Source organism: Amphiura filiformis, unplaced genomic scaffold (genome assembly GCF_039555335.1).
Source record: "Amphiura filiformis unplaced genomic scaffold, Afil_fr2py scaffold_154, whole genome shotgun sequence".
In the NCBI taxonomy this organism is placed as follows: domain Eukaryota; kingdom Metazoa; phylum Echinodermata; class Ophiuroidea; order Amphilepidida; family Amphiuridae; genus Amphiura; species Amphiura filiformis.
In genome coordinates this window covers 46,833-118,921 of record NW_027305618.1, presented here as the reverse complement: position 1 = coordinate 118,921, position 72,089 = coordinate 46,833, and the positions used below count along the sequence as shown (strand labels likewise).

The following is a 72,089-nucleotide window of genomic DNA, read 5'->3' as shown; positions in this document are numbered from 1 at the left end:
GAGGTGCCTAAATAAATATGGGTCGTAAATAATTGCACTTCGACGGTATAGTGTGATTTTGTGTGCTGGCGAACACTCAGTCACACCCTTGGGATTAATCAGGACAATAGGTACCTCTCAGTCAAGTGGGCGCTTTCACATGACATTCTTTTGATCACTTATTGATAGTAGCCTGCCTGGTAAAGCGTTAATACGCTATCAGGTTAGTTCCCGATTTAATGGCGGAACTCTTTTGTCTTGAACAAAAGGTACTTCTCGATGAATAGCTTGGCGGATTTTCAAATCGGCACAAAGTTACAATGCGTTATGTAATCCATTGCGCCTCCACGAATATGATACCTCCGTGGTTAAATACCACTAATTATGTATTACACGGGTTTCAATGGGAAAATGGCTAATTTCGGGTGGAATTTTCTCATATTCAGAACTCTCACAGTTAAATGCCACTAATATCAGGTGAAACTTTATGATTTAAATGCCAAATGATCAAACGCGTAACATAGGTTGACCTGAGACTTTTCTTGTTTTAATGCACTGAACCGTAAACACCTTAAAACGGCAGTGCGCCCTCGAAGCCGAAAGTTACAATATGGTAGGGCGAATATTTACTAAACACGGAAGCCGTGCGTATGAATTTTGGTACTATTACAACAAAAATGTCATATAATGAGAGAAAATATACCATTTGAAGCATCAAACCCTAAAAAGTACTTTTTTGGCTATATAACTTTATCAATTTCTGCGATATTAATGCAGTCTTTTTAGATGCCATGCAAACAAATAGTTACTCGTCGTATTTGCATGTATCTCCCAGGCCTATTTGTGGTATGTAACCTATGATTGTGGCCGACAGAATGAAAGTAAACAGTGTTGCTTTGTGTAGGATAATTGTTATATAACTGTTTGTATGTATTCGTGGTAATATTTATTCGATATCATGACTTAAAATAACTCACCTCTGTAACAGGCGTTTCGTCTTGTGTAGGTTTCTCACTTGTAAATGCAGTTATAGTGAATGGTATTGGTTGTTGGCTGGCGCTTGCTCCGCCCATCGTCATTATCATCTTATACAGTGTTGTTTGTGGTGTGTCCATTGCCAGGAATGCATGTGAAAATTCCCTGAGGAACCATGGTTGGTTATTCTTAGGTGATATCGTTGGGTCATTGACATTGCCATTTTACCCAAGGATACAGTGGCTTCAACGTCTTTCATTACGCCTTCCTCGCAACGTTCTGCATTTTAATATAAAAAATGTTATATAGTTATTATAAATCTGATATTAAAACAACGTCTTTCATTACGTCTACTTCACAACGTTCTACAGTTTAATGTAAAAAAAATGTTGTATTATCAATTTAATATCAACACCAGTAGTTGAAAGCCTATTACGTATGACACTTTAGTGAAAATTCCTGGTGGTCAAATGTTGACGAATACATATTTAATGTGGATTGTTTACCAGATATAATTGTTGTTGGTGCAGGGGCGACTGTCGTGATAACTTCCGCGGTTTCCTTGGTTGTAGTAGCACCAGCAGCAGACGTTGTACTAATAATTGTCGTCGTTTGTTCTTCTTTGGTAGTCTCTTGAGCTCCCTGTTTGGTTGTCGTTACCACAGTTGTTATCTGAGTGGTAGTTGGTTCCTGACATGCTTCAAGAGAAATTGTCTGGACAGATGGGTTGCCATTTGCCGCTATATCTCCGGCGACCTTGACTATAATTAGCTTCACCGCCTTGTCGGTAAGTTCATCTATTGGTAAATTAAGCTCTATAGTGCCATCTTCACTTGGTTGACCTACTTGTGTGGTCTGTAATATTATTGAAGTCAAACAATCAACAATGTAAATAACACATAACACCCAACCCTTTTAATCTGGACAAAATAAAGCCCATTTTTCTAAAGAAAATCATTGAAAATCCAAGGTGTATAATTGAAATTTAAAAAAAATGTTTTAAGTGACAAATCATTATCCATGTGGAACATAGACCCTATCAGGTTTGGCTATTATGGTTAGGGCTGGAGTAGGTTATGAATAGAGTTGGATTTGGGTTATGGGTATGTTGGGATAGGTTTGTTTTAGGTTAGAAGTAGGGTAAGTTTGGATTAGGGTTAGTGTTAGGAGCGTTAAGGTCCCCATGCATCTGACAGCATGGATGTAGTCACTGCTACATGTAACATGCGTGACTAGCATGGATAGGGCTATGAATACATGTAGAATGTACGGGTGTGGGTGTGTGTGTGTGTGAGAGTAATTAAATGTGTCAAGTTGGCTGGTTTAATATAAAAGCACAGAGCCATTTGAGCTCGATCATAAGAAAAAGTTACAAAACAGAATACTAACATATTGCACAACAAAGCTATACTTATAAATTGAAAGTTTTGTGACTTTTGAAATGTCATTAAGAACAGTGGGTGTATTTTTCCATTCCCATGTATACTGTACCAGGCAATTGATGTTTTTTAGTTTTTAGGTATGAATCATCAAATTGCAGTACACCTACACTGATGGTTAAATACAACGCTCTGCAGGGTCTTTTGTTCTATTGTTTCCGATTAGAGCGCTGACATATTGGAAAATGTTGCCAATCAATATTCATGAGAGTGTACATTCAACGTCCAGTTTTCGAAATTGGGTGACTTGTGTTTGGCAGGTGTGAAATACATCTGACTGGGTGTTTTAATTACGTAACGCATAAAGGTTTTGGCATCATTGAATGGCTGCCTAGTGCTGTTATATGCTTCATTTCTATAATAATAATTATTTTTTTTATTCATCACTTTCTCTTCCTTTCTCTGCACTTATTCTTTCTTATTCCTACACTTTAGCAGTGGCGCGCGAAAAATGTTACCACAGGCCTATTGAAACTAAACTGTTGAAATATGGGACAAAAGTGGAATAAATACGCGCGAAGCACTAAAAAAATGGCATTTTGTGGCTAACATGGCCAAATATTAGGTTGATTTCGACAGAAACCCACACACAGGCGTCAACATGGGGTGGGGGTGGGGGTGATTGTATGGACAATCCCCTGAAAAATATTCGGGGATTTATCCCCCGATCTATACGCCATCGCTCTCCGTCTCCCTCTCTCTCCTTCTCCCCATCTTCCTTGCTTTTTCTTTTTGTCTTCCTCCCCTCCCTACAATCACGATCACACATCCGCTTCTCCACTTTTCACCCCTCGACTCCTCCTTCACTACCTCAATTGCCTCTACTGGCCTTTAAAATGGATATTCGTGATATTAAGAAACCCATTTGACTTCATTGAACAGGCCTATAACCATGATAACAACATAATATAGGCCTACTGCGAAGGAGTTAATTATAGATAGTGACACAGATAGACCTATATACATAGCAGCTATGGCACGTTGTTACGGTAATCGATCAATAACTCTATTGAATTGATTTAAATGAGGTGCCTAAATAAATATGGGTCGTAAATAATTGCACTTCGACGGTATAGTGTGATTTTGTGTGCTGGCGAACACTCAGTCACACCCTTGGGATTAATCAGGACAATAGGTACCTCTCAGTCAAGTGGGCGCTTTCACATGACATTCTTTTGATCACTTATTGATAGTAGCCTGCCTGGTAAAGCGTTAATACGCTATCAGGTTAGTTCCCGATTTAATGGCGGAACTCTTTTGTCTTGAACAAAAGGTACTTCTCGATGAATAGCTTGGCGGATTTTCAAATCGGCACAAAGTTACAATGCGTTATGTAATCCATTGCGCCTCCACGAATATGATACCTCCGTGGTTAAATACCACTAATTATGTATTACACGGGTTTCAATGGGAAAATGGCTAATTTCGGGTGGAATTTTCTCATATTCAGAACTCTCACAGTTAAATGCCACTAATATCAGGTGAAACTTTATGATTTAAATGCCAAATGATCAAACGCGTAACATAGGTTGACCTGAGACTTTTCTTGTTTTAATGCACTGAACCGTAAACACCTTAAAACGGCAGTGCGCCCTCGAAGCCGAAAGTTACAATATGGTAGGGCGAATATTTACTAAACACGGAAGCCGTGCGTATGAATTTTGGTACTATTACAACAAAAATGTCATATAATGAGAGAAAATATACCATTTGAAGCATCAAACCCTAAAAAGTACTTTTTGGCTATATAACTTGATCAATTTCAGCGATTTTAATGCAGTCTTTTCAGATGCCATGCAAACAAATAGTTACTCGTCGTATTTGCATGTATCTCCCAGGCCTATTTGTGGTATGTAACCTATGATTGTGGCCGACAGAATGAAAGTAAACAGTGTTGCTTTGTGTAGGATAATTGTTATATAACTGTTTGTATGTATTCGTGGTAATATTTATTCGATATCATGACTTAAAATAACTCACCTCTGTAACAGGCGTTTCGTCTTGTGTAGGTTTCTCACTTGTAAATGCAGTTATAGTGAATGGTATTGGTTGTTGGCTGGCGCTTGCTCCGCCCATCGTCATTATCATCTTATACAGTGTTGTTTGTGGTGTGTCCATTGCCAGGAATGCATGTGAAAATTCCCTGAGGAACCATGGTTGGTTATTCTTAGGTGATATCGTTGGGTCATTGACATTGCCATTTTTACCCAAGGATACAGTGGCTTCAACGTCTTTCATTACGCCTTCCTCGCAACGTTCTGCATTTTAATATAAAAAATGTTATATTATAAATCTGATATTAAAACAACGTCTTTCATTACGTCTACTTCACAACGTTCTACAGTTTAATGTAAAAAAATGTTGTATTATCAATTTAATATCAACACCAGTAGTTGAAAGCCTATTACGTATGACACTTTAGTGAAAATTCCTGGTGGTCAAATGTTGACGAATACATATTTAATGTGGATTGTTTACCAGATATAATTGTTGTTGGTGCAGGGGCGACTGTCGTGATAACTTCCGCGGTTTCCTTGGTTGTAGTAGCACCAGCAGCAGACGTTGTACTAATAATTGTCGTCGTTTGTTCTTCTTTGGTAGTCTCTTGAGCTCCCTGTTTGGTTGTCGTTACCACAGTTGTTATCTGAGTGGTAGTTGGTTCCTGACATGCTTCAAGAGAAATTGTCTGGACAGATGGGTTGCCATTTGCCGCTATATCTCCGGCGACCTTGACTATAATTAGCTTCACCGCCTTGTCGGTAAGTTCATCTATTGGTAAATTAAGCTCTATAGTGCCATCTTCACTTGGTTGACCTACTTGTGTGGTCTGTAATATTATTGAAGTCAAACAATCAACAATGTAAATAACACATAACACCCAACCCTTTTAATCTGGACAAAATAAAGCCCATTTTTCTAAAGAAAATCATTGAAAATCCAAGGTGTATAATTGAAATTTAAAAAAAAATGTTTTAAGTGACAAATCATTATCCATGTGGAACATAGACCCTATCAGGTTTGGCTATTATGGTTAGGGCTGGAGTAGGTTATGAATAGAGTTGGATTTGGGTTATGGGTATGTTGGGATAGGTTTGTTTTAGGTTAGAAGTAGGGTAAGTTTGGATTAGGGTTAGTGTTAGGAGCGTTAAGGTCCCCATGCATCTGACAGCATGGATGTAGTCACTGCTACATGTAACATGCGTGACTAGCATGGATAGGGCTATGAATACATGTAGAATGTACGGGTGTGGGTGTGTGTGTGTGAGAGTAATTAAATGTGTCAAGTTGGCTGGTTTAATATAAAAGCACAGAGCCATTTGAGCTCGATCATAAGAAAAAGTTACAAAACAGAATACTAACATATTGCACAACAAAGCTATACTTATAAATTGAAAGTTTTGTGACTTTTGAAATGTCATTAAGAACAGTGGGTGTATTTTTCCATTCCCATGTATACTGTACCAGGCAATTGATGTTTTTTAGTTTTTAGGTATGAATCATCAAATTGCAGTACACCTACACTGATGGTTAAATACAACGCTCTGCAGGGTCTTTTGTTCTATTGTTTCCGATTAGAGCGCTGACATATTGGAAAATGTTGCCAATCAATATTCATGAGAGTGTACATTCAACGTCCAGTTTTCGAAATTGGGTGACTTGTGTTTGGCAGGTGTGAAATACATCTGACTGGGTGTTTTAATTACGTAACGCATAAAGGTTTTGGCATCATTGAATGGCTGCCTAGTGCTGTTATATGCTTCATTTCTATAATAATAATTATTTTCTTTATTCATCACTTTCTCTTCCTTTCTCTGCACTTATTCTTTCTTATTCCTACACTTTAGCAGTGGCGCGCGAAAAATGTTACCACAGGCCTATTGAAACTAAACTGTTGAAATATGGGACAAAAGTGGAATAAATACGCGCGAAGCACTAAAAAAATGGCATTTTGTGGCTAACATGGCCAAATATTAGGTTGATTTCGACAGAAACCCACACACAGGCGTCAACATGGGGTGGGGGTGGGGGTGATTGTATGGACAATCCCCTGAAAAATATTCGGGGATTTATCCCCCGATCTATACGCCATCGCTCTCCGTCTCCCTCTCTCTCTCCTTCTCCCCATCTTCCTTGCTTTTTCTTTTGTCTTCCTCCCTCCCTACAATCACGATCACACATCCGCTTCTCCACTTTTCACCCCTCGACTCCTCCTTCACTACCTCAATTGCCTCTACTGGCCTTTAAAATGGATATTCGTGATATTAAGAAACCCATTTGACTTCATTGAACAGGCCTATAACCATGATAACAACATAATATAGGCCTACTGCGAAGGAGTTAATTATAGATAGCGGTGACACAGATAGACCTATATACATAGCAGCTATGGCACGTTGTTACGGTAATCGATCAATAACTCTATTGAATTGATTTAAATGAGGTGCCTAAATAAATATGGGTCGTAAATAATTGCACTTCGACGGTATAGTGTGATTTTGTGTGCTGGCGAACACTCAGTCACACCCTTGGGATTAATCAGGACAATAGGTACCTCTCAGTCAAGTGGGCGCTTTCACATGACATTCTTTTGATCACTTATTGATAGTAGCCTGCCTGGTAAAGCGTTAATACGCTATCAGGTTAGTTCCCGATTTAATGGCGGAACTCTTTTGTCTTGAACAAAAGGTACTTCTCGATGAATAGCTTGGCGGATTTTCAAATCGGCACAAAGTTACAATGCGTTATGTAATCCATTGCGCCTCCACGAATATGATACCTCCGTGGTTAAATACCACTAATTATGTATTACACGGGTTTCAATGGGAAAATGGCTAATTTCGGGTGGAATTTTCTCATATTCAGAACTCTCACAGTTAAATGCCACTAATATCAGGTGAAACTTTATGATTTAAATGCCAAATGATCAAACGCGTAACATAGGTTGACCTGAGACTTTTCTTGTTTTAATGCACTGAACCGTAAACACCTTAAAACGGCAGTGCGCCCTCGAAGCCGAAAGTTACAATATGGTAGGGCGAATATTTACTAAACACGGAAGCCGTGCGTATGAATTTTGGTACTATTACAACAAAAATGTCATATAATGAGAGAAAATATACCATTTGAAGCATTAAACCCTAAAAAGTACTTTTTTGGCTATATAACTTGATCAATTTCAGCGATTTTAATGCAGTCTTTTCAGATGCCATGCAAACAAATAGTTACTCGTCGTATTTGCATGTATCTCCCAGGCCTATTTGTGGTATGTAACCTATGATTGTGGCCGACAGAATGAAAGTAAACAGTGTTGCTTTGTGTAGGATAATTGTTATATAACTGTTTGTATGTATTCGTGGTAATATTTATTCGATATCATGACTTAAAATAACTCACCTCTGTAACAGGCGTTTCGTCTTGTGTAGGTTTCTCACTTGTAAATGCAGTTATAGTGAATGGTATTGGTTGTTGGCTGGCGCTTGCTCCGCCCATCGTCATTATCATCTTATACAGTGTTGTTTGTGGTGTGTCCATTGCCAGGAATGCATGTGAAAATTCCCTGAGGAACCATGGTTGGTTATTCTTAGGTGATATCGTTGGGTCATTGACATTGCCATTTTTACCCAAGGATACAGTGGCTTCAACGTCTTTCATTACGCCTTCCTCGCAACGTTCTGCATTTTAATATACAAATGTTATATTATAAATCTGATATTAAAACAACGTCTTTCATTACGTCTACTTCACAACGTTCTACAGTTTAATGTAAAAAATGTTGTATTATCAATTTAATATCAACACCAGTAGTTGAAAGCCTATTACGTATGACACTTTAGTGAAAATTCCTGGTGGTCAAATGTTGACGAATACATATTTAATGTGGATTGTTTACCAGATATAATTGTTGTTGGTGCAGGGGCGACTGTCGTGATAACTTCCGCGGTTTCCTTGGTTGTAGTAGCACCAGCAGCAGACGTTGTACTAATAATTGTCGTCGTTTGTTCTTCTTTGGTAGTCTCTTGAGCTCCCTGTTTGGTTGTCGTTACCACAGTTGTTATCTGAGTGGTAGTTGGTTCCTGACATGCTTCAAGAGAAATTGTCTGGACAGATGGGTTGCCATTTGCCGCTATATCTCCGGCGACCTTGACTATAATTAGCTTCACCGCCTTGTCGGTAAGTTCATCTATTGGTAAATTAAGCTCTATAGTGCCATCTTCACTTGGTTGACCTACTTGTGTGGTCTGTAATATTATTGAAGTCAAACAATCAACAATGTAAATAACACATAACACCCAACCCTTTTAATCTGGACAAAATAAAGCCCATTTTTCTAAAGAAAATCATTGAAAATCCAAGGTGTATAATTGAAATTTAAAAAATGTTTTAAGTGACAAATCATTATCCATGTGGAACATAGACCCTATCAGGTTTGGCTATTATGGTTAGGGCTGGAGTAGGTTATGAATAGAGTTGGATTTGGGTTATGGGTATGTTGGGATAGGTTTGTTTTAGGTTAGAAGTAGGGTAAGTTTGGATTAGGGTTAGTGTTAGGAGCGTTAAGGTCCCCATGCATCTGACAGCATGGATGTAGTCACTGCTACATGTAACATGCGTGACTAGCATGGATAGGGCTATGAATACATGTAGAATGTACGGGTGTGGGTGTGTGTGTGTGAGAGTAATTAAATGTGTCAAGTTGGCTGGTTTAATATAAAAGCACAGAGCCATTTGAGCTCGATCATAAGAAAAAGTTACAAAACAGAATACTAACATATTGCACAACAAAGCTATACTTATAAATTGAAAGTTTTGTGACTTTTGAAATGTCATTAAGAACAGTGGGTGTATTTTTCCATTCCCATGTATACTGTACCAGGCAATTGATGTTTTTAGTTTTTAGGTATGAATCATCAAATTGCAGTACACCTACACTGATGGTTAAATACAACGCTCTGCAGGGTCTTTTGTTCTATTGTTTCCGATTAGAGCGCTGACATATTGGAAAATGTTGCCAATCAATATTCATGAGAGTGTACATTCAACGTCCAGTTTTCGAAATTGGGTGACTTGTGTTTGGCAGGTGTGAAATACATCTGACTGGGTGTTTTAATTACGTAACGCATAAAGGTTTTGGCATCATTGAATGGCTGCCTAGTGCTGTTATATGCTTCATTTCTATAATAATAATTATTTTCTTTATTCATCACTTTCTCTTCCTTTCTCTGCACTTATTCTTTCTTATTCCTACACTTTAGCAGTGGCGCGCGAAAAATGTTACCACAGGCCTATTGAAACTAAACTGTTGAAATATGGGACAAAAGTGGAATAAATACGCGCGAAGCACTAAAAAAATGGCATTTTGTGGCTAACATGGCCAAATATTAGGTTGATTTCGACAGAAACCCACACACAGGCGTCAACATGGGGTGGGGGTGGGGGTGATTGTATGGACAATCCCCTGAAAAATATTCGGGGATTTATCCCCCGATCTATACGCCATCGCTCTCCGTCTCCCTCTCTCTCTCCTTCTCCCCATCTTCCTTGCTTTTTCTTTTTGTCTTCCTCCCCTCCCTACAATCACGATCACACATCCGCTTCTCCACTTTTCACCCCTCGACTCCTCCTTCACTACCTCAATTGCCTCTACTGGCCTTTAAAATGGATATTCGTGATATTAAGAAACCCATTTGACTTCATTGAACAGGCCTATAACCATGATAACAACATAATATAGGCCTACTGCGAAGGAGTTAATTATAGATAGTGACACAGATAGACCTATATACATAGCAGCTATGGCACGTTGTTACGGTAATCGATCAATAACTCTATTGAATTGATTTAAATGAGGTGCCTAAATAAATATGGGTCGTAAATAATTGCACTTCGACGGTATAGTGTGATTTTGTGTGCTGGCGAACACTCAGTCACACCCTTGGGATTAATCAGGACAATAGGTACCTCTCAGTCAAGTGGGCGCTTTCACATGACATTCTTTTGATCACTTATTGATAGTAGCCTGCCTGGTAAAGCGTTAATACGCTATCAGGTTAGTTCCCGATTTAATGGCGGAACTCTTTTGTCTTGAACAAAAGGTACTTCTCGATGAATAGCTTGGCGGATTTTCAAATCGGCACAAAGTTACAATGCGTTATGTAATCCATTGCGCCTCCACGAATATGATACCTCCGTGGTTAAATACCACTAATTATGTATTACACGGGTTTCAATGGGAAAATGGCTAATTTCGGGTGGAATTTTCTCATATTCAGAACTCTCACAGTTAAATGCCACTAATATCAGGTGAAACTTTATGATTTAAATGCCAAATGATCAAACGCGTAACATAGGTTGACCTGAGACTTTTCTTGTTTTAATGCACTGAACCGTAAACACCTTAAAACGGCAGTGCGCCCTCGAAGCCGAAAGTTACAATATGGTAGGGCGAATATTTACTAAACACGGAAGCCGTGCGTATGAATGTTGGTACTATTACAACAAAAATGTCATATAATGAGAGAAAATATACCATTTGAAGCATTAAACCCTAAAAAGTACTTTTTTTCTATATAACTTGATCAATTTCAGCGATTTTAATGCAGTCTTTTCAGATGCCATGCAAACAAATAGTTACTCGTCGTATTTGCATGTATCTCCCAGGCCTATTTGTGGTATGTAACCTATGATTGTGGCCGACAGAATGAAAGTAAACAGTGTTGCTTTGTGTAGGATAATTGTTATATAACTGTTTGTATGTATTCGTGGTAATATTTATTCGATATCATGACTTAAAATAACTCACCTCTGTAACAGGCGTTTCGTCTTGTGTAGGTTTCTCACTTGTAAATGCAGTTATAGTGAATGGTATTGGTTGTTGGCTGGCGCTTGCTCCGCCCATCGTCATTATCATCTTATACAGTGTTGTTTGTGGTGTGTCCATTGCCAGGAATGCATGTGAAAATTCCCTGAGGAACCATGGTTGGTTATTCTTAGGTGATATCGTTGGGTCATTGACATTGCCATTTTTACCCAAGGATACAGTGGCTTCAACGTCTTTCATTACGCCTTCCTCGCAACGTTCTGCATTTTAATATACAAATGTTATATTATAAATCTGATATTAAAACAACGTCTTTCATTACGTCTACTTCACAACGTTCTACAGTTTAATGTAAAAAATGTTGTATTATCAATTTAATATCAACACCAGTAGTTGAAAGCCTATTACGTATGACACTTTAGTGAAAATTCCTGGTGGTCAAATGTTGACGAATACATATTTAATGTGGATTGTTTACCAGATATAATTGTTGTTGGTGCAGGGGCGACTGTCGTGATAACTTCCGCGGTTTCCTTGGTTGTAGTAGCACCAGCAGCAGACGTTGTACTAATAATTGTCGTCGTTTGTTCTTCTTTGGTAGTCTCTTGAGCTCCCTGTTTGGTTGTCGTTACCACAGTTGTTATCTGAGTGGTAGTTGGTTCCTGACATGCTTCAAGAGAAATTGTCTGGACAGATGGGTTGCCATTTGCCGCTATATCTCCGGCGACCTTGACTATAATTAGCTTCACCGCCTTGTCGGTAAGTTCATCTATTGGTAAATTAAGCTCTATAGTGCCATCTTCACTTGGTTGACCTACTTGTGTGGTCTGTAATATTATTGAAGTCAAACAATCAACAATGTAAATAACACATAACACCCAACCCTTTTAATCTGGACAAAATAAAGCCCATTTTTCTAAAGAAAATCATTGAAAATCCAAGGTGTATAATTGAAATTTTAAAAAAATGTTTTAAGTGACAAATCATTATCCATGTGGAACATAGACCCTATCAGGTTTGGCTATTATGGTTAGGGCTGGAGTAGGTTATGAATAGAGTTGGATTTGGGTTATGGGTATGTTGGGATAGGTTTGTTTTAGGTTAGAAGTAGGGTAAGTTTGGATTAGGGTTAGTGTTAGGAGCGTTAAGGTCCCCATGCATCTGACAGCATGGATGTAGTCACTGCTACATGTAACATGCGTGACTAGCATGGATAGGGCTATGAATACATGTAGAATGTACGGGTGTGGGTGTGTGTGTGTGAGAGTAATTAAATGTGTCAAGTTGGCTGGTTTAATATAAAAGCACAGAGCCATTTGAGCTCGATCATAAGAAAAAGTTACAAAACAGAATACTAACATATTGCACAACAAAGCTATACTTATAAATTGAAAGTTTTGTGACTTTTGAAATGTCATTAAGAACAGTGGGTGTATTTTTCCATTCCCATGTATACTGTACCAGGCAATTGATGTTTTTTTAGTTTTTAGGTATGAATCATCAAATTGCAGTACACCTACACTGATGGTTAAATACAACGCTCTGCAGGGTCTTTTGTTCTATTGTTTCCGATTAGAGCGCTGACATATTGGAAAATGTTGCCAATCAATATTCATGAGAGTGTACATTCAACGTCCAGTTTTCGAAATTGGGTGACTTGTGTTTGGCAGGTGTGAAATACATCTGACTGGGTGTTTTAATTACGTAACGCATAAAGGTTTTGGCATCATTGAATGGCTGCCTAGTGCTGTTATATGCTTCATTTCTATAATAATAATTATTTTCTTTATTCATCACTTTCTCTTCCTTTCTCTGCACTTATTCTTTCTTATTCCTACACTTTAGCAGTGGCGCGCGAAAAATGTTACCACAGGCCTATTGAAACTAAACTGTTGAAATATGGGACAAAAGTGGAATAAATACGCGCGAAGCACTAAAAAAATGGCATTTTGTGGCTAACATGGCCAAATATTAGGTTGATTTCGACAGAAACCCACACACAGGCGTCAACATGGGGTGGGGGTGGGGGTGATTGTATGGACAATCCCCCTGGAAAAATATTCGGGGGATTTATCCCCCCGATCTATACGCCATCGCTCTCCGTCTCCTCTCTCTCTCCTTCTCCCCATCTTCCTTGCTTTTTCTTTTGTCTTCCTCCCTCCCTACAATCACGATCACACATCCGCTTCTCCACTTTTCACCCCTCGACTCCTCCTTCACTACCTCAATTGCCTCTACTGGCCTTTAAAATGGATATTCGTGATATTAAGAAACCCATTTGACTTCATTGAACAGGCCTATAACCATGATAACAACATAATATAGGCCTACTGCGAAGGAGTTAATTATAGATAGTGACACAGATAGACCTATATACATAGCAGCTATGGCACGTTGTTACGGTAATCGATCAATAACTCTATTGAATTGATTTAAATGAGGTGCCTAAATAAATATGGGTCGTAAATAATTGCACTTCGACGGTATAGTGTGATTTTGTGTGCTGGCGAACACTCAGTCACACCCTTGGGATTAATCAGGACAATAGGTACCTCTCAGTCAAGTGGGCGCTTTCACATGACATTCTTTTGATCACTTATTGATAGTAGCCTGCCTGGTAAAGCGTTAATACGCTATCAGGTTAGTTCCCGATTTAATGGCGGAACTCTTTTGTCTTGAACAAAAGGTACTTCTCGATGAATAGCTTGGCGGATTTTCAAATCGGCACAAAGTTACAATGCGTTATGTAATCCATTGCGCCTCCACGAATATGATACCTCCGTGGTTAAATACCACTAATTATGTATTACACGGGTTTCAATGGGAAAATGGCTAATTTCGGGTGGAATTTTCTCATATTCAGAACTCTCACAGTTAAATGCCACTAATATCAGGTGAAACTTTATGATTTAAATGCCAAATGATCAAACGCGTAACATAGGTTGACCTGAGACTTTTCTTGTTTTAATGCACTGAACCGTAAACACCTTAAAACGGCAGTGCGCCCTCGAAGCCGAAAGTTACAATATGGTAGGGCGAATATTTACTAAACACGGAAGCCGTGCGTATGAATTTTGGTACTATTACAACAAAAATGTCATATAATGAGAGAAAATATACCATTTGAAGCATTAAACCCTAAAAAGTACTTTTTTGGCTATATAACTTGATCAATTTCAGCGATTTTAATGCAGTCTTTTCAGATGCCATGCAAACAAATAGTTACTCGTCGTATTTGCATGTATCTCCCAGGCCTATTTGTGGTATGTAACCTATGATTGTGGCCGACAGAATGAAAGTAAACAGTGTTGCTTTGTGTAGGATAATTGTTATATAACTGTTTGTATGTATTCGTGGTAATATTTATTCGATATCATGACTTAAAATAACTCACCTCTGTAACAGGCGTTTCGTCTTGTGTAGGTTTCTCACTTGTAAATGCAGTTATAGTGAATGGTATTGGTTGTTGGCTGGCGCTTGCTCCGCCCATCGTCATTATCATCTTATACAGTGTTGTTTGTGGTGTGTCCATTGCCAGGAATGCATGTGAAAATTCCCTGAGGAACCATGGTTGGTTATTCTTAGGTGATATCGTTGGGTCATTGACATTGCCATTTTTACCCAAGGATACAGTGGCTTCAACGTCTTTCATTACGCCTTCCTCGCAACGTTCTGCATTTTAATAAAAAAATGTTATATTATAAATCTGATATTAAAACAACGTCTTTCATTACGTCTACTTCACAACGTTCTACAGTTTAATGTAAAAAAAAATGTTGTATTATCAATTTAATATCAACACCAGTAGTTGAAAGCCTATTACGTATGACACTTTAGTGAAAATTCCTGGTGGTCAAATGTTGACGAATACATATTTAATGTGGATTGTTTACCAGATATAATTGTTGTTGGTGCAGGGGCGACTGTCGTGATAACTTCCGCGGTTTCCTTGGTTGTAGTAGCACCAGCAGCAGACGTTGTACTAATAATTGTCGTCGTTTGTTCTTCTTTGGTAGTCTCTTGAGCTCCCTGTTTGGTTGTCGTTACCACAGTTGTTATCTGAGTGGTAGTTGGTTCCTGACATGCTTCAAGAGAAATTGTCTGGACAGATGGGTTGCCATTTGCCGCTATATCTCCGGCGACCTTGACTATAATTAGCTTCACCGCCTTGTCGGTAAGTTCATCTATTGGTAAATTAAGCTCTATAGTGCCATCTTCACTTGGTTGACCTACTTGTGTGGTCTGTAATATTATTGAAGTCAAACAATCAACAATGTAAATAACACATAACACCCAACCCTTTTAATCTGGACAAAATAAAGCCCATTTTTCTAAAGAAAATCATTGAAAATCCAAGGTGTATAATTGAAATTTAAAAAAAATGTTTTAAGTGACAAATCATTATCCATGTGGAACATAGACCCTATCAGGTTTGGCTATTATGGTTAGGGCTGGAGTAGGTTATGAATAGAGTTGGATTTGGGTTATGGGTATGTTGGGATAGGTTTGTTTTAGGTTAGAAGTAGGGTAAGTTTGGATTAGGGTTAGTGTTAGGAGCGTTAAGGTCCCCATGCATCTGACAGCATGGATGTAGTCACTGCTACATGTAACATGCGTGACTAGCATGGATAGGGCTATGAATACATGTAGAATGTACGGGTGTGGGTGTGTGTGTGAGAGTAATTAAATGTGTCAAGTTGGCTGGTTTAATATAAAAGCACAGAGCCATTTGAGCTCGATCATAAGAAAAAGTTACAAAACAGAATACTAACATATTGCACAACAAAGCTATACTTATAAATTGAAAGTTTTGTGACTTTTGAAATGTCATTAAGAACAGTGGGTGTATTTTTCCATTCCCATGTATACTGTACCAGGCAATTGATGTTTTTTAGTTTTTAGGTATGAATCATCAAATTGCAGTACACCTACACTGATGGTTAAATACAACGCTCTGCAGGGTCTTTTGTTCTATTGTTTCCGATTAGAGCGCTGACATATTGGAAAATGTTGCCAATCAATATTCATGAGAGTGTACATTCAACGTCCAGTTTTCGAAATTGGGTGACTTGTGTTTGGCAGGTGTGAAATACATCTGACTGGGTGTTTTAATTACGTAACGCATAAAGGTTTTGGCATCATTGAATGGCTGCCTAGTGCTGTTATATGCTTCATTTCTATAATAATAATTATTTTCTTTATTCATCACTTTCTCTTCCTTTCTCTGCACTTATTCTTTCTTATTCCTACACTTTAGCAGTGGCGCGCGAAAAATGTTACCACAGGCCTATTGAAACTAAACTGTTGAAATATGGGACAAAAGTGGAATAAATACGCGCGAAGCACTAAAAAAATGGCATTTTGTGGCTAACATGGCCAAATATTAGGTTGATTTCGACAGAAACCCACACACAGGCGTCAACATGGGGGGGGGGGGGTGATTGTATGGACAATCCCCCTGGCAAAATATTCGGGGGATTTATCCCCCCGATCTATACGCCATCGCTCTCCGTCTCCCCCTCTCTCTCCTTCTCCCCATCTTCCTTGCTTTTTCTTTTTGTCTTCCCCCCTCCCTACAATCACGATCACACATCCGCTTCTCCACTTTTCACTCCTCGACTCCTCCTTCACTACCTCAATTGCCTCTACTGGCCTTTAAAATGGATATTCGTGATATTAAGAAACCCATTTGACTTCATTGAACAGGCCTATAACCATGATAACAACATAATATAGGCCTACTGCGAAGGAGTTAATTATAGATAGTGACACAGATAGACCTATATACATAGCAGCTATGGCACGTTGTTACGGTAATCGATCAATAACTCTATTGAATTGATTTAAATGAGGTGCCTAAATAAATATGGGTCGTAAATAATTGCACTTCGACGGTATAGTGTGATTTTGTGTGCTGGCGAACACTCAGTCACACCCTTGGGATTAATCAGGACAATAGGTACCTCTCAGTCAAGTGGGCGCTTTCACATGACATTCTTTTGATCACTTATTGATAGTAGCCTGCCTGGTAAAGCGTTAATACGCTATCAGGTTAGTTCCCGATTTAATGGCGAACTCTCTTTTGTCTTGAACAAAAGGTACTTCTCGATGAATAGCTTGGCGGATTTTCAAATCGGCACAAAGTTACAATGCGTTATGTAATCCATTGCGCCTCCACGAATATGATACCTCCGTGGTTAAATACCACTAATTATGTATTACACGGGTTTCAATGGGAAAATGGCTAATTTCGGGTGGAATTTTCTCATATTCAGAACTCTCACAGTTAAATGCCACTAATATCAGGTGAAACTTTATGATTTAAATGCCAAATGATCAAACGCGTAACATAGGTTGACCTGAGACTTTTCTTGTTTTAATGCACTGAACCGTAAACACCTTAAAACGGCAGTGCGCCCTCGAAGCCGAAAGTTACAATATGGTAGGGCGAATATTTACTAAACACGGAAGCCGTGCGTATGAATTTTGGTACTATTACAACAAAAATGTCATATAATGAGAGAAAATATACCATTTGAAGCATTAAACCCTAAAAAGTACTTTTTTGGCTATATAACTTGATCAATTTCAGCGATTTTAATGCAGTCTTTTCAGATGCCATGCAAACAAATAGTTACTCGTCGTATTTGCATGTATCTCCCAGGCCTATTTGTGGTATGTAACCTATGATTGTGGCCGACAGAATGAAAGTAAACAGTGTTGCTTTGTGTAGGATAATTGTTATATAACTGTTTGTATGTATTCGTGGTAATATTTATTCGATATCATGACTTAAAATAACTCACCTCTGTAACAGGCGTTTCGTCTTGTGTAGGTTTCTCACTTGTAAATGCAGTTATAGTGAATGGTATTGGTTGTTGGCTGGCGCTTGCTCCGCCCATCGTCATTATCATCTTATACAGTGTTGTTTGTGGTGTGTCCATTGCCAGGAATGCATGTGAAAATTCCCTGAGGAACCATGGTTGGTTATTCTTAGGTGATATCGTTGGGTCATTGACATTGCCATTTTTACCCAAGGATACAGTGGCTTCAACGTCTTTCATTACGCCTTCCTCGCAACGTTCTGCATTTTAATATACAAATGTTATATTATAAATCTGATATTAAAACAACGTCTTTCATTACGTCTACTTCACAACGTTCTAAAAAAAAAAAAAAAAAAATGTTGTATTATCAATTTAATATCAACACCAGTAGTTGAAAGCCTATTACGTATGACACTTTAGTGAAAATTCCTGGTGGTCAAATGTTGACGAATACATATTTAATGTGGATTGTTTACCAGATATAATTGTTGTTGGTGCAGGGCGACTGTCGTGATAACTTCCGCGGTTTCCTTGGTTGTAGTAGCACCAGCAGCAGACGTTGTACTAATAATTGTCGTCGTTTGTTCTTCTTTGGTAGTCTCTTGAGCTCCCTGTTTGGTTGTCGTTACCACAGTTGTTATCTGAGTGGTAGTTGGTTCCTGACATGCTTCAAGAGAAATTGTCTGGACAGATGGGTTGCCATTTGCCGCTATATCTCCGGCGACCTTGACTATAATTAGCTTCACCGCCTTGTCGGTAAGTTCATCTATTGGTAAATTAAGCTCTATAGTGCCATCTTCACTTGGTTGACCTACTTGTGTGGTCTGTAATATTATTGAAGTCAAACAATCAACAATGTAAATAACACATAACACCCAACCCTTTTAATCTGGACAAAATAAAGCCCATTTTTCTAAAGAAAATCATTGAAAATCCAAGGTGTATAATTGAAATTTAAAAAAAAATGTTTTAAGTGACAAATCATTATCCATGTGGAACATAGACCCTATCAGGTTTGGCTATTATGGTTAGGGCTGGAGTAGGTTATGAATAGAGTTGGATTTGGGTTATGGGTATGTTGGGATAGGTTTGTTTTAGGTTAGAAGTAGGGTAAGTTTGGATTAGGGTTAGTGTTAGGAGCGTTAAGGTCCCCATGCATCTGACAGCATGGATGTAGTCACTGCTACATGTAACATGCGTGACTAGCATGGATAGGGCTATGAATACATGTAGAATGTACGGGTGTGGGTGTGTGTGTGTGAGAGTAATTAAATGTGTCAAGTTGGCTGGTTTAATATAAAAGCACAGAGCCATTTGAGCTCGATCATAAGAAAAAGTTACAAAACAGAATACTAACATATTGCACAACAAAGCTATACTTATAAATTGAAAGACTTTTGAAATGTCATTAAGAACAGTGGGTGTATTTTTCCATTCCCATGTATACTGTACCAGGCAATTGATGTTTTTTAGTTTTTAGGTATGAATCATCAAATTGCAGTACACCTACACTGATGGTTAAATACAACGCTCTGCAGGGTCTTTTGTTCTATTGTTTCCGATTAGAGCGCTGACATATTGGAAAATGTTGCCAATCAATATTCATGAGAGTGTACATTCAACGTCCAGTTTTCGAAATTGGGTGACTTGTGTTTGGCAGGTGTGAAATACATCTGACTGGGTGTTTTAATTACGTAACGCATAAAGGTTTTGGCATCATTGAATGGCTGCCTAGTGCTGTTATATGCTTCATTTCTATAATAATAATTATTTTCTTTATTCATCACTTTCTCTTCCTTTCTCTGCACTTATTCTTTCTTATTCCTACACTTTAGCAGTGGCGCGCGAAAAATGTTACCACAGGCCTATTGAAACTAAACTGTTGAAATATGGGACAAAAGTGGAATAAATACGCGCGAAGCACTAAAAAAATGGCATTTTGTGGCTAACATGGCCAAATATTAGGTTGATTTCGACAGAAACCCACACACAGGCGTCAACATGGGGTGGGGGTGGGGGTGATTGTATGGACAATCCCCCTGGAAAAATATTCGGGGGATTTATCCCCCCGATCTATACGCCATCGCTCTCCGTCTCCCTCTCTCTCTCCTTCTCCCCATCTTCCTTGCTTTTTCTTTTTGTCTTCCTCCCCTCCCTACAATCACGATCACACATCCGCTTCTCCACTTTTCACCCCTCGACTCCTCCTTCACTACCTCAATTGCCTCTACTGGCCTTTTAAAATGGATATTCGTGATATTAAGAAACCCATTTGACTTCATTGAACAGGCCTATAACCATGATAACAACATAATATAGGCCTACTGCGAAGGAGTTAATTATAGATAGTGACACAGATAGACCTATATACATAGCAGCTATGGCACGTTGTTACGGTAATCGATCAATAACTCTATTGAATTGATTTAAATGAGGTGCCTAAATAAATATGGGTCGTAAATAATTGCACTTCGACGGTATAGTGTGATTTTGTGTGCTGGCGAACACTCAGTCACACCCTTGGGATTAATCAGGACAATAGGTACCTCTCAGTCAAGTGGGCGCTTTCACATGACATTCTTTTGATCACTTATTGATAGTAGCCTGCCTGGTAAAGCGTTAATACGCTATCAGGTTAGTTCCCGATTTAATGGCGGAACTCTTTTGTCTTGAACAAAAGGTACTTCTCGATGAATAGCTTGGCGGATTTTCAAATCGGCACAAAGTTACAATGCGTTATGTAATCCATTGCGCCTCACGAATATGATACCTCCGTGGTTAAATACCACTAATTATGTATTACACGGGTTTCAATGGGAAAATGGCTAATTTCGGGTGGAATTTTCTCATATTCAGAACTCTCACAGTTAAATGCCACTAATATCAGGTGAAACTTTATGATTTAAATGCCAAATGATCAAACGCGTAACATAGGTTGACCTGAGACTTTTCTTGTTTTAATGCACTGAACCGTAAACACCTTAAAACGGCAGTGCGCCCTCGAAGCCGAAAGTTACAATATGGTAGGGCGAATATTTACTAAACACGGAAGCCGTGCGTATGAATTTTGGTACTATTACAACAAAAATGTCATATAATGAGAGAAAATATACCATTTGAAGCATCAAACCCTAAAAAGTACTTTTTGGCTATATAACTTGATCAATTTCAGCGATTTTAATGCAGTCTTTTCAGATGCCATGCAAACAAATAGTTACTCGTCGTATTTGCATGTATCTCCCAGGCCTATTTGTGGTATGTAACCTATGATTGTGGCCGACAGAATGAAAGTAAACAGTGTTGCTTTGTGTAGGATAATTGTTATATAACTGTTTGTATGTATTCGTGGTAATATTTATTCGATATCATGACTTAAAATAACTCACCTCTGTAACAGGCGTTTCGTCTTGTGTAGGTTTCTCACTTGTAAATGCAGTTATAGTGAATGGTATTGGTTGTTGGCTGGCGCTTGCTCCGCCCATCGTCATTATCATCTTATACAGTGTTGTTTGTGGTGTGTCCATTGCCAGGAATGCATGTGAAAATTCCCTGAGGAACCATGGTTGGTTATTCTTAGGTGATATCGTTGGGTCATTGACATTGCCATTTTTACCCAAGGATACAGTGGCTTCAACGTCTTTCATTACGCCTTCCTCGCAACGTTCTGCATTTTAATATAAAAAATGTTATATTATAAATCTGATATTAAAACAACGTCTTTCATTACGTCTACTTCACAACGTTCTACAGTTTAATGTAAAAAAATGTTGTATTATCAATTTAATATCAACACCAGTAGTTGAAAGCCTATTACGTATGACACTTTAGTGAAAATTCCTGGTGGTCAAATGTTGACGAATACATATTTAATGTGGATTGTTTACCAGATATAATTGTTGTTGGTGCAGGGGCGACTGTCGTGATAACTTCCGCGGTTTCCTTGGTTGTAGTAGCACCAGCAGCAGACGTTGTACTAATAATTGTCGTCGTTTGTTCTTCTTTGGTAGTCTCTTGAGCTCCCTGTTTGGTTGTCGTTACCACAGTTGTTATCTGAGTGGTAGTTGGTTCCTGACATGCTTCAAGAGAAATTGTCTGGACAGATGGGTTGCCATTTGCCGCTATATCTCCGGCGACCTTGACTATAATTAGCTTCACCGCCTTGTCGGTAAGTTCATCTATTGGTAAATTAAGCTCTATAGTGCCATCTTCACTTGGTTGACCTACTTGTGTGGTCTGTAATATTATTGAAGTCAAACAATCAACAATGTAAATAACACATAACACCCAACCCTTTTAATCTGGACAAAATAAAGCCCATTTTTCTAAAGAAAATCATTGAAAATCCAAGGTGTATAATTGAAATTTAAAAAAAAATGTTTTAAGTGACAAATCATTATCCATGTGGAACATAGACCCTATCAGGTTTGGCTATTATGGTTAGGGCTGGAGTAGGTTATGAATAGAGTTGGATTTGGGTTATGGGTATGTTGGGATAGGTTTGTTTTAGGTTAGAAGTAGGGTAAGTTTGGATTAGGGTTAGTGTTAGGAGCGTTAAGGTCCCCATGCATCTGACAGCATGGATGTAGTCACTGCTACATGTAACATGCGTGACTAGCATGGATAGGGCTATGAATACATGTAGAATGTACGGGTGTGGGTGTGTGTGTGTGAGAGTAATTAAATGTGTCAAGTTGGCTGGTTTAATATAAAAGCACAGAGCCATTTGAGCTCGATCATAAGAAAAAGTTACAAAACAGAATACTACTAACATATTGCACAACAAAGCTATACTTATAAATTGAAAGTTTTGTGACTTTTGAAATGTCATTAAGAACAGTGGGTGTATTTTTCCATTCCCATGTATACTGTACCAGGCAATTGATGTTTTTTAGTTTTTAGGTATGAATCATCAAATTGCAGTACACCTACACTGATGGTTAAATACAACGCTCTGCAGGGTCTTTTGTTCTATTGTTTCCGATTAGAGCGCTGACATATTGGAAAATGTTGCCAATCAATATTCATGAGAGTGTACATTCAACGTCCAGTTTTCGAAATTGGGTGACTTGTGTTTGGCAGGTGTGAAATACATCTGACTGGGTGTTTTAATTACGTAACGCATAAAGGTTTTGGCATCATTGAATGGCTGCCTAGTGCTGTTATATGCTTCATTTCTATAATAATAATTATTTTCTTTATTCATCACTTTCTCTTCCTTTCTCTGCACTTATTCTTTCTTATTCCTACACTTTAGCAGTGGCGCGCGAAAAATGTTACCACAGGCCTATTGAAACTAAACTGTTGAAATATGGGACAAAAGTGGAATAAATACGCGCGAAGCACTAAAAAAATGGCATTTTGTGGCTAACATGGCCAAATATTAGGTTGATTTCGACAGAAACCCACACACAGGCGTCAACATGGGGTGGGGGTGGGGGTGATTGTATGGACAATCCCCTGAAAAATATTCGGGGATTTATCCCCGATCTATACGCCATCGCTCTCCGTCTCCCTCTCTCTCCTTCTCCCCATCTTCCTTGCTTTTTCTTTTTGTCTTCCTCCCCTCCCTACAATCACGATCACACATCCGCTTCTCCACTTTTCACCCCTCGACTCCTCCTTCACTACCTCAATTGCCTCTACTGGCCTTTAAAATGGATATTCGTGATATTAAGAAACCCATTTGACTTCATTGAACAGGCCTATAACCATGATAACAACATAATATAGGCCTACTGCGAAGGAGTTAATTATAGATAGTGACACAGATAGACCTATATACATAGCAGCTATGGCACGTTGTTACGGTAATCGATCAATAACTCTATTGAATTGATTTAAATGAGGTGCCTAAATAAATATGGGTCGTAAATAATTGCACTTCGACGGTATAGTGTGATTTTGTGTGCTGGCGAACACTCAGTCACACCCTTGGGATTAATCAGGACAATAGGTACCTCTCAGTCAAGTGGGCGCTTTCACATGACATTCTTTTGATCACTTATTGATAGTAGCCTGCCTGGTAAAGCGTTAATACGCTATCAGGTTAGTTCCCGATTTAATGGCGGAACTCTTTTGTCTTGAACAAAAGGTACTTCTCGATGAATAGCTTGGCGGATTTTCAAATCGGCACAAAGTTACAATGCGTTATGTAATCCATTGCGCCTCCACGAATATGATACCTCCGTGGTTAAATACCACTAATTATGTATTACACGGGTTTCAATGGGAAAATGGCTAATTTCGGGTGGAATTTTCTCATATTCAGAACTCTCACAGTTAAATGCCACTAATATCAGGTGAAACTTTATGATTTAAATGCCAAATGATCAAACGCGTAACATAGGTTGACCTGAGACTTTTCTTGTTTTAATGCACTGAACCGTAAACACCTTAAAACGGCAGTGCGCCCTCGAAGCCGAAAGTTACAATATGGTAGGGCGAATATTTACTAAACACGGAAGCCGTGCGTATGAATTTTGGTACTATTACAACAAAAATGTCATATAATGAGAGAAAATATACCATTTGAAGCATCAAACCCTAAAACGTACTTTTTTGACTCTACAACTTGATCAATTTCAGCGATTTTAATGCAGTCTTTTCAGATGCCATGCAAACAAATAGTTACTCGTCGTATTTGCATGTATCTCCCAGGCCTATTTGTGGTATGTAACCTATGATTGTGGCCGACAGAATGAAAGTAAACAGTGTTGCTTTGTGTAGGATAATTGTTATATAACTGTTTGTATGTATTCGTGGTAATATTTATTCGATATCATGACTTAAAATAACTCACCTCTGTAACAGGCGTTTCGTCTTGTGTAGGTTTCTCACTTGTAAATGCAGTTATAGTGAATGGTATTGGTTGTTGGCTGGCGCTTGCTCCGCCCATCGTCATTATCATCTTATACAGTGTTGTTTGTGGTGTGTCCATTGCCAGGAATGCATGTGAAAATTCCCTGAGGAACCATGGTTGGTTATTCTTAGGTGATATCGTTGGGTCATTGACATTGCCATTTTTACCCAAGGATACAGTGGCTTCAACGTCTTTCATTACGCCTTCCTCGCAACGTTCTGCATTTTAATATAAAAAATGTTATATTATAAATCTGATATTAAAACAACGTCTTTCATTACGTCTACTTCACAACGTTCTACAGTTTAATGTAAAAAATGTTGTATTATCAATTTAATATCAACACCAGTAGTTGAAAGCCTATTACGTATGACACTTTAGTGAAAATTCCTGGTGGTCAAATGTTGACGAATACATATTTAATGTGGATTGTTTACCAGATATAATTGTTGTTGGTGCAGGGGCGACTGTCGTGATAACTTCCGCGGTTTCCTTGGTTGTAGTAGCACCAGCAGCAGACGTTGTACTAATAATTGTCGTCGTTTGTTCTTCTTTGGTAGTCTCTTGAGCTCCCTGTTTGGTTGTCGTTACCACAGTTGTTATCTGAGTGGTAGTTGGTTCCTGACATGCTTCAAGAGAAATTGTCTGGACAGATGGGTTGCCATTTGCCGCTATATCTCCGGCGACCTTGACTATAATTAGCTTCACCGCCTTGTCGGTAAGTTCATCTATTGGTAAATTAAGCTCTATAGTGCCATCTTCACTTGGTTGACCTACTTGTGTGGTCTGTAATATTATTGAAGTCAAACAATCAACAATGTAAATAACACATAACACCCAACCCTTTTAATCTGGACAAAATAAAGCCCATTTTTCTAAAGAAAATCATTGAAAATCCAAGGTGTATAATTGAAATTTAAAAAAAATGTTTTAAGTGACAAATCATTATCCATGTGGAACATAGACCCTATCAGGTTTGGCTATTATGGTTAGGGCTGGAGTAGGTTATGAATAGAGTTGGATTTGGGTTATGGGTATGTTGGGATAGGTTTGTTTTAGGTTAGAAGTAGGGTAAGTTTGGATTAGGGTTAGTGTTAGGAGCGTTAAGGTCCCCATGCATCTGACAGCATGGATGTAGTCACTGCTACATGTAACATGCGTGACTAGCATGGATAGGGCTATGAATACATGTAGAATGTACGGGTGTGGGTGTGTGTGTGTGAGAGTAATTAAATGTGTCAAGTTGGCTGGTTTAATATAAAAGCACAGAGCCATTTGAGCTCGATCATAAGAAAAGTTACAAAACAGAATACTAACATATTGCACAACAAAGCTATACTTATAAATTGAAAGTTTTGTGACTTTTGAAATGTCATTAAGAACAGTGGGTGTATTTTTCCATTCCCATGTATACTGTACCAGGCAATTGATGTTTTTTCGTTTTTAGGTATGAATCATCAAATTGCAGTACACCTACACTGATGGTTAAATACAACGCTCTGCAGGGTCTTTTGTTCTATTGTTTCCGATTAGAGCGCTGACATATTGGAAAATGTTGCCAATCAATATTCATGAGAGTGTACATTCAACGTCCAGTTTTCGAAATTGGGTGACTTGTGTTTGGCAGGTGTGAAATACATCTGACTGGGTGTTTTAATTACGTAACGCATAAAGGTTTTGGCATCATTGAATGGCTGCCTAGTGCTGTTATATGCTTCATTTCTATAATAATAATTATTTTCTTTATTCATCACTTTCTCTTCCTTTCTCTGCACTTATTCTTTCTTATTCCTACACTTTAGCAGTGGCGCGCGAAAAATGTTACCACAGGCCTATTGAAACTAAACTGTTGAAATATGGGACAAAAGTGGAATAAATACGCGCGAAGCACTAAAAAAATGGCATTTTGTGGCTAACATGGCCAAATATTAGGTTGATTTCGACAGAAACCCACACACAGGCGTCAACATGGGGTGGGGGTGGGGGTGATTGTATGGACAATCCCCCTGGAAAAATATTCGGGGGATTTATCCCCCCGATCTATACGCCATCGCTCTCCGTCTCCCTCTCTCTCTCCTTCTCCCCATCTTCCTTGCTTTTTCTTTTTGTCTTCCTCCCCTCCCTACAATCACGATCACACATCCGCTTCTCCACTTTTCACCCCTCGACTCCTCCTTCACTACCTCAATTGCCTCTACTGGCCTTTAAAATGGATATTCGTGATATTAAGAAACCCATTTGACTTCATTGAACAGGCCTATAACCATGATAACAACATAATATAGGCCTACTGCGAAGGAGTTAATTATAGATAGTGACACAGATAGACCTATATACATAGCAGCTATGGCACGTTGTTACGGTAATCGATCAATAACTCTATTGAATTGATTTAAATGAGGTGCCTAAATAAATATGGGTCGTAAATAATTGCACTTCGACGGTATAGTGTGATTTTGTGTGCTGGCGAACACTCAGTCACACCCTTGGGATTAATCAGGACAATAGGTACCTCTCAGTCAAGTGGGCGCTTTCACATGACATTCTTTTGATCACTTATTGATAGTAGCCTGCCTGGTAAAGCGTTAATACGCTATCAGGTTAGTTCCCGATTTAATGGCGGAACTCTTTTGTCTTGAACAAAAGGTACTTCTCGATGAATAGCTTGGCGGATTTTCAAATCGGCACAAAGTTACAATGCGTTATGTAATCCATTGCGCCTCCACGAATATGATACCTCCGTGGTTAAATACCACTAATTATGTATTACACGGGTTTCAATGGGAAAATGGCTAATTTCGGGTGGAATTTTCTCATATTCAGAACTCTCACAGTTAAATGCCACTAATATCAGGTGAAACTTTATGATTTAAATGCCAAATGATCAAACGCGTAACATAGGTTGACCTGAGACTTTTCTTGTTTTAATGCACTGAACCGTAAACACCTTAAAATGGCAGTGCGCCCTCGAAGCCGAAAGTTACAATATGGTAGGGCGAATATTTACTAAACACGGAAGCCGTGCGTATGAATTTTGGTACTATTACAACAAAAATGTCATATAATGAGAGAAAATATACCATTTGAAGCATCAAACCCTAAAAAGTACTTTTTGGCTATATAACTTGATCAATTTCAGCGATTTTAATGCAGTCTTTTCAGATGCCATGCAAACAAATAGTTACTCGTCGTATTTGCATGTATCTCCCAGGCCTATTTGTGGTATGTAACCTATGATTGTGGCCGACAGAATGAAAGTAAACAGTGTTGCTTTGTGTAGGATAATTGTTATATAACTGTTTGTATGTATTCGTGGTAATATTTATTCGATATCATGACTTAAAATAACTCACCTCTGTAACAGGCGTTTCGTCTTGTGTAGGTTTCTCACTTGTAAATGCAGTTATAGTGAATGGTATTGGTTGTTGGCTGGCGCTTGCTCCGCCCATCGTCATTATCATCTTATACAGTGTTGTTTGTGGTGTGTCCATTGCCAGGAATGCATGTGAAAATTCCCTGAGGAACCATGGTTGCTTATTCTTAGGTGATAGCGTTGGGTCATTGACATTGCCATTTTTACCCAAGGATACAGTGGCTTCAACGTCTTTCATTACGCCTTCCTCGCAACGTTCTGCATTTTAATATAAAAAATGTTATATTATAAATCTGATATTAAAACAACGTCTTTCATTACGTCTACTTCACAACGTTCTACAGTTTAATGTAAAAAAATGTTGTATTATCAATTTAATATCAACACCAGTAGTTGAAAGCCTATTACGTATGACACTTTAGTGAAAATTCCTGGTGGTCAAATGTTGACGAATACATATTTAATGTGGATTGTTTACCAGATATAATTGTTGTTGGTGCAGGGGCGACTGTCGTGATAACTTCCGCGGTTTCCTTGGTTGTAGTAGCACCAGCAGCAGACGTTGTACTAATAATTGTCGTCGTTTGTTCTTCTTTGGTAGTCTCTTGAGCTCCCTGTTTGGTTGTCGTTACCACAGTTGTTATCTGAGTGGTAGTTGGTTCCTGACATGCTTCAAGAGAAATTGTCTGGACAGATGGGTTGCCATTTGCCGCTATATCTCCGGCGACCTTGACTATAATTAGCTTCACCGCCTTGTCGGTAAGTTCATCTATTGGTAAATTAAGCTCTATAGTGCCATCTTCACTTGGTTGACCTACTTGTGTGGTCTGTAATATTATTGAAGTCAAACAATCAACAATGTAAATAACACATAACACCCAACCCTTTTAATCTGGACAAAATAAAGCCCATTTTTCTAAAGAAAATCATTGAAAATCCAAGGTGTATAATTGAAATTTAAAAAAAATGTTTTAAGTGACAAATCATTATCCATGTGGAACATAGACCCTATCAGGTTTGGCTATTATGGTTAGGGCTGGAGTAGGTTATGAATAGAGTTGGATTTGGGTTATGGGTATGTTGGGATAGGTTTGTTTTAGGTTAGAAGTAGGGTAAGTTTGGATTAGGGTTAGTGTTAGGAGCGTTAAGGTCCCCATGCATCTGACAGCATGGATGTAGTCACTGCTACATGTAACATGCGTGACTAGCATGGATAGGGCTATGAATACATGTAGAATGTACGGGTGTGGGGGTGTGTGTGTGAGAGTAATTAAATGTGTCAAGTTGGCTGGTTTAATATAAAAGCACAGAGCCATTTGAGCTCGATCATAAGAAAAAGTTACAAAACAGAATACTAACATATTGCACAACAAAGCTATACTTATAAATTGAAAGTTTTGTGACTTTTGAAATGTAATTAAGAACAGTGGGTGTATTTTTCCATTCCCATGTATACTGTACCAGGCAATTGAGGTTTTTTAGTTTTTAGGTATGAATCATCAAATTGCAGTACACCTACACTGATGGTTAAATACAACGCTCTGCAGGGTCTTTTGTTCTATTGTTTCCGATTAGAGCGCTGACATATTGGAAAATGTTGCCAATCAATATTCATGAGAGTGTACATTCAACGTCCAGTTTTCGAAATTGGGTGACTTGTGTTTGGCAGGTGTGAAATACATCTGACTGGGTGTTTTAATTACGTAACGCATAAAGGTTTTGGCATCATTGAATGGCTGCCTAGTGCTGTTATATGCTTCATTTCTATAATAATAATTATTTTCTTTATTCATCACTTTCTCTTCCTTTCTCTGCACTTATTCTTTCTTATTCCTACACTTTAGCAGTGGCGCGCGAAAAATGTTACCACAGGCCTATTGAAACTAAACTGTTGAAATATGGGACAAAAGTGGAATAAATACGCGCGAAGCACTAAAAAAATGGCATTTTGTGGCTAACATGGCCAAATATTAGGTTGATTTCGACAGAAACCCACACACAGGCGTCAACATGGGGTGGGGGTGGGGGTGATTGTATGGACAATCCCCCTGGCAAAATATTCGGGGGATTTATCCCCCCCCCCGATCTATACGCCATCGCTCTCCGTCTCCCCTCTCTCTCCTTCTCCCCATCTTCCTTGCTTTTTCTTTTTGTCTTCCTCCCCTCCCTACAATCACGATCACACATCCGCTTCTCCACTTTTCACCCCTCGACTCCTCCTTCACTACCTCAATTGCCTCTACTGGCCTTTAAAATGGATATTCGTGATATTAAGAAACCCATTTGACTTCATTGAACAGGCCTATAACCATGATAACAACATAATATAGGCCTACTGCGAAGGAGTTAATTATAGATAGTGACACAGATAGACCTATATACATAGCAGCTATGGCACGTTGTTACGGTAATCGATCAATAACTCTATTGAATTGATTTAAATGAGGTGCCTAAATAAATATGGGTCGTAAATAATTGCACTTCGACGGTATAGTGTGATTTTGTGTGCTGGCGAACACTCAGTCACACCCTTGGGATTAATCAGGACAATAGGTACCTCTCAGTCAAGTGGGCGCTTTCACATGACATTCTTTTGATCACTTATTGATAGTAGCCTGCCTGGTAAAGCGTTAATACGCTATCAGGTTAGTTCCCGATTTAATGGCGGAACTCTTTTGTCTTGAACAAAAGGTACTTCTCGATGAATAGCTTGGCGGATTTTCAAATCGGCACAAAGTTACAATGCGTTATGTAATCCATTGCGCCTCCACGAATATGATACCTCCGTGGTTAAATACCACTAATTATGTATTACACGGGTTTCAATGGGAAAATGGCTAATTTCGGGTGGAATTTTCTCATATTCAGAACTCTCACAGTTAAATGCCACTAATATCAGGTGAAACTTTATGATTTAAATGCCAAATGATCAAACGCGTAACATAGGTTGACCTGAGACTTTTCTTGTTTTAATGCACTGAACCGTAAACACCTTAAAACGGCAGTGCGCCCTCGAAGCCGAAAGTTACAATATGGTAGGGCGAATATTTACTAAACACGGAAGCCGTGCGTATGAATTTTGGTACTATTACAACAAAAATGTCATATAATGAGAGAAAATATACCATTTGAAGCATCAAACCCTAAAAAGTACTTTTTTGGCTATATAACTTGATCAATTTCAGCGATTTTAATGCAGTCTTTTCAGATGCCATGCAAACAAATAGTTACTCGTCGTATTTGCATGTATCTCCCAGGCCTATTTGTGGTATGTAACCTATGATTGTGGCCGACAGAATGAAAGTAAACAGTGTTGCTTTTTGTGTAGGATAATTGTTATATAACTGTTTGTATGTATTCGTGGTAATATTTATTCGATATCATGACTTAAAATAACTCACCTCTGTAACAGGCGTTTCGTCTTGTGTAGGTTTCTCACTTGTAAATGCAGTTATAGTGAATGGTATTGGTTGTTGGCTGGCGCTTGCTCCGCCCATCGTCATTATCATCTTATACAGTGTTGTTTGTGGTGTGTCCATTGCCAGGAATGCATGTGAAAATTCCCTGAGGAACCATGGTTGGTTATTCTTAGGTGATAGCGTTGGGTCATTGACATTGCCATTTTTACCCAAGGATACAGTGGCTTCAACGTCTTTCATTACGCCTTCCTCGCAACGTTCTGCATTTTAATATAAAAAATGTTATATTATAAATCTGATATTAAAACAACGTCTTTCATTACGTCTACTTCACAACGTTCTACAGTTTAATGTAAAAAAATGTTATATTATCAATTTAATATCAACACCAGTAGTTGAAAGCCTATTACGTATGACACTTTAGTGAAAATTCCTGGTGGTCAAATGTTGACGAATACATATTTAATGTGGATTGTTTACCAGATTTAATTGTTGTTGGTGCAGGGGCGACTGTCGTGATAACTTCCGCGGTTTCCTTGGTTGTAGTAGCACCAGCAGCAGACGTTGTACTAATAATTGTCGTCGTTTGTTCTTCTTTGGTAGTCTCTTGAGCTCCCTGTTTGGTTGTCGTTACCACAGTTGTTATCTGAGTGGTAGTTGGTTCCTGACATGCTTCAAGAGAAATTGTCTGGACAGATGGGTTGCTATTTGCCGCTATATCTCCGGCGACCTTGACTATAATTAGCTTCACCGCCTTGTCGGTAAGTTCATCTAATGGTAAATTAAGCTCTATAGTGCCATCTTCACTTGGTTGACCTACTTGTGTGGTCTGTAATATTATTGAAGTCAAACAATCAACAATGTAAATAACACATAACACCCAACCCTTTTAATCTGGACAAAATAAAGCCCATTTTTCTAAAGAAAATCATTGAAAATCCAAGGTGTATAATTGAAATTAAAAAAAAAAATGTTTTAAGTGACAAATCATTATCCATGTAGAACATAGACCCTATCAGGTTTGGCTATTATGGTTAGGGCTGGAGTAGGTTATGAATAGAGTTGGATTTGGGTTATGGGTATGTTGGGATAGGTTTGTTTTAGGTTAGAAGTAGGGTAAGTTTGGATTAGGGTTAGTGTTAGGAGCGTTAAGGTCCCCATGCATCTGACAGCATGGATGTAGTCACTGCTACATGTAACATGCGTGACTAGCATGGATAGGGCTATGAATACATGTAGAATGTACGGGTGGGGGTGTGTGTGTGTGTATGAGAGTAATTAAATGTGTCAAGTTGGCTATATAACTTGATCAATTTCAGCAATTTTAATGCAGTCTTTTCAGATGCCATGCAAACAAATAGTTACTCGTCGTATTTCCATGTATCTCCCAGGCCTATTTGTGGTATGTAACCTATGATTGTGGCCGACAGAATGAAAGTAAACAGTGTTGCTTTGTGTAGGATAATTGTTATATAACTGTTTGTATGTATTCGTGGTAATATTTATTCTATATCATGACTTAAAATAACTCACCTCTGTAACAGGCGTTTCGTCTTGTGTAGGTTTCTCACTTGTAAATGCAGTTATAGTGAATTGCATTGGTTGTTGGCTGGCGCTTGCTCCGCGCATCGTCATTATCATCTCATACAGTGTTGTTTGTGGTGTGTCAATTGCCAGGAATGCATGTGAAAATTCCCTGAATAACCATGGTTTGTTATTCTTAGGTGATAGCGCTGGGTCATTGGCATTGCCATTTTTACCCAAGGATACAGTGGCTTCAACGTCTTTCATTACGCCTTCCTCGCAACGTTCTGCATTTTAATATAAAAAATGTTATATTATAAATCTGATATTAAAACAACGTCTTTCATTACGTCTATTTCACAACGTTCTACAGTTTCCCCACCAAGCTTACATTAATGACTTCAGCAAGAAAAGACCACCAGGTCGTCCACCAACCAGATGGAAGGACCAACTTCAGAGGTACTTGGGAATGACCCCAAAGACACAAGCAACTGACAGAACTGAATGGTGGAGGCTTTACTCGACAGAGCGCAAAGGGCCACACCGGCCTACGCATATAAGTCAAGTCAAGTCATAGATTTTGTCTCGTAATAAAGGGGGTCATTACTTTTTGGTAGGTGTTGATGAAAGGCGTGCCAAAACAATAAATCATTCATGGTGCAAGAGGGCATATGCTTATACATGCAGAAGTGTCGGAATAAACTGAAGGCCCTAATGGCTCTGTTTCTATTGTACTACAGGTGCTACTGTTGTCTTTGCAATTTTGTCAATTGTTTTAGCAATGTGAACATTACCTGTTGGATAGGTGATGATCTTAACAGATGTTGAGGTTGCAGTACTTTCAGTTGTGGTTACTGTACATTGAGGTGTATTAAAAATATAGATACAAAAGTAACATTTAGTTGAATATATGTTTATATAAATATATATAGCACAGCTTGCGCACAACTGCGCGTTTGTTAACGCGTAGTTTGAGCGTCTACACGGTGATTCTTGAAGAAAAAAAGAAACAACCTTAGGAATATTCCTGGACTTGTCAAAAGCCTTTGATACCATTGATCATAAATGGTTTGAAGATTATTTATCAAACAGAAAACAGTATGTATATTATAATTCATGTAAATCTCAATATAAAAATATTCAATGTGGAGTGCCCCAAGGATCAATCCTGGGCCCATTATTATTTCTTTTGTATCTAAACGACATCAAAAACACCTCATCGATTCTTGAATTTGTATTGATTGCCGACGATACCACTATCACCTATTCACATACAGACATTTTGTCTAAGTATAATCTACTTCAAGTCAATAATTGGTTTAAGGCGAATAAGCTGTCAGTTAATGCAAGTAAGACTAATTATATGGTACTTGGAACTAACCATAAAACATCACGTATATCAAACAATGTAAAAAAAGATATCATATTGGACAATTTACAGGAATTAATCAAAATGGTGATGTTGTAATTGTTTCAACCATGTTCTACTGCTGGTCAAACACTTGCCAGTTGTTTATTGTGCAGATTGTCGTTCCTTATTGGACAAATTTGACATGGAAAACTCACATTGACAATATATCAAAGAACATTTCCAGAGGTATTGGAGTAATAAACGATATTAAGCACTTTGTACCAGAGAACGTTTTATATTCACTATATTGTACATTAAAGGAGTATTTCGTGATCCTAGCATCCTCTTTTTATGAAATTTTTCAGTAGATATCCATAAAAAAACATATTCCGAAAATTTCAGTTGATTCCGATTTTGCGTTTGCGAGTTATGCATGATTATGTGTATTACACTGCTCCATAGACAATGTATTGTAATTTCGTTCTGGTGTACCAGAACGAAATTAAAATTTGTACTGCAAAAAAAGGCACTTAGAATCATTTCAAATAGTCATTATTTATGTCACTCTGCTCCTATTTTAAAAAAGTATAAATTACTTAATGTTTATGACACATGTGGAATTAAGCATATTTATGTATAAACATTTTTCAAATCAGCTACCTGTAGCATTCGACAACTATTTCATGCAGCAGATAAATCGACATAAGTATCACACAAGAAATGCCGAAGACTATAATATATGTCATAAAAAACAGAATTTGCTCACAAAACAATAAGAGCTGCCAGTTCTAGGAATTGGAATATTACTGATAAATATATAAAAATGGCAAAATCAGTAAACCAGTTTAAGTTCCACATAAAGAAAAGTCTAATGAAAAATTACATCTAATATTTTTTCTTGTGTGAACTGTGGAATGTCTATTTATTGAAATGTTATAAATATTTATATTGGTTCTTTCTTTGCATGTTCTTCTCCTCTTTCTTTTTTCTTCTATTTGTTAAGTTTGTGTAATTGTATGTTGTAACTTAGGGCAGTGTAAGGGGGTGCTCGCTTCAGGCATTTGGAGCATCTCCTCATTCAAATTTTGTGTGTTTTATATATATTTTGTATGTTGATTTGAATGAAATAAAATGATGATGTATGTATGTATGCGTCTTTCATGTTGTACCTCTACAGTAAACACCATTCCCATTAAATGCACAATGTTTCTTTGCAAATTACTAACAAAAACCCAAAAAAGCATGACTAAGATAACAAACATACAAAATATTTAACACCTACGTTAATACAAACATTTGAGAAGAATTCAACTCACCCCTTTAAGCGAGAGAACACAACATAAAAATACGATGATGATGTTAACAGATATATGTGGTGAAATCAAGCAAAATTAGTCGGAACTCGGAAATTTTCAGTTTCTATTAGGATAGAAAAAGCATTTAAAAAGCTGTATTTTGCAGAAAACCACATTGAAATGGAACAACCAGTTCCAAAGATATGAGCAGTTAAAGAGGTTTCAAAACAAAAGGAAACAAAAGGAAATATTACCTTTGTTTGGCTATATCTCAATATCAATATTTCTGAGTTCCGACTGATTTTGCTTGATCGCATCACATATGTTGATATGATTAGTTCGAAATGAAGGTGATTGAACCACGGGATCGATCGCGCATGTCAAAAGTCGCGGAGGGCATGAAAAAAGTGATGGAAACGGGAGGAATGCGGCAACCGGGTTAGGACGGTAAACACGAGAAAAAATAATAAAGTATGAACAAGATGATGCCATAATGCTTAAGAGTGCGTAGTGTGGCTATCCAAAATGATTCCCGTTTGAAAATGATATTCTCTTGGTGTTTGTTGATCATTTCAACCCCCATGAGAGAGACGGTATTTTTGCACGTGATCAAGTAGATCAACCATTCCATCTTACAATGTAGGTGATCGGTGATAGGAAGCTTTGATGAGTGACACTACTGGTAAATTTAGTGCCAATGTTTATAAAGGGTCTGCCAGCACACTCTTTAGCAAGACATGCAAAGAATCCAGGATCTTCTAAAACACGGGGAGTCTGGAAGTCTGGCTGACACCAGTAGATCCTTGATATTCCGATTACGACGGAATGAGATAAGAGGGGGTACTGGAAACACTTTTGAGAGCCTTTTATCTTCATCAATGATTTTCATGTGATCTCTAGTTATGTAGGAAGCTTTGGTTAATACCTTATCATAGGTAAAAACAAGAGGAATTGTGTATCTTGTGACATAAGGCCCAGGTGACATAAAGCCAGCATCAAAATACACAAGGCATAACATATATAAATACAAAAAGGAACGATAATCTGCACAATAATCAACTGGCAAGTGTTTGACCAGCAGTAGAACATATTGGTTGAAACAATTACAACATCACCATTTAGATTAATTCCTGTAAAATAATCTTGTTGACACTTATTGGGAATAACTTTTTAAAGAGTGTTACAGAATTAGCGAGAGTCGTTACCCATTTCTTATAATTTATCATTAAAATATTCGTTTGTGAGTTTAGTATCCAAATGTTAAGGGAGTTTCTCGCCTTTCTGAAACTGTCCCAATCTGTCTAACACTTCAGAAGTGCTTTTAAGAAGCGGTAAATAATAATGAATTTCATGAAAATCGCGCCTAATACACGAAGACATAAAAAAAACACATAAAATCAAATTTGTATTAATGAATACATTGAATACCTCTTTCTTGACATGTAAAAACAGTAACAGATATTACAAGCGGAGCGACATTCTCGTTTTGTGCATCCTGGGAAACAATATGTAGCTCTTTCACGGGGTCTACGTAATCAACATCCAGATCTTGGGTGGTATCGGATCCGCCATTAGGACTAATTCTGAATACCTGTAAAAATTATAACATGTTATAGAATATTATGCATGAAATATAAAAGTGTTTAAAATTAGCTATGCCAAAGGGCTACTCCAGACATTTGAGAACATTGAATCACAATGAAAAAGTAGGAATTCCCAGTGCCTCTAAAGAAGACAGGTAACATATCATCCACCATGTCATTTAGTACAAACATGACTTTTGGGCAACAATTCTCCACTGCTAAATGACTTTTCTTGGGAACTCCTACTGCTGTAAAGGCAAACGTTTTTATCTTCTTTTGGGAGTGCTGATAAGTTGTGGATTAGTCCAATTGACATGGACAATTCAATGATAATTTCAAAAGCAAAACCTACCTTTGGCAAGCCAGTATTTTCATCAATAATATCTTGTGGACTTTGGCCATTTGCAGGGATAACTTTCAATATTACATCCACCTCTTGTTGTATATTACCACCAAAGACAATTCTAGTTATTCCAACTGGCATAATTGGTCTGAATATATTATACATATAAAGTTTTGGTTGCCAAGGTTCACTTGATCGAACTGGTTCACTGTTGGCATTTTCAGCTATTAAAGTATCGCCAGGAATTGGTGTTTCCATTTCCTTTACACAAACACCTGAAAAAAAAGACATGATATCAAAGGAACCATTTGCAAATTACTATAATTTGAACATACTGAAACAAATTGACGCTTAAACTTTAAGAGAGCGGTATGGCTTGATCTTTACATTGGCATGCCATGAACACGTGGGTGGCTAAAGTGGGATCTCTAGTCGGATTTAACGCAATTTATTTATAAATGCATTGTTTCTTTTAGATGTCAACTTGAAACATAGATTTTATATAAAAATGCTTTTACATCATGTTTGTACCTTATTGTACCATATGTAATATATAAATAAAATTCAATAGAAAAACAAGTACCGGGAATGGCCGTGGTTTGCACGACAGTCGTCACTTTTTCTGTAGGTGCGGATGCCACAGTTGTACTGGCTTCGGTTACACCTGGTGTAACTTTGTCAGCTTTTTCAGTTACTTCTGTAGGCTCAACCGTATTTTCTTTTGAATCTCCTTGTCCAGCGGGTGTAACCTTTGTTACGTCCGGTTCCATTGTTGCTGTTAATGATTAAAAATGTCATATTAATTTTAAAGTGTACAAAATTAGCGGGTCTATTGCCATGTGATCAATTACCATTTCGTCTAATGCTCATTTATTCTATTACCAAACTAAGTTTAATAATCATATAATCTTATATCCATTTAGTTTAATATTGTTTAGACCAATAACCAGCATGTATAAGAACCATAAAGTCTAATAACCATTTGGTCTAATATTTTTAATAACCATTTGATCTAAGAACCGTTTGGTCTAATAAAGGTTAGGTCCAATAATCATATGATCTAATAACCAATAATAACATTTCGTCTATTTGCTAATTCGTTGATATTGCCATTTCTCTACTTCTGGTTACGTGCTGTAAATTTCAAAGCTGAAATTTGTTTCCCGTGTCATTGTTACACATCACACATCATGGAGAATTTGGCAAATAATGCTGTCGAGGTTTTGTTTTCAAAACATGTGAAAGACTGCATAGCCTTTAACGGGTGAACGTGACATTTTGCTGGGCTTTTTTCCTTATTTCCCGGTCTTTTCCATCTGACAACAAGGTGAATAAAATCATGTATAGCCTGTGGCACTAAGATTCATCGTGCATAACCTGGAGTGCCACGGATGTGGGTATGGGCCGGTACGAGTTATATGCCATTCCAACATTAGTTAAAACAATAAGTTTCCATGGTTTTGTTTCCATAAATACTACATAATGGACCAACTTAGGTAAACAAACAAACAAACAAACAATATACGAGCCTGTTGTCACTGTTTATGAAACCCCGAGAGCAGAGGCCCCCCTTTAAGACCACGGGTCCCGAAATATCCCGGCGAAATATGACCTCACAGTATGTGTAGTATCTTTATTGCGCCTATAACAGCCTCACATGTGCTATGATCAATAGGTTAGTAGACCAATTAATTAGTAGATTAATGCTTGTTAGATCAAATGGCTATTAGATTTAATGATTATAGACCAGACGGGTACTAGAGCAAATGATTGTTGGACTAAAGGATTTTAGACTTATTGGTTATTAAAATAAAAGTAGTTATTGGACCAAATCTTTATTGAACCAAATGATTATTGTAAGTAGACGAAATGGTATTCAGCCATTATGGCAAATCGCCAACTTGGAGTGACCCCCGAAATAAAGAGTAGAATTCTTGTGCTTTCCGAATATTTCCTGAATCTCCCAAGTTATTTTTTGAATCTATCACGCATTGCGCTTTGTCTCGGCGCTATGTTTGGAAATTTAAAACTATTTTTTTGAAACCTTAAAATTAATACTACTTACAGTGACGCTATAGAAGTAATACTTTGTTGCATACGTTTGATAATATCCACACTTTTCAGTGTATTTTAAAGTACTCTAATTTTAAAACTAGAGAGTATTGCTTCTACACCTGTAATATATAAAATGCCTTTAGTTACCGGTACCTGTTGTTGTTGTTTGTTCGGGATAACATTCAATATCGTCCTTATCTGGTACACAATGTAGTTCATAGTGAATGTCTCGCTTGTCAATGGCCACCAATACACATTCACAGATATCACAACCTTGTTTAACAGACTCGTTTTCCTGCAATCAAATATATTATGACTTTTATTGCAGATCACAGAGAGGGAAAACTTTTTTTCTGATTAAGAACGCGGATCTTGAAAAAAGTGTTACATTTATTTATTGTGGTACTTTCTGTTTGTTATTTTTTCACCGCAAAGCATTATAGGGTCCTCAGAACGCCATACTAAAAGTCATTTAAATCCCCGTAGGGGAAATGGGTCAAATATAATTTGCATAAATTTGCATAATGCTAAAATAGCCGACTATGTAGGGGTAAAATTTCAAAGTTGGTCAAATACATTGGTATAGTTTTCAAACAACTTTGATATTGGACCCCTCCATAATCGGCCATTTTGGTTTATGTAGATCCCTTTCCCCTATGAGGACTTTAGTATGGTGTTCTAGTGCAAAAATTGTTGCTGCAATTAGTTGGAAGTTTAGGCAAAAATAGCTAGATTGTCTGGATTATTATTATACAAGCATAGGCCTACACATTGCAAACGATTTTAACCAGCGACACTAACCCCGATTATTTCTCCATCCTCAACTGTGCAGCCTTCTCTGCATTCGGTTATTTTCAAACACATTCCGGTACCGAAGTTGTCATCCAGCACAGCTTGCAATTCTTTGTCATCATCTCTTATATACCCATCTTTACATACGCAATTCTTGTTTACGTTAACACCAGGCAGGTTGAGACCTTCAAATAGTGGATCACATCGTGGGTCTGTTCTGAAAGGAGCTTTTTCGTTGAGTGGTGTGACTTGATCTTTGCATGACAAAGGCATGGACACGTGGCAAAATGTGGGACACTCTGTCGGATACAATGATAATATAGTTTAGTTACACATGTTACTTTTTAAAAGACCGTGAACGAAATATAGATTTGACACAAAAATACCTTTACATATAATCATATTCTTATCTAATATGCATTGTTTACGTAATGAATAAAATTCACAAGGAAAACATGTACCAGAAATAGCCGTGGTTTGCACGACAGTCGTCACTTTTTCGGTAGTAACGGATGCCACAGTTGTTCCGACCTCAGTTACACCTGGTGTAACTTTACCAGTAACGGATGCCACAGTTGTTCCGACCTCAGTTACACCCGGTGTAACTTTACCAGTAACGGACGCCACAGTTGTTCCGACCTCAGTTACACCTGGTGTAACTTTGCCAGATTTTTCAGTTACTTCTGTGGGCTCAACCGTATTTTCGCCTGAATTGTCTTGTCCTGCTGGTGTAACCTCTGTAAATCAAACGATTAAAATGGTTAACTTATATTTATAGTGACCCCACAACTTCGAGTAAAACCCTTTAAAATAATTGTGTGCTTTACGACTGCCTTTAAGGTTTGATATATCCTCTAAACGTAAAAGAGTGAAGTTTAACTCTTTTATAGATTGCCTACAGTGATCGCTCCAATGGAGTGAGTGAATTGTACTCCCCATGAACTTTTAGAGTGACTTTTATTCTTTTCACACTCAATTTATCTCACTCTTTTATTTCACTGTATTGGAATGATCACTGTATGCACTCCTTTAGAGTGAAATTCTCTAATTTTCACTCGTACATTTAGAGGATAAGTCGGTTGAACCTTACAGCATGAAAACGCTTTCTATTTTGTGTACATGAGGCAGAATGCAATAAAATAAATATTGTTGAAAATATAAATCAGTCTCTTTTCATTTATTACTTACTTTGTGTGATAGATGCACTTGTGGTTCCCGTACACTCCTCTGATGGTGTACAATGCATTTCAAAGTGAGGATCTCCTCGAAGATCAGTAGCCACCAGTACGCATGTGCATTCATCGCAGTCTTTATTTATGGTTTCCCCTTCCTGCAATAGGTATTAGTGAAAAAATAATGCTCACCAATCTAGTATTAGAACATGGATGTTATTACGGGATGTGGTTCAAATCGAAAGGAAACAACAAGCCAAACTACCCATAATACATTTACTTGGGTAAATTTATTTACACTCAAGGAAAATTTCACTCGTCATTATAAACTTTTATATACTTATATTTTAATTCAATGTAATAGGTCACTTAGTGGTGTAGTGGAGGTTCCCAGGGATTTATGTTATTTAGCTTATTTAAAGTGAACAAATTTTCTTCGTGTTCATTACTCTGTGTTAGGGTTGCCTACATACTTGTACATGTTGCAAAACAGAGTCTTATTTAAAAATAACCCTTGTAAAGTTTGTTTTTGGGTATTTTGTGACATTTATACACAAACTGTCATTCTTGATAACATTTAAAAACGGATATGGGTAATTCTATTGGGTGACATCCCTATACAAGTAGAATTTCCAAGACAATACACCAGCAAGCCGTCACCCTCAACCACTGTGCCACGTAAACCCTCTCAATATATGATTTTGTATATGACTTTATTATCTCGAATATAAGTTTTGATCACAGGTAGTCCGATGATGTTATGATGGACTTGCCCATCATCACAAAATCATCGGACTACTTCTGCTGAAGATTATTTTTGATTTGATTTTTTGGGGTTTGACAGTCTTGGAAAACCCAAGAAAAACTCTTATTTAGGAAGCCTATTTCCATTGGGGTCCATTTGAACACCTTGACAGATGGGGACAATTAAGGGGTAACACCCTAATGTTCTCGAAACTGACTGTGATTTACTGGTACAGGTAATGGATCTTTTGTCCAACGGCTTAATAAACGGAATTATCTCATTATTCATTTACCCAACTCTAAACCGTACCATATAGAGCTGAAGTCTGAATAACCAATTCAAATTCTTTGTTTTCAAATCAATATCCCAGCTAGTTTTACACCGCCCTCAAATCGAATCCGGGACCTCATGCACCAGAAGCCTGAACTTGAACTACTGCATTACACCCACCCAAATGTAAGTCACACATCGAAAGTTCAAGGTAAGTTTGATTTTCTGCTGAAACTGAATTTTGTTTCCTATTAAATATTGGTGGAAACCAAACTGAATCTTAGGTTCTAATTCTCTTGTTTACAAAGGCTCTAATTAGTAATAGTCTTTTTTCACCCAATAGAATTTTGGGGAGCTGCACAGATAATTGGTGGATGTTACAATCACAATCTAAGTGCGGATAGGTCTGCGCCAGGTTCGGCTGCAATCTGATGTGATGATTCACCATGGCAGCGAAATTACAGCGCTTTGAATCCTTCAAGATCTAGCTGAGAAGACGCTATATATATCCGAAATTTTATTAAAATTTTATTTTTATTTTATTCAAACTTTTGCTTTCTATTTTTGATAATTATGTTTTATTATGATTATCTAACTATTATAACAAATCATATAAGCTATTACAAAGAACAACAATTATAAATATCATAATCTACCTCGTATCTCTTGTTGGTCAACGCATCATAACATCCACAGGTCTCTGCTTTGAAGCACATTCCCGTTCCGAACATAACTCCGAGTTTCTGCACAGATTCTACACCGTCTTTGATGTATCCCTCTAAACATTGGCAATCAGACCGTATACCAGAGACAGCTATGAAATCTAGACTACACTTCAGATCCACTTCAAACGGATCACCGGCATTATCTTCTCGGTTCCTTATCAAATCACATGTGACCTTATCGTTGGCATGACATTGCACCGGGCAAACTGTTATGAGGTAAGACGTATAACATTAAGTTATATGATCCACAAAGTGGAAGTATTGAATTTAAAGAATAAAATGATTTAAAAAGAAAGAAACAAATAAAGAAAGAAAGAAATAAAGAAATAAAGAACGAAAGAAAGAACGAAATAAATAAATAAATAAATAAATAAATAAATAAATAAATAAAAAAATAAATAAATAAATAAAGAAAGAAAGAAAGAAAGAAAGAAAGAAAGAAAGAAAGAAAGAAAGAATGAATGAAAGTAAGAAAGAACGAACGAACGAAAGAACAAAAGAAAGAAAGAAAGAAAGAAATTATTTAATTTAGTGTAACAATAAATAAATAAATAAATAAAGATAGATAGATATAAAGAAAGAAAGAAAAGAAAGAAAGAAAGAAAGAAAGAAAGAAAGAATGAAAGAAAGAACAAAAGAAAGAAAGAAGAAAGAAAGAAATTATTTAATTTAGTGTAACAAGAAATAAATAAATAAAGAAAGAAAGAAAGATAGATATAAAGAAAGAAAGAACGAACGAACGAACGAACGAACGAAAGAAAGAAAGAATGAAAGAAAGAAAGAAAGAACGAACGAACGAACGAAAGAAAGAAAGAAAGAAAAACAAAGAAAGAAAGAAAGAAATTATTTAATTTAGTGTAACATGATTTAAACTCACATGGGCTTGCAGTTGTAGTTTCTGGTTGCAAAGTTGAAATCGGAAAGAAAATAGGAACCATAGTTTTGATGTTATGAAATATTAACAATAGTTTTGTATTACGAGGATTTAATGCGGACATTGTTCTTAATTTCCACAGTAACAATTTCACAAGCACTAACTTTTTTTACAAATCCTCAGTTGTATGACTCATTCCTAAAAACACCAGCACATTATTGGGCACCTAATTTGAGATAATTTTCTTTAAAAGATACATACCAAGGAAATGTACATACATTGTTTTAAATTGATTACATTGGTTTAAGTTTGACAAAAAATGACTTATTATACTCAATAATTGTCAGTTGTCTTTGTTAATTCCCGATCAGTGCAATGTATTTGAAAACAAAAATGGATGTATCCCGCACGATTGTATGGACACTATCTGAAATGCTTTGCAGACTGTATAGAACCATGTCTTTAAACTATACATAGTATGATACAAATTTAGCTTTTCTTTAAGCTCATTTTTCTCATCTCTCAAAATGTTGTCATGTTCCGGATTTCACCAGAAAGGGTAAATTTAATTAAATAATTTAACGTTTTCCTTACCTACTGCTGGTGTCGTTGTTGGTTTAGGCACTGTGAAATATATCAGGAAAACGTTACTGTTAATGAACGCGTTAATTTCTATTGAACGCGTTAAATTCGATTAATTTAGATATCAAATTCACGCTTAAATCGTTTCTACAGCATTCTTTACATCACTAAGAAATGTGATGCACAGCTCAAACTGGACAGCATGTGAAACAACCAATCGGTAAAAGGGATGTGCATGTGTCAAATAAATACGCCGAATATAGCAGTACGTAAACTTTATAAATATGCTACAAGTTGTATCAAAATGATTGGTACACATCAGTTTCATTGAAATGGATGAGTCTGACACATTAAAATTCAATAAGATCCAAATAATTAGTAGACTTAATAACAAGACATAATTTACATATTCTGGTCATTTCAAAAGTATCCAATGTTGCATTTGGAAAAAGTAGACCAATCATTTTGCTACAGCCTGTATGATACAACAACATGCCGAATTCGACCCAAAACTCAAGTAATAATACTTCATCCAACTTACCACATGATGGGCAGCATTCTCCATTTTCTTCGACTGTGATATAGCCCTGTTAATAAAAGTTAACGTTGAAAAAAATTAAAAACAATAAATATAAACGATTATAAAAACTTAAATGTAACCTCCATTTTAATACGCCTATAAATGTGACCATTAAGAAACAAATAACAACCCTTTACTAGTATATAACCAATTATGATGAATAAATTTGTAAAGATATGAATATTCTCGTCTTAAATTAAAATAGGTACAATAATAGGTATATGACAAACATTGATCCACTCACGGTTTCTCAGCAGCTGGTAACTAAAGTTTCGAAGAATAACATTTTATTATCCTAATATAGTGAAAAGTATTCATGCACTGCAAAGTGTTCCAAAAATCCACCCACAAAGAAGTATCAGTTCAAAAGTTAATCCTATCTCCATGTTTTGTAGCCAAATGGGAAGGAGAGAAGGTTTTCTCCGCCCCGGTTTTGAACTTCTGACCCTCGAGTGTTTACTTCCAAAACAATAGAAAACAAAAGGAAATTACTTCTGGCTATATCTCAAAATTAATATTTTCGACTTCCGACTGAATTTGTTTGATGACATCACATTTGTTGTATACACTCTAATTTCCTAAGAAAATGAGTCCCGGATGCGAGCTTGCCGTAGGTACGTTATACGCTTTTTGTTGTAGGCTACTGCCGCTCGAGATTGTCTATTAAACCAATGGTTATCTGTGTAGCGATGAATGGTTGTCATTGAAAGTAAATATTCGTGGCATCAGTTATATCTTTCACACAAGACATTGCTTTGGCAATACTATTGGATTTCTGAGTTGATGATAATAATAAAAATAATAAGTACCGGTAATAAGTAAATGGGTTTGCCCAACAGCGAACCAGGAAATGGGTTTGCCTAACAAGCGAACACATAATAAATCATAAAACTTACCTCAGCACACGGTGGATCACGGCATTTTATGGTTTCACACATTATCACGTTCTTTTGTGTACATTCGCATTCTCTACAAACGTCTGGGCGCCATATTTCATTTACCTGTGTATATTTATAACCAAAAATACAAATTTATACCTGACGACTGAACAAAAATTAACACAATAATGGCAAAATGTTGTGCGAAAACAATCCAATACATGTATGTCGCCGTTTAAACCTAATATCGTTAATCAGCTTGTGCATTTGATACACTGCCTTGCCACTTTTGTACTAAGAGCTGCAGGGCCTGATTCGAACAAGTGATTTAAATGTCATTCTGAAATATATGCAAGTAACCTGTACATCCAAGATGGTTGCCATTTCAATTGCTGATTTATTGCATGGGGTCTATAAAGTTCTATGATGGAAAGACAACACATTCTTTGGTATCGTAACACAACATTTGTCTGATCATTTTAAAAATGCTTCTCAAGCACACCATCGCGTGGAAGGATGTTAAAGTGCTTGATCAGGACTCCAACTGGTTTAACCGTGGTGTAAGGGAAGTCATTAACATCAGACGCCACCCGGTTTACTCAATAAGGACAAAGGCAGCCACCAGCTACCTCCTGTCTATGAACATGTTGTCATGTGACAACCCAGATCAGTAACCCAATCACCATCAGTTTGAAAAAGACACAGAGTCGTCGTGTCGAAAGCTCACGTAAGTGAACAATTTTAGTGGTGTGTATCGGTTTAAATTCTACCAATATTATTATTTTTTGATAATTATACCAGCCACCGTAAGTGTACCCATTTTAGGCCCCAGTTGTTTTCCTTGCTCGGTCGTGCTCAACCACTGACCTCTGTTCCACTGCTCGTATAACCCCTCTCGTGTCTTAGCATGGATACACATCCCGATTTGTATTTTTGTCCAATTTCCCTCTTCTGTATTTCTTATTCTTGTTTTTCTGTTTTATTTTTTTATGTGTGAGATATTTAAGTACTAAATATTATACACACCTCTCTGTATTTATCAGGGGCATCGCCTTCATAGTGACAACGTTCTGCAAGAAATGGAACATTACTAATTACCGCAAGAATAGAAGTTATGAATGTATGGGGAAATTTGGCAAAAAGTTTTGTACCTTTTTGTGTAAAGAAACCGGAACAATCGCAATTATGGGTACCACGTTACTACCAACTATGAACAATACTCAGTAAAATTAAACACTCATAATGTCAATCATGACATGGTCTTACTGACTGATGACACACGTTGACCGCCGTTCACTTCAGGTAATTGCATCTCAGGCTAAGGTTGTTTACACCACGTAATCTACTTCAAATTATTTAATGACACTAGTTTCGAAGGTTTCGAATTCTTTGACACAGGTGTGGTCTGAAAATGTCTTCATACGTTCATATGTGAATTAAGCATTGTCTCGGTCCCAGCCGGTTTGTGTTCCTCCGTCACTAAACAAACCGTCTGGCGACAACCCCGAAATGATGATTGCTGATTGGTTTATAGTCTCCACGGCAGCCAGTTTGGTCCAAACTCCTCCACACAAACTAAAGTCTGCCAATGGCCTGTATTTATCAACGCCGTTTCATATTGACAACGTTCTGCAAGAAATGCAGCATTGACTTGACCTCAGTCAGCTGGCGAGATGGCGGGGGAAATTTGCTCATGAATAATTAAGTAGCCGTCTAAAGCCGATCGACCAATTGAAAGCTTTGTTTGACGTCACCAGCTGGATGACAATCATCAGTAAAATTAAACACTTAAGTCAATCATGACAAAGATGAACAGTTCGTCGTTCATTGGCAGACTGTTTGCATCTCAGGCTAAGGTAGCGTAACCGTAAACTTGGCTGCGAATGAGACTAGTTTCGAAGGTTTCGAGGGTTGGTTAATGAATTTCCAAATAAAAAGGTTTTCAATTGGCTATGGCTGATGAATTAGGGCGTGACTCGTGTAAGTGACACAAACATCGTACTTTGTAGATACCGCAAACGCAAAATGTACGCTAGCTTGCAGCCACTGAGGCGCCAATCGTCTGATATCGCCTTTCATGTCAGCGACTCGCAACGCGTACTCACATACATTGTGTTGATTAATACGGCGATTTATATCACCGCATGGCTGTCCACCAACTTGCCTTATTTGGCAACCCAATATTTTACTGAGTTAATTCAGCCAATCAGGAAAGACGTACTATGAGGTTGTCGCCAGACGGTTTGTTTAGTGACGAAGGAGCACAAATCGGCTGGGACCGAGACTAAATTAAGCATTGCATACAGCCCGCAAAAATAGGTACTACTTTAATATGTTCAACCCTGTATATCCTAATCAAAGGAAGGGATGTAATTAAGGATACGATACACGATTTACCGACAAGTGACTCATTTCGGAATACGATCATGAATTTGAAAAAAAATCGTTGGGATTCGAACCAGCGATTCGAAACTTCCTTCGATTACGCGTCTAGCGCTTTACCGTTCGTCCACGGTGGCAGTTGATAATGATGATGGTAATGATAATTGATAAATCTCATAATGCCATCTTTAGCCGTTTGTTTACTAAAAAAAGACGCGTTTTGTAAAGATAGATTAGCCGTTTTATGCATAAAGAGCACGAACGTTTGGGAAAGGTTTCAAACAAATAATAAAGACATTGATGTGATGATGAAATTGCGTAAATGTTTTATTTTGGTTTTAGGAATTTGACCTTAAAATTTGCGACTTCATGACATTATCATTCGAAATCAACAAAAGATATTGTAACAGTATATGACATCATTCATTTTCTAGAATGTTTTATACATGTATGTGAAATAGCTTCAACAATGGTTCGCTGAATAATGGTAAAAACAGTCTTGACCTAAAAAAGGGCGAGAGGTACCATATTTACGGATTCAGGCTAAATTTAAAATTGATATAAAACGTTTGTTTTTTGATCGATTACAAAAATTAATTTTTGTCATATAAAGAAATTGTGTCTGGCGTGAATTACACTACAGTTTTTATTCTTAGGGCTCTTTGACTTCTTCAAATGATTTTTTTAATGACAGATTTAATCCCCTGGCCCTCTATAATTACGCACAAAAGATCGAGTCCCTTTAAAGGTTGTATTTAATGTTCTATTCAATAGAGAGCACGGCACTAGTTCTCTTGTTCGAGAACGCTTTGTGTAACAAATCAATAGTGCATCCAATGCAGCAAACTTTTGAATTTGCATTTTCTTTGGAATGTTGGACCATCGAGTCTTTTCGACAAATTTCAATAAATAAGGTCTTAAAGCTAAAATATACCGGTACAGCTATTACTGCTAGTTCCAATTATGACATGTCTGTCTTTATTTAGGATATACAGAAGCAAAAATAACTGGTATAACTACGAGAACCTTTACCTTTTTAGCTAAACCTGTAAAAAATGCGTTTCAACTTTTATATGCTTGACATAATAACGTTGTTTAAGCTAATAATCCCATATATCACACTTTTGTCAAATGAAATTCATATTGCTTTAATTCAATCTCCTCCAGTTCTAAATAGAAATAAGATACAATCTTGGGTAAGGTATCTGAAAGACTTTTGCATGAATGTTACCTTTTGGTACACAGTGACAACATTTGCCATCATCTTTATCTTCGTTTACTAATGTCATCTGTAAGCAAAGAAAATTGAGGTACACACATTCAAAGATTACAACAAGGGTGTGACGAGATAATAATGATGATATTGCGGTGTTAGTGGTTTTAACGACGCCATTGTTGATAATAATGATGATGTTGGTGGTTTTAATGATAACCCCGTTGATTTGGATTCGTTTGAAGTCAAATGATATATCATTTTAAAGCGTTGTTCATCACCGAAATAAAACAACGATGACGGGGCCGACTTTACGGCTGATTCGCCGCGTCCAGTGGTTTACTTTGCGAGGAGCTAAGTAAACCACGCAGAAATAAGATACAATCTTGTTAAACGGTGATGAACAACGGTGAAACATGATTGAATCCTTTCAACAACGAAAAGAAGCTAAAGATCGTATAATTCACGATTATTTTACGAGGAAATGTCAAAGTTAATCAATTGTCGAGACTAAGCTTTACAAAAACTTCGATGATTTCTCTGTTAATACCATCATAAATTTTATGAGAATAAAACGGAAAATTTGCGGTGTTGGTGGTTTTAATGATCTGAAAATACTGAATTCGGTGTTGGTGGTTTTGCATACGCACAAATGAACCAGGCATGATGTTGTGATTTACGCGTTTCTCGCGTAACGCGTGAGTTTGGTGTTCGCATTCGCGTATACGCTACAGAAAAAGTGTGATTCATCACGGTTTAACAACGGTTTTGGCTGCCTGATGAACAAAGGTAATATTGGATGTTGATGGTTTTGATGCCGTTAACGATAATAATGAAGATGTTGCGGTGTTGGTGGTTTTAATGATGCCGTTGATGAAAATAATGATGATGTTGCGGTGTTGGTGGTTTTGATGATGCCGTTGATGAACATAATGATAATGTTGTGATGTTGATGGTTTCAATGATGCCGTTAACGATAATAATGGTGATGTTGTGGTGTTGGTGGTTTTATGATGTTGTGGTGTTGGTGGTTTTAATGACGCCGTTGATGATAATAATGATGATGTTGCGGTGTTGGTGGTTTTAATGATGCCGTTGATGATAATAATGATGATGTTGCGGTGTTGGTGGTTTTAATGATGCCGTTGATGATAATAATGATGATGTTGCGGTGTTGGTGGTTTTAATGACGCCGTTGATGATAATAATGATGATGTTGCGGTGTTGGTGGTTTTAATGATGCCGTTGATGGGAAATGACAAGGTGACATATTGATTTAAATTATGAATGATCACTACTGGAAGGCTGGTTTAAAAAACTGTAATAATACTTACATTGGGGTCATCGCACGTTAAAAGACACCTTTCACCGCATTGATATATACAGTTGTCCTTATCCTTCCATTTGCAGTGTTTGCATGTATCTTCTTCGAACCATGAATCTTCATCCTAAAGGAGTAAATTGCCCAAAATGTTTCTTTTTCTTATAACGACTTCGTCAAGAGTGTGAGAATTACTGTATTGTATTATGAACTTTAAATTTTGAAGCCTAAACGAGAAAAGGTCATAGAGTTGCGCTATTCCAAAGGTCAAATACAAAACCTACAGTGACAAAAGTAGACCCTGTATAGTACCTCATGTGCAAATTTGGTAATTTTTTGCTTGACAAAAATGTCCTAACACACCTTCTGGTACTTTCTTTTTAACTGTAAACTGAATAATTGACTATAAATATCAATAAACAAATACCAGTATTTTCTATGTAAATTCTTTAATTTTGAACCGTTTTGGTATCAAAATGAGAAAATCGTGACATAATAATTTTTTTGTTTGTAATTTTTACCTTCATAATTATGAGGTTTGGATTATGGAGACCAAATTTACATGTGAGATTTTTGTTGCCCAGCGACAATATGTAAGAATGTAGCCTTTTTATTTTGTTCAATTAAAATTGTGCGTTGGCCTTATGTGGTAAACATAAAAATCCGCTGGACCAATTTCGTACCAAAACAGGATTAGACACACGAATTTTATGAAACTCATCCGAAACTGTTGTTGGATGGTGTGGAATGTGTTGTTTTAACATTCAAGAATACAGACTTGATATTTATATGTAAAATTTCTATTGTCTTTACGGGCATTAATGGGTGCGTCGGGAGATGGTGTAAAATAATTGAATATATGAATACAAAAGACTTGACATTTATATGCATGAAAGAACAACTCAAATTCATTATTGTGTCTATTGGGCATGTGAAAAATAGCATGTTTGAAAGAAGTAACATATTCAATGATTTGAGTCTTGTAACAAATTGATTGAAATCCAGTATGTATAAAAGTCCACTTGTAACACATTCATTGCTAGGGAATGATTGAACAAAAAATTAAAGGAAAGTGGTGTTATATTACATGGCAGAATGCTTATCAACATTATACATACCTGTGTGCTTTATTTTGTATTATCTTACTAGTGGTAAATCTATTGTTTGATAGATTCAAAAACCACCTAAAACGAAGTCCCTGGTCGTGTTTTCCCGTAAAACAATTTTAAATTATGGTGGTCATAATATAGCGAATTTGCCTAAAATGGCGGATTTATGGAGGCTGAAATTTTTAGGCTAATTCACTACATTATGGCCATAATGTAAACTAATGGAAAGCACATTTTCTGTCCAAATATTAGTTTACACTATTTCCCGACACACCCCAATTAATATTTTGCTCGTGCGGTTTATGCAGAGAGCCCTTCCAGACCAGTCTTGGAATTTTGCGAAAAAATATTCCATATTAAATGTCAAGTCTGTACGATACAAAATTTGAACATGACTGTATATTTATAATGTTAATTGACCTTTTCGGTAAATCCCATAAGCCTTTGCGAGTACACCTGAGATGTCGTCATTTGACGTCACGCTGATCTGCGCCGATGCGCACGTCGTTTATCGAACATCGTTACTGCGCATTGCAAGTCAACATGACGTCAAATGACGACATATCAGGTGTACTCGCACAGGCTTATGGGATTTACCGAAAAGGTCAATTATAAGATTGTGTTACCTTTCTGTCGGCATGCTCGCAATGGCACATTTCTTTCTCGACACACTCCTCACCATTCCAGAAGAGACTTTCTGGGCATGCACAAGCCGGTTCACATTTCTTATCACATACTTTACTTAGATCATCACACATTCTACTGCAGCCACAATCTTCTTTCCAATATGTGCCATTGGTACATTCTAAAGCGATACGATAGAGATAAAATAAATAAATAAATTTATAATTATCCATGTCTGGACACATATGAATAATAAATATAGAGATGCACTATTTGGTATAACGATATGGTTTCGACCTCGTGTCACCTGGCCTCAAATATGCAATGATCAAAGGAACAGATCGAACAATCTATTTGTTTGTATTTTCATATTGGACTTGTATATTTATATGCAATTAATTCATTAATGAGTTGCATAGTTACGTAAAGTATTTCTAGCTTTCATGTAACTTCAGGGAGCACCCCGCTATATCAATCCGCAATTCGTGCAAACGCAAGTTTTTTAAGATAAGCTGGGATTCCTTACATACTCGTAACATTAGTGTATAAGGTGTAAGGTCTAAATATGGTTTTAAATCACCAAATATATTGCATTTATTGATTTAATATGGATGGAGACGGGTTTGCAGGCTTGAAACAGCTAGGGTGATGTTTGCGTGCTCCTACGATCAAAACACCTCCAACACAATGCGGTTTGTTAAAAGCAGAGACGTACCGGTGGGGTCCAGGGGTCGGGGGGGGGAGGCCTTCTGGCTCAAAATATCGGGACAAAATTGGCCAAAACGTATAATGTCCATCTTCTTTTGGACCGGTTTTAGACCACCATTGTCCTAATTTCTCCCAACTTTAGCATTGAATTAGCAAATTCCGGTAAAGCAATTTTAGAAGCGGGTCGGCGAGACGGTTTGAGAATATTTTACCCTTGGCTCGTTGGCTCCAGTACGCTCCTACAAATTGGCTTCTTTTATATGGTGGTTTGTTTGGTGCGAATGTAAAAGGTAATAAATAACTGTAAATTTTTAGTAACCAACCTGGTTCGCATTTGCAGCACTCGTTTGGCCTATCTCTAAGCTCAAAACCTTCCTCGCACATATTTGCTTCGATGTTGCATTCTTCTACAACTTCAATGCCTGTTTCCTCGTCGCAGAAAGCGCTGGAACAGTCGTCTACTCTGACCATTTCGCCAAACTATGAAAGTAGTAAAAACGAAAACAAATGTAATATTACATATTATATTATCCATGTTAGTTTCACGATTTACCGATAAAACATTTCAAGTGAGTATGTTACGTTTTATTGACGTGTCAGCTAATTAGCGACTCAGCATGCTCAGCAAGAAGCAATCAGCATATTACAGTTTATGTTTAATTAAGAAATAAAGGGTAAATGCAGTATCCTCTACACTCAGTAAAACATATATAATGCGCGAGCTATAGCTGAACCCATTATTTAAACGTTTTGATGGTCGAGGACAGATTTGTGTAAAGGATAATACTGCAACACTTAAAAATATTATTGTATTACCGCTGGATAGTGCAATTTTAAAGTGAAAATTGATTTAAAACCATAATGTGAGATTAGCTCCACAGCGACGCCCTCAAATTTCTACCTTTTGCATAATTGTAATGCCCAGTACTCTCATGTTTAAAATCGAAGAAAAAACACCTTCTCCTGAACACAAAGAAGACAAAAATAATGGTTGTAGACAGAGATCGGAAAAGTGATGGGTTTGTGATAGGTGGACAGCAGATTGAAAAGGTGAAGCAATTTGAATATCTGGGTTCAATAATTAACAACAGCGGTGACAGCACAACTGAAATTAAGAGAAGACTGGCTATTGCAAGGACAACTGTGCAGGACATGTCAAGCATATGGAAAAGCAGAGGCCTATCCATTGACCTCAAGGTACGCCTACTTCGTGCAACTGTGTTCTCCATTGCTACTTACGGATGCGAGTCTTGGACTGTGATAAAGAATGATAGGAAAAGAGTTAATGCTTTCAAGATGTGGTGTTACAGGAGGCTTCTGCAAGTGACATGGAAAGACAGGAGAACAAATTCCTGGATCCTCGACAAGATTGGCACAAGTCTAACCATCAAAAACGACATAATGGAGAGAAAGCTGAAGCACTTTGGCCATATTGTCAGGAAAAATGGAGGTGTAGAAAAACAAATTTTGCAAGGGGCTACGGAAGGCCGACGAGGAGGAGGACGTCCACCAACATCTTGGACTAATGACGTGAAGCTGGTTTCTAACCAAGGAATGCAAGGTGCAACGTACGAGGTTAAATAACAATATGTTTGTATATAGAAGAATTCCTAATCTAATACGGTATTGCGAGGTTTACCGGGTTATTACTGGAAGCAGGTACCTTCTGTGCCCTTCACTTTTTGAAAACATTACAAATATGCTCAAAAATCTGGTTTAACCAAATTCATATTATACGATCGTACATGATGGCTTTAAAAGAAAGCAAGCTTAATAACAGGTTTTGTCCTCTTAGATAACATACCTCTAAAACTTTGCCGTTATAGTAACAAGCACACTCTTCTTCTTTAATACATTGCCCGTTATTCAGTACAAATCCTTCTTTGCAGTAGCAATCTTCAACACAGTTTTCTGTAGTACACTTGTAAGCATCATCGCCTATATCATTACAAGTCTTCATACATCCACATTTCATTTCCAATGGTTCAGTACAAACTGTAAAATCAAAATAGTTCGTTAGTTGTACATAATATGTCAATTAAATACATAATAAAGTAATAACATCTTAACACAAAGTCAAACAATGTACGTAATAAAAACCACTCTGTAAAAAGAACAGTCCGCATCTTTGAACACATAAACAGAAGCAATTGACGCTTTGATTAGAGACAGATAAATAAATGAAAACCCGAGACAAAGGGTTGCAAAACACACATATAACCTAATTGTACAGTATGGGACTCAAACAACGGAGAGCTGATCAAAAAGATTGAATCAGTACAAAGACGGGCGGCAAGATTCGTGAAGAGAGACTACAGTAGATAGAGTAGTCCTTCCAGCATGTTGACATCCCTTGGATGGGATAAACTTGAGCTTCGTAGGAAGGTCAACAGAGTCACACTTCTGCATAAAATCGCAAACGGTCAGGCAGCCACCCCAGAGCAAAATTATCTGCAGCCGGTGAAACGCCTCACACGAAAGAACAACAACAAAGCCTACCAAAGACCACCGGGGAGAAAGGACTGTTGGGTCAACTCGTTTTTCCCAAACACAATCAAGGATTGGAACATTATCCCACAAAACATAGTAACCATTGAAGAAACCAAGTCATTTAAGCAAGAGGTCCTGAACCACTATCAAAGTCAACAAGCATAACATCTTTAACGCATTGCGCACAACTTCCTCCTCGTCTGGTTACAATTGTAGCGTTGAGGAGTATTCAAGCAGAAGCAGAAGCAGAGGCAGAACTCTAGTCCTGTGAAGGGGCTTGATATTCAGGTGAAAATATACATTTTCTTTCATCAGCCTGGGCAAATTTCCAGATCAGGAAATGTCGACCCCACAAACAATTTTATAGTAAAAAGAATGAATGATGACCTTCACTTATTAAATTTGAGAAAATATTTAATTGATATGCAAACCTCGGCAGATTTCGTGATATTATATGGTAAGCAAATATCTAAAACACGATTCATGATCAAATATATATAAAGTGTCCTTCAACTAAAATTATCTAAGGTTGCCTAATTTAACAAACATTCACAAAGACCCATTTCCTGATCAGGTTATGTGTTAACCCCTTTTTTAAACATTTTCTTATCAGGTCTGGTCTGTTCATAAATATCATGAAAATAGCACGTTGGTCGAAACAACGTTTTTAGACATTACAAAATGGATATATAGGGGAGACGTTTGCAACAACGTTGTTAGCCGTTACAAAAATGGACGGATGCGGAGGCGGTTGCGACAACGTTGTTAGGAGTTACAAAAATGGATGTATAGGGGAGACGTTTGCAACAACGTTGTTAGGCATTACAAAAATGGATGGATTTGGATGCGGTTGCAACAACGTTGTCAGGCGTTACAAAAATGGATGTAAAGGGTAGGCGGTTGGAACAACGTTGTTAGGCATAACAAAAATGGATGGTTGGGGAGGCAGTTGCAACAACGTTATTAGGCGTTAAAATTGATGTATAGGGGAAGCGGTTGTTACAAAATTGGCCTCATTAGAACCAGGGTCAATTAATTTACATTTTCTAGCAAGTTTTGCATAACAAATGCTGTAAGTATATTGTAAGTATTCTTACCCGGAGTCACAGACGATAAAGTGGAAGTGATTGTAGTAGTGATGGTTGTGGTCGGTGCTGTAAAAGGAACATAACAATACGTGCAAACCAGAATAGGTAAATCAGTTAATCAGACTTTAAAGTGTTGCGATTTTGTAAAAAAGTTGGTGAGAAGATAAGTATGTTACGAAAATATATCAAACATAACGGTAAAAAGGTTGCATGACTAAATTAACTTAAAACTGAAAAAAATTACCTTCTGCACATCCCATCAGTGCAAAACGTAATGAGGTGGATTTCTTCGGAGCCTCAATAACAATTTCAACTAATTGAATAGCCTCATCTCCACTATTGACAGGAACTTCAATTATATCAGCTGCATCATCTATTTTCTGCACCGAAAAGAACTGCACGACGACAACAGAAAAATAACGGTTTATTTTAAAATTCTGTATAACCTAAAATTAGATCTTTATCGGGACGGCTATTTGTCCATCAAATGTCACAAAGCATGCAGAGTTCAATTATGAAGTAAGGCAGACATACTGCATTGTCTGAGTTCATAGTGACCCATTGTGACCAAAGTAAACTGTATCTGACATTGTAAATAGACTAATTCCAATCAGCCGTCTACACTTCGCATGTACTGTGTATGCTTCGTAGTGACGACTGATTATCTTACAGTCCATATCGTGACGGACTTCTGAAAAGTATTCAATGCGACTTTGGCTGTGCGCCGTAGCGCGACTGACTAGCGGCGCCCGTATACCGCGTCGCTGTACCGCGCCGCTGTGAAAAGATCGCGCTCTGAACTTCTAAAAACAACGAACTCGGTCAAAAGGTCAATTTGGACACAACTGCGCACGCTCTATGCCACAGGAATCCTGTTGCAAAATCCGTCACTTTTTTTCCACGTAGTTTTCTCAGTCGTCAATCCAGATGGTTGACGACTGAGGGCAGCAGTCTACATTGTAAATAGGACCACTTTGTGTGAATCAAAATGTGCTACCAATTGCTAATATTTTTAATTTGTAAAAAAACATTTTTGAGTTAATCTAAAGTGACTCAAGAGGAACATAGAACTAATGAATTCTTTATCGCCCATATTTAAAGATGATTTGGTACAGTACAAAGACAAATATAATGTTTTTGAGCTGTTGTTTACCTCTATGTCGAGTCTTGAAGTTCAGCTGATGTTATTTTTATCTTATTTATAGTCCCTTATACTTATATTGGTTGATGGTTGCGACTAATTATCAAAGGTCTACGACCCATTTTATTCATATAGTTAATTACAATTTGAAAACCGTTGTTTAAGTATACTTACAATAAACAGATTTACGCCTAACGGGTATATTAACATTATTGTAACATTTCGCGCTATAAGTGCAAAACATCGCAAGTGAGAGAAGCTTGTTTGTGTTTTCAAAGCAGTTAATGAAAGTAGAACAAATTCATGATGTTTAACCCCAATTCTTAATAAAGCTATATATAGGGGAATGAAGAACTTTATAGTCAAATATAGTCACATGAACTGAAAAAATGTGCATATAGCAATAACCATTTTACAAGAGTATCGCAAAAACAGTTTCCCAAGAACCTTAACGTTTTGCCTAATTTTCTTAATTAAAAAGTAATACATTAGTTCGGTAGTGGGTAGATGGTGAACGAAATGGACGAAAATACAAAACACATCAAGGATCAATAAATGATACAATCTAAGAACATCTGGAAAGAAATGAACTGGCTAGAAAAAGAGCAAGATATACCACCTTAGCGAGAGTAAACAAGCAAAATAAAAAGTGGGTGAGCAGAATACCACTTAGGGATAGACATTTAATTGACTTTCTCTTTTCAGAGTTCTTGGTGTCCCTGAAAAGAGCCAATTGAATGTATATAAAATCACCTTTGCATTCTAACAATGCTTTACATAATATAAGCATGACCGTGTTCTTATGAACATCAGATAAGCTATATAGGCCGTTGTATATGGTCAATTCCAGCCAAAGCGGGACACAATTCTCTCTGGGGGCCGTTTTGAAAATGTTTTCCTTTTCAATTCTAGACTTATCAAATGAGACGATCATATCTAGTGAATCATCAGGTGGAAGTGCCATCGGATTGCTAAAAAAATAACTTTTCTTGCTAGACCAAATAAAGTGTTAAATGCGCATATGCATGTTACCCACGAATTCAAGCCTTTTTTCACCTGTTGTACGCCATAAAATTTCACTTTCTTTAATATCTTTCAATATTTTATGTGTGACTCATATACACTAGAAATCTGTGAAGACTTTGAACGTAAAATAGAATTTTATTACATATATCTACAAAGAAATGTTTTGGTTATTACAAATTTTAAGAAAGAACCAGGTGTACAGTTAAGATTGTGTCAATTCTTCGAACTCTTTCCAAAGTGGCTGTCATTTAACATTACTGTATTATTTCGAAAGATTATAATAAATGCTTCATATAAATATAAAGTTAGATTTTGTATCTCGTCGCAGGATGAGGATCTCGGATGGATTCGTGGGTAACAGCGTCTGGAAAATAGCAATTCCTATTAATTTAAAAAAAAAAAAAATAATACGTTTCCGTATGTCAATAATTCAGGCTGCAATGGCACTAAAATGAATTTTAATCAAAATACAACCTACATGGAATATTTAGAATGGATCATTATGGCATTTTGGGTATAAAAATTGTGAGAATAATGAAGTTGCCAAATTCAAATAGACAGTGCAAACAGTTTTATATTATTATTTTAGTAAAATCCTTCCATATTTTCATGCATCAATATTCTATTAACTCGTGTTTGACAGTTCCTATTAACTAAAACACTTCCTATTAACTAAAACACTATCAATACATTGTTAACTATAATTTAAGTAGGGATTCGTGGGTAACCAAAATGTTCGTGGGTAACACATATTTGAAGGTATGTATTGGTAAGCGGCAAAATAGAAAATAATACAGAAGGTTGGAAACCATCATGCGGTTATTCCTCCATTGTGTTTCAATGCTTCTCGTTTCTCTAACCAATTGCATTTACCCAAAAAATGGTAATTTAGGATAATCAATCAAAACTTCATGATACAGCTTCAGTATACCTTCAAGAGGACGCTATTAAACAGGACTGTTTTGGAACCTATTTCGCATGTTTTCAAAATGTTAATATGCATAAGAAACATATAATTTACGAGTAAATCCTTGGATTCGTGGGTAACGCCGAATTCGTGGGTAAAGCTATAAGTACTATAGTACCGTTTGGGGTTTGCGTTTCTTAGGTGCATAAACTGTAAGTACTGTAAAAATTATAGCATACCCATGGCTTGAATATAATGCTGATTTAAACTTAAAATAAACAATTTCCTTGTTTTTCAAGGTTAGCATCTATTCGGGATTCGTGGGTAACAAAAGTTTAAACCGTCGTAGCGTATTTTTACGATTTATAATTTTAAGCGCTTGTCAAACTAAATTCAGTGTCCAAAGTCATTAAATGTTAATTTAAGTTATGGCAATTATATTTGCTGGACTCGTGGGTAACAGTTGATACGTGGGTAACGTCAAATTTGATTTTATGGAATTTTATGGGTAAAACGTATTTGCATAAAATAATCACTTGGACCTCAGAATTATAGAACGAAACTTCGTTTCATGATATAGTCATTTATGGCATATTCACTTAACATTTTTCAGAACGATCATTTTATTTTTGATACGCGGGTAACACAATTATTAGCCAAATTGACTTAAAGGCCTCTAGAGTCCACAAACTTTGGTGGAATTCAATCGTTTTACATATGATGAGAGATCATGCAAACGTCTTTCTAACGGTAATAATTTCATTTTGATTGAAGGACATTCAGTGACATATATGGTGCTTTATCTTTGAATTCGTGGGTAACGCCAATTCATTTAAGCCATCATAACTTGTCCCCTGGTATGACTTGCTAGTAAAGGCCTATATGCACAAAGAGAGCACATTGGACGTGACATGATATGCTCCATCAATAACGTGATTTCCTTTATTAATGACATTTTAAAGTGGAAAGTTAACATAGAGAGAATTTTGTCCGCTTTCGCTGGAATTGACCATATACATACATACTATCCTTGGTGTAACTTGTAAAATCATACATCTTAGTATGGCCCACATCAAGTTGGTATATCTTGCTCTTCTTTTTTCTGCACTTTAAAATGTGCGTAATGACTCTCTTTTTCTAATCTGAAAACAACTACTTTTCGGAATAAATGTCACATACGATGCACGACGATTTGCTAAAATCTAGTTACAATGGTTACCTTAATGTCATCATCGCCATCCTTCAAATATTTAGCTTGAGTTTCTCCGACTGGCTGTATCTTGACAACAAATGCTAACACGCCGTTGCCTTTATCATCACCTTGTATTTTGATGCTAGAAAGTCGAACTGGTGTTTTAAACTCAACCGCCACCCATGGTTTATTTCCAGTTGGTGACCATGGTTCCGTTGCATTGAGTTTCGTGGATTCAGCATTAGCTCCGTCCGATGTCAGAATAGCTTTGATAGCTTCCAGTTCATCAAGGTTCTCGTAGCAGGCACCTTATTAAATAGATGAATAATTATGTTGCATTTTGAGTTTATTGACCTGTGGTAACTAGAGTGGCAAACTTAATTCTTAAACAACGTTGTGATATATACAATCAATTTAAAAACACGTTAAGGGTGTTGTCAGCACCCATTAACACCCCACCCTTACACATCCCACACCATGCACACTCCTCTACCCACCCACAACCCACCCATACAAAAATTATAAAGACCTTTTTGCACTAAATGCACATTTGAATATTAAAAAAACTAAAGGACTAACCAAAAACGGTACTTGCAGAAGTGGATGTTGCAGCAGTTGTCGTTGGTTTTACGGTTGTTGTGGGTGCAATCGTTGTTTGTGGGGTAGTAGTTGTGATTTCAGTTGTAGTAATCACTGTAGTCTGTATAGTTGTTGGCACTGTGAAATTAAAGGTATTAGCAAATTACATATAGTTTATTTATCTTTTTTTATTAGAAAATTAGTTTATTTATCTTGCTAGTTTCTAGCAATGCTATCAAAGAACATTTCAACAAATTGCTGTTCAAGATAAGATACTTGATTGACATCAATCATCTAAATTACGGATTTGGTACGGCACAGAATGACGTCATCATGCTACGTCATTGGTCTTTAAATTACGCCACTCCAATTTAAGTACAAAATACCTAATTAAAATGGATGAAGTGAGAAGACCAATGTGGCCCGAAACACCGCACCATTTAAGACACAATTAAAGGAGAGACAAATAAATACACGAGTTTGTACTCAATTTTGTGACTCAACAAGTTATAACATATCTTCATACACTCTAAGATAGCGCGAACCAATCAGAGCAATCGTTAGTTAGAAAAATCTAAACCATGCATTGATTGTGTATATTGTGCACTCCGCGTATTAGAGACAAATAAATATATGAATTTGTACTCAATTTTGTGACTCAACAAGTTTATAACATATCTTCATACACTCTAAGATAGCGCGAACCAATCAGAGCAATCGTTAGAAAAATCCAAACCATGCATTGATTGTGTATATTGTGCACTCCGCGTACTACGCGCAGTGCTTGCACACGCGTTCGCGTCGCGTAGACTAGATTCATTTTTGGGCGGGTTGATGCATTTATATTTGGTTCTGTTTTCCAATATTTTAGTGTAATATTTTGTTTAAAAAAACAGCAAAAATCACGTGTTTTTTCTTCTCGTGTATGAAATAGGTTAATGAACGCGTATTATTTGTTGCTCGAGAAATTAGACTAAATAATGCACTTGCGCTGATGTTGATGCGTCTAATGCACTCCCCCTTCGGGGCTCGTGGATTAGACTCATCAACATCAGCGCGCGATCAGTATTTTGTCTAAGTTATCTCCCAACAAGTAATACGCGTTCATTAACCTATAAATAATAATTGGGTTTTACAGTCTGACACACTGTTGAAACAAAATGGATCTTTATCCAATTAGTATTGACGAAAATATATGCAGAGTTTTCGGTAGGGTTAAATTTGGTCTATAGTTTAACATATTTAGTAAAAATCTAACCTTCTCTCTGGCATCCGTAAAATTCTATACGTATGGTAGCGCCACGTCCTTCTAATGGTCCCACAAAATTAAGTTTGATCATGGTTATTACTTCTTCGATATCCAATGAGTCTACATTGTTACCAGAATTTTCGTTGGAAAATACCTGAAAGAAATACAATTTGCGAGTGGCTAACAAATATCATAAGCAAATATAAGAAAGGAAGGGTGAAGTCTGTGATTGCGATACGTATTAATTGAATCATTATCATTAAAAGCTATTTTCCTAATTCAAGCACGTGTTGTTTTTTCTTAATAAATTCTTACTCGAATTTCTTGGTTAGCGTTCACAATTGGTTTCCACTCCGTACTGCCGTGCACCATTACTTCTAAAGTAAACTTTACGACCATATTGTCATTGGTATTGCTTTCCATCAGAAGAGAAGTCACTTCTACTGGTTGTCGGAAAACTGCTGCAATCCATGGTTTGGGTTTAACAGGAGTCCACGCCTGTTGCGAATACAACTTGGTTGCGTCTGAGCTCGCCCTTGATCCGTCTGATGTGAGTCTGTCACTTTCAAGTTGTAAGTCCAGTCCCAAACTTTTATCACAACGTTCTATCGTAATAAAATATTCAGTTCAGGTAAATGTTAATAAAGAGCATAGCATGAATCCTGGTTTACTAGCACTAAATACCTCATTAATAAATCATACCTTAAACATTTAATTTATATGAATGTCTAAATTTCATTTAAAAAATACCTTGAGTGGTTGTTGATGGTTCAGCAGCCGTTGTCACGCTCGTTTCTTGAATAGTTGTTTGCAAAGGTGTTTCCATTTTTGTTGTAGTTGTGCTTATGAGTGCTGTAGTTGTTTCACCTACAAAGCAAGTAATTTCAAAGGCAGCAGTTTAGATCAGATTAATGCTAATTTTAATAATCGGGAAAGCAAAGACAAAATCCGGTTACAATGTTATGTAAAATGATACAAAACTTTAGGAATATGAAGAATAAAGAAAAATGACTTTGTTGTTGTTAGGCCTTTTTCTACTCAAATTTGATGTTAACTATAATTTTATAACCCAACTTTGGTATTTCTTTTCTTTCGTTACTTACAACATTTTACTTCTGCTTGAGAGCGTAACAAAAAGATTCCCAATTCATGTTTAAGCCACGCAGATCACAAAAGGTGTATATTATATGTGGTGCGATCTGAAGTCGAGCATTTTAAATTTTCGGTTTTCTACATGATTTTATTAAAAAAACCACCTGTGCAAAGCTATATTTTTGCAGAAACCCATTGAAATTGAACATTTATTTCTAAAGATATAAACAGGTGAAGTGTTACTGAACATTTTCCTCAGGACTGTTGTTGATAAATAAATGAAGAGATTGCATACTTCTAGTCCAATAAAACAGTACTCACTGTGGACGTTTCGAAGTCTTGCAGACTTCTTTTTCAACACTGATGTTGTTGTGATGATCTTCTGTTTACCGCTGATGATACAGGTTGCTTAGCAACGCGGTTGCCAGTTGGTTTTCCAAGAAGATCGTCAAATGCGTGAGTAAGATTGTATTGCCCCTCGTCCCTGTTCATGATGTTGTCTTGCTTCCTGATCTGAATTGCCTCCTTTATCCATCGCTTATATCTGTCCGCCTCCTTGCCTACTACCCTAGCCCTTCCCAGTCTATAATGTGATCTTTGTCCATAACATGGTCCGTGATGGCTGATTTATTGACCTTTGATTCTGATGCCTTTCTGCTAGCTCTGGTTCTTACTGTAGCCCCTGCTTTCTCTGCCTCTGCCCGGTGCTCTTCGATACGCTTGCCAAACTTCCTGCCTGTCTCTCCAACATACGTTGATTCACAGTTCTTACATGGCATGGAGTATATGACATCCGTGGTGTTGAGTGGATCACGCTTATCTTTGGGATGAACCAACATGTTTCTGAGCGTACAATGAGGTTTCATAGCTGTTGCAATGTTGTAATTTTTGAAAGTCCTGGCTATACGTTCAGAAACACCTTCCACATATGGGATTTGCTGTTCTCATCCTTCTTGGTGTTCTTCTTCTCTCTGGGTGTCTCCATTTGCTTCTTAACTCTGTCAATATTCCAAGGCGGGTACCCGCATGTGTTGAGCGCTTTTTTGATGTTAGCTTCCTCCTGTTCCTTGTCTGTGTCTTCTGTGATGATTTTATTTTTTCTGTCCATTAGAGTTCTTACTACGCCCAATTTCTGGTGTAACGGTCGGTATTGGTCGGTGTGTGTGGCTTTACGATACACCAACAGTTTGACAAAGCCATCATCCCGACGAACGATGAGGGTGTCCAGGAATGGAATCCTGCCATCTTTCTCCTCCTCAAAGGTGAACTTTATAGAATTCGAATCGTCGATACTGTTGAGATGATCTGTGAGTGGTATGACTCCGTCTTTGCTGACAACCTCCAAAATGTCATCCACATACCTTTTCCAGAGCTTAGGCTTACAATTCAATGGAGCCGTGGCGATAGCAGACTGTTCAAGATGTTCCATGAAAATATTTGCAGCAAGCGGTGAGACAGGACTGCCCATAGCTGCCCCAAATAGCTGTCTGAAGATCTTACCTCTGAAGGTAAAATATGTTGTGGATAAGATGAAGTCCAACAACTCGACCACGTCATCCACCGACAAGTTGTAACCAGATGTCTTATTGTACTCCTTCATGTAACCTTTCTCTATTCTCTCTCTCACAATTTCAAGAACCTTGTGTATCGGAGTGCACGTGAAGGGACACAACATCATGAGAATTTAAATCAACGTATGTTGGAGAGACAGGCAGGAAGTTTGGCAAGCGTATCGAAGAGCACCGGGCAGAGGCGGAGAAAGCAGGGGCTACAGTAAGAACCAGAGCTAGCAGAAAGGCATCAGAATCAAAGGTCAATAAATCAGCCATCACGGACCATGTTATGGACAAAGATCACATTATAGACTGGGAAGGGGCTAGGGTAGTAGGCAAGGAGGCGGACAGATATAAGCGATGGATAAAGGAGGCAATTCAGATCAGGAAGCAAGACAACATCATGAACAGGGACGAGGGGCAATACAATCTTACTCACGCATTTGACGATCTTCTTGGAAAACCAACTGGCAACCGCGTTGCTAAGCAACCTATATCATCAGCGGTAAACAGAAGATCATCACAACAACATCAGTGTTGAAAAAGAAGTCTGCAAGACTTCGAAACGTCCACAGTGAGTACTGTTTTATTGGACTAGAAGTATGAAATCTCTTCATTTAGGTGAAGAGTTTCCAAAACAATAGGCAACAAAAGAAAGACTTTCCTTTGTTTCTTGGCTGTATCTGAAAAGCAATATTTCCGACTTCCGACTGATTTTGCTTGATCACATCACATATTTCCTTTGAATCAATATGATTTTTTTTATCCAGATGAATGTAAATGCCTTGTTTAGATTAGGAACAGCAGATACATGAGTACGTAAGGCTATATATTTCGAATGTTATAGACTAAAACGATTATTTATATAAAAGTTAGCTGATTCTTCTCTTTCAACTATAACCAGTTATTTGAAAATATCTACAATACATGATTGAACAAGACAACACTAACAAGATTCCCAATTCATGTTTAAGCCACGGCCCACGCAGAGCACAAAAGATGTATATTATGTGGTTTCAGTATATAATTATATTATTTCAGTATAGTAAACTCACAAGCAAAGTTCTTTGTATCTGATCCAGAATGTTCACTTACTGTACTTTTGTACGTTTCAACAACCTTGGTTTTCCTTTTCTTTTTCTAAATTCGGTTGCCAATAGCATTCACTACCCATCAAGTGTTGATAAAGACAACAGGTTACAGAAACGTACATAAAGACAACAGGTTACAGAAACGTACGCAAGTAAGTGAACATTCTGGATCAGATAAAAAGAACTTTGCTTATGATCTACAATCCATGTTAGCTTAAATTTGCTGTCAAAATATGTGTAAACATTTATAAGAATTCAGAGCTTATGATATCCGACAGAGTTACAACAGGTAAAAATTAATCAAATAATATGCATTGCAAAACGTAAAGACTATCATGGTGGTAACAAATTCCCAATTATATATGAGCTGTCCAATATTCTGACTATAACTTTAAAACTGTAAATCTAATACATGTCACCTATAATATATTTTGTTTTCTTAGTATTTGTGACAAAAGGAGCAAAAAGGAGCAATTTCTGATATGCTTCATCAAAAATTAACAATGACCAATGTAGAGCCTAATGTTTGATTTAAATTTAGCTTGTAAATCACAGGTTTAGAGCTATGTTTCTGAACATCTTCAATGTGTTTTTGGGATCAGCTAAGGAACCTAAAAGTTGGGAAATGCAAAGGGAGGGATTTTCTTTCGCTAAATCTAAAATAAAGTGTGTATATTAGAACAATAAATTATTTAAGGGAATCTTTTATGAAAAAAAACCAAACAACTGAATGTAAGGAATGGATGCATGGAGTGAAATGATGTGGAATGTCTTTTAAACCTAACCTTGTGCAGCGGTTGAGATGACTGTTTGTGTTGTCATAACTTCTTTGGTTGCATCAGATGTTGTTGATTTGACAGTGGTGCGTTGAGTCCTCTGACTTGTTGGACCACGCGTTGTCACAGCTGTAGTGTGTATGGTTGTAGTGGCTGTAGGAAGAAGATAAAAACATTGCTAAAGCGTGTTTTTAAACATCAAATTGGATCTCAAATTGAATCATGCTGTTAAAGTTGAATGCAAACATACAATATGCGTTGATTTATGTATTAATTTTCTGACCTTGTAAACATTCTTTGGGGTAGGGGAAGAGCATTATTAATCTCATTTTATTAAAAAAAGCATCATGGCCATTTTACAGAGTAACAGACATCAAAATATTACAATAGTACAACTATATAATATATAAAGAACAAACTTGATATATAAATAAGACATTGCAAGAGATGAAAATAATTGCAAAAAGAAACCATAAATTGCTATCGTCACATACATAAAGTGAAGGAGCATGAGCGCATGCACACATCGCCATGCACGCAGATGCATACACAACAGCATGTCCAGCACACATGGTCCCAACATCTCTGAACACATGACTACACCCAATTCTTAAACACATGAGAATGTTCCTGCAATCTTATTGGTTCATACCCAGCTTTACCCGTGTGATATGACACGATAAATAACACGTGTGCGTCGATGCGATACGCGTACTCGCTATCAAGTTAAACACATGCCGGTCGACGATGGATATTGTATTGGTGCGAGCTTTTAGTCGTATAAATTCAGCAACATATTTTACAACATGGACTTTGTCTTCGCATGAACTATTCCTTTATACATCCATCCAAGAGCCGGTAGTAGAAAGAAAAACTTCTAAATTGAATTGAAGTAAAAACAATCTTCGAGAGCTCATACACATTTAAAATTCCAATTTTATTACTCAATTTCATAATAATATCTTGAAATTCCAGTTTTGAAATTGTCAATTAAACTGGTCCAGTGAATTATGCTAAGAATTAGTAATTTAAAGCCATCTCTTTAATGAAGTGTTTCTAGACTTGTTTTAGAACAACATTATTTTGGAAATCAATACAAACTTATTAATTTGAAATAAAGAAAGTAAGAAGGTCTATCTGACACAATGGTATTTAATATTAGCGTTGTGACTGAGCATACAGAGCTAAAGTGAAAATTTACCTTCCACGCATTCTTTGACTTCTACGATAAGGGTGGGAACCTCCGCAGCACCAGCTGGAATATGAGTAGTATACAGCTTCAAGACCTGAACATCAGTTAGCAGTGAGTCCAAAAGAATAGCCCAAGTTGGTGGTTTCGCTAATTTCTTCAGAACAGGTGTAATTTCCTTTAAGAAGGTAGACCGAACTTACGATTAACATCTGTTATCCTTAGTTATTCAACTTAACATAGATACATACATGTTCACTTACATTTAGAATAGGCGGAAAAGTATTAATCTTGCAGATTTTTATAACATTCTGCCATAACAGTTAAGTTATTTAGGCTTTTTTAAGCATTGAAGCTCACCTTTGGTTGGTCATCTTTCGTCAAGAATAAATCTTCTTCCGGTGATTCAGGTGTCTTCTGGAATTTGACTATAAATCTAATGCCAAAGGCATTTGTTTTATTGCCCGATGGTTTTATTTCAATTGCGTCTGGTTTTGTAGCGCTTTTAAGGGTAATGGTCAAGACCGAGTTTGTGTCCTTTGGAGACCATTGCTTCTCTCCAGTAGGAGTGCTTGGCAATTCACCCGTTTCAGACGTCATAGTACTTGGCAGAATGTCTTCCATGGTTTCAGGACAAATTTCTGTTGCTGAAATAACGGACAGAGAAAGTATGTTATCGCTATGTCTGGATTGAAAATAGAATATAAAATTGCTTTTGAGTGTCGTGTCGTAGGTGTGTAAAGAGCCGATATAGTTAGTTTTTTGATGACCACTTACTTGTCGGAGTTTTGGTCGACCTAATCGTAGTCTGTGTCTGTTCTTCCGTTGTTGAAGCTGCGGTAGTCTTTCTAACTGTTGTAGCTTCCACAACTTCCTCAGTTGTTGCACGTTTACTAACAACAGTGCTCATAATGGTAGTTGTTGCTGAAAGTAAGAAAAACAATGATTTGAAATTACTAGATACACTAGGTCGTAAAACATAAGGTTTGATCTTTCACTAGAGACGTCCTTTTCAGAGGGCTGAGCTTTTGGAACTCTAGCGAGTGTCATTTTCAGATCAAGAAAACATTGTTCAACACTGTCTTCAGGAGAATTAACACTAAATAACTCGTAACCAAAATCTTGTTAGCATTATAGTTCTGATAAAGAAATATTTGACATCCAAACCAAGTGATATTAAAATGTATTACCTTCTACACATTCCTTTGCTTCGACAGTTAAAACAGACAGCGTCTCGGTCAATGGAACCGTCTTGATTTTCACAATATATTGTAGCATAGGCTCTTTAGGGTGAAGCAACGGAACGATTAGTTCAGCAGTAATTGCGTTCGTCTTATCTCCAGACGGGACTCTTCTAACAAGTGGTATTTGCTGTATCGAAACAAGAGTGATTAGAAAGGATTAGTCTTCTTTAGCAGCAAATGAAATGAGCGGCCAGTCTAGAAAATGACAAGGGCCCGATTTGTTACAACATTTTGTTTTCCAAGAGATTGCGAAATATTCCATTGTTTGAAAGTGCTGGTTGAAGTTGATTAATATTGGAAGCGGGAAGCGTTAAGAAGTTTACCCTGCTCGTGCTATTATGATATTGGAACCTACCTGTTCTGAACCATCCGCGTTACTTAAGTAGTTTTGTACGGGTTCATCAAGTGATTTCCTGACTTGAACCGTTACTTTATAAACATCTTCTGGTTTGAGTACATTGGTGGTGGTGAATACTATAGCATCTAGTTGCGTAGGGTTTTTAAGTGTAACTTTAAGATATGAACCATTGAGTAGAATTACTCCTGTTTGACCAAAAGGTTTCTCAGGTTGGTCTCCCGTCGGACTAAAGACAATACCATCGATTGGAATAGAATCCTCCATTTCATCAACGCAGACATCTTGCAAAGAAAGATAAATAATGTGTTTTATCAACATTTTGGAAGATTTTAAATCATTTAAATTATACATCTTCTGGACTCATTGATTAAGTTCAGCAGAAAGAAAACTTTGACATATACCTGATAGGATGAGGTGAAATTTGCACCTTTTAGTTGCCCCTAATAACAACTTGATAAATCTCTTACCAGCTGATTGCCGGGGTGTGGATACGGCTGTCGATGTTTTCTTTTCCTCCGTAGTCGTTTCTGGAGTAGTAGATGTGACAGTTGTGGTTCGAACAGCTTGAGTCGTTGCTCCACGCGTTGTAACAGCAGTTGTGTGCGCAGTGGTGGTTTCTTTTCAAAACATAAATAAAGTTAAAATTGAATTGAAGTAAAAACAATCTTCGAGAGCTCATACACATTTTAAATTCCAATTTTATTACTCAATTTCATAATAATATCTTGAAATTCCAGTTTTGAAATTGTCAATTAAACTGGTCCAGTGAATTATGCTAAGAATTAGTAATTTAAAGCCATATCTTTAATGAAGTGTTTCTAGACTTGTTTTAGAACAACATTATTTTGGAAATCAATACAAACTTATTAATTTGAAATAAAGAAAGTAAGAAGGTCTATCTGACACAATGGTATTTAATATTAGCGTTGTGCCTGAGCATATACAGGGCTAAAGTGAAAATTTACCTTCCACGCATTCTTTGACTTCTACGATAAGGGTGGGAACCTCCGCAGCACCAGCTGGAATATGAGTAGTATACAGCTTCAAGACCTGAACATCAGTTAGCAGTGAGTCCAAAAGAATAGCCCAAGTTGGTGGTTTCGCTAATTTCTTCAGAACAGGTGTAATTTCCTTTAAGAAGGTAGACCGAACTTACGATTAACATCTGTTATCCTTAGTTATTCAACTTAACATAGATACATACATGTTCACTTACATTTAGAATAGGCGGAAAAGTATTAATCTTGCAGATTTTTATAACATTCTGCCATAACAGTTAAGTTATTTAGGCTTTTAAGC

General features: G+C 37.2%; 3 protein-coding genes and 1 long non-coding RNA gene across 4 annotated transcripts; all 4 read right to left on the bottom strand.

Moving 5' to 3' along the window:
• Positions 1-38,005: 38,005 nt before the first annotated feature.
• Positions 38,006-44,698, bottom strand: LOC140145158 (uncharacterized). Its single transcript, XM_072166933.1, has 8 exons — positions 44,680-44,698; positions 43,476-43,750; positions 41,821-41,962; positions 41,094-41,369; positions 40,642-40,931; positions 39,994-40,135; positions 38,317-38,560; positions 38,006-38,060 (listed from the first exon to the last, which is right to left on the bottom strand). Exons 1-8 carry the CDS (start codon positions 44,696-44,698, stop codon positions 38,006-38,008), a joined length of 1,443 nt encoding a protein of 480 aa, XP_072023034.1.
• Positions 44,699-46,482: 1,784 nt separating this feature from the next.
• LOC140145159 (uncharacterized) lies at positions 46,483-50,129 on the bottom strand. The gene is made up of 3 exons (XR_011857997.1): positions 50,072-50,129; positions 47,485-47,528; positions 46,483-46,581 (listed from the first exon to the last, which is right to left on the bottom strand). It is a non-coding gene; the product is annotated as an uncharacterized lncRNA (long non-coding RNA).
• A 4,917-nt stretch (positions 50,130-55,046) lies between these two features.
• LOC140145157 (uncharacterized) lies at positions 55,047-63,902 on the bottom strand. Its single transcript, XM_072166932.1, has 8 exons — positions 63,803-63,902; positions 63,497-63,641; positions 62,239-62,376; positions 61,687-61,967; positions 57,638-57,788; positions 57,403-57,459; positions 55,620-55,810; positions 55,047-55,070 (listed from the first exon to the last, which is right to left on the bottom strand). Exons 1-8 carry the CDS (start codon positions 63,884-63,886, stop codon positions 55,047-55,049), a joined length of 1,071 nt encoding a protein of 356 aa, XP_072023033.1. The 5' UTR covers positions 63,887-63,902.
• Positions 63,903-65,480: 1,578 nt separating this feature from the next.
• On the bottom strand, positions 65,481-66,254 carry LOC140145156 (uncharacterized). The gene has a single exon (XM_072166931.1). It carries the CDS (start codon positions 66,252-66,254, stop codon positions 65,481-65,483), a length of 774 nt encoding a protein of 257 aa, XP_072023032.1.
• Between the last annotated feature and the right edge of the window lie 5,835 nt (positions 66,255-72,089).

Coding starts and splice junctions, on each gene's coding strand:
- LOC140145158 (XM_072166933.1), bottom strand. Junction 40,136..40,641: donor AGGATGGAGAAATAATCGGG/GTTAGTGTCGCT, acceptor ATTTGATTGCAG/GAAAACGAGTCTGTTAAACA. Junction 38,561..39,993: donor CGAACAAACAACAACAACAG/GTACCGGTAACT, acceptor AATCATTAACAG/CAACAATGGAACCGGACGTA.
- LOC140145157 (XM_072166932.1), bottom strand. CDS start 63,886: ATGGTCGTAAAGTTTACTTTAGAAGTAATGGTGCACGGCAGTACGGAG. Junction 63,642..63,802: donor ACGCTAACCAAGAAATTCGA/GTAAGAATTTAT, acceptor TATTTCTTTCAG/GTATTTTCCAACGAAAATTC. Junction 55,811..57,402: donor TTTATCGTCTGTGACTCCGG/GTAAGAATACTT, acceptor TTGATTTTACAG/TTTGTACTGAACCATTGGAA.
- LOC140145156 (XM_072166931.1), bottom strand. CDS start 66,254: ATGTTGTGTCCCTTCACGTGCACTCCGATACACAAGGTTCTTGAAATT.